Source organism: Megascapheus bottae, chromosome X, assembly GCF_031878675.1.
Source record: "Megascapheus bottae isolate mThoBot1 chromosome X, mThoBot2.hap1, whole genome shotgun sequence".
In the NCBI taxonomy this organism is placed as follows: Eukaryota; Metazoa; Chordata; class Mammalia; order Rodentia; family Geomyidae; genus Megascapheus; species Megascapheus bottae.
In genome coordinates, this window is record NC_143547.1 from 50,310,780 (window position 1) to 50,382,868 (window position 72,089).

Genomic DNA, 72,089 nt, shown 5'->3' on the forward strand with positions numbered 1-72,089 from the left:
CATAGTCCCTTTGCTCTCAGTAAAACATCTCTTCTGGCTATGGTTATTAACCTAATTTGATGACCCCAAATTTCATAGCTATTTAGGTCTGGGTGCTCACTTTTCTTGCTGGAATTGTATTGTTGTCCTTTTACACTGACATTCATCCTAAGTCATGGTGGTCCTAAAGAGAGGTCCTGAGAGATCTTCTATATTTTAGATATACTTTCCCTATTCTCTATCATGGTGTGGTAGCACAATTTCCCCTCAAAAATTACATTTAATTATCCCACTTTGTTGATTCAGAAGCATGAGGGTCCCAAAAATATCCAGGAAGGCACTCTTAATTTTGAACTCAATGGAATCATTATTTTGTCTCCTTATTGTCAGCTTTCCTTCCTTTGGAGTCAGAGCAGTGTCAGTAAGCAATACTTTACTAGAGGATAAGTACAGGTAATAGTGAATGTTGTATCCTCATTTCTACTTTTTGGTTTCTGAGAATCTTGGAGAGAAAAACACATTAATCTATTTACTGAGGTAGAGCAAATATATCTTCTTGGAGAATCTCCCTAGAATTCAAAGGTATTACTAACTAGCCATTACTATATCTGAGTTTTAAATTTATGGTACTAGAGATTGAATTCAGGGCTTTGAAGTTGCTACACAGGTTCATGTACCACTTGAGTCATTCGTCTAGTCCTTTTTCTCTATCTATCTATCTATCTATCTATCTATCTGTCTGTCTGTCTGTCTATCTATCTATCTATCTATCTATCTATCTATCTATCTATCTATCTGTCTGTCTATCTATGTGGCTTAGATAACACAAATGTAGTTTCCTTACATTCCTGGAGAGTATGAAGCCAAGATAATTGGTTAGCAGTTTGCATTCCATCAGAGTTTTCTTCCCTGGATTTGCTGATTGAGACACTTCCTGTGTCTTCACATGGCTTTTCCTTCTTGCTAGTGAGTCTCTGGATTCTCTTTGTCTTTTTTCAAAAATTGACATCCATTAATTGCACAGGTGTGTTTCATTTTCACAAGTCCTTTTATGTACATAATGCATCTGGATCAGAATCCCCCCTTCATCATTCTCCCCCCTTCTCCTCCCCAGACCTTTTTCAATAAGCTTCCTTGTTCTCGTTTCATACATGTACATAAACCATTTTGACCATATTAGCCCTCCTTCCTCTGATATAGTTATATTTCAGATAAAGTGCTGCTTTCTTCTCCAGACTGGCCATGACCACAATCCTTTATTTATGCTTCCAGCATAGCTATGATGACAGGTGTACACCATCATCCCCAGCATTTTTCTGTTGAGATAGTTCCTGTGATTTTTTTTCTTTTTTGCTTTTGCCTGGGATGGCTTGGAACATTGTTCCTCCTGATCTCAGCCTCCCACATGCCTGGGACAACAGGCATAAACCCTGGTGTAGAACCCAGTAATCTAGTTTTTAAATGACTATTTTAAAGCCAGATGCAAGAGGATATACAGTTTTCAGCCAATATAAAGTTCTAAATAGCTAAAAAGAATCTGTAGGGATGAAAAATCTGAGAATTTCTTCTCTGGAGGGGAAAAGTACTTGTGAGAAACTAGGTAGGAATACTCTATATATTAATGAAGATGCTCTTTTCTAAAACTTAGAACTGTACGTTTATGTATTTTGTTTGAATCTATGCATAATAACTTCCATTAATAAAACTGGGTATTTTAGTTTCATCAAGCCAACTGTTTTAAGATGGTGGGAAGCATGGTGAGAATGGTGAATTCTGAGAGCTCAGTCCCACTGCTGTGCTTCATTGACTGTGAGCTGAGGTCCTTGATCAAGAGCAATGCTGTATAGAATACAAAAAATGATGGTAGAGATAGCTTTGTGTAAACCCATAGATGGTAGTTTTTTTAGATTTTTAAATTTTCCTTATAAAGATGATGTACAGAGGGGTTACAATTATATCAGTCAGGTAATGAGTATATTTTCTTTTGAACAGTGTCAACCCCTCCCTCATTGTTTCCCAGTTTTCCCCTCCCAACTTTCCTTCCCCGTCAAGTTTTATAGTTCATTTCTAAACAGTGTCTAGTGAGGTTCACTGCTGAATTGGTTTACCCTTTGTCCCACCATTTCTGTGCATTCCCTTTCCATTCCCATATCAGATACACTTATATACAAGAGAAAAGGTACAAAAGTAAAAAAACAGAGACAGTTGGGAATAAAACCAAAGAATAAAAGGAAAGAAGAAAAGAAAAAAGAATGGAAAACAGTACAATAAAAAAACCTCTTGCTTCCGGGGCCAGGAGTTTGGCCTAGTTGTAGAGTGGTTGCCTATAGGGTTCAATTCCTCGGTGCCACATATACTCGCAGAAAAGCTGGAATTGGTGCCATGGCTCAAGTGGCAGGCTACTGGCCTTGAGAAAAAGCCCAAGGACAGTGCTCAGGCCCCAGAACTAGCAAAAATTAAAAAAAAACAAAAACAAAAATGCAAAAATCATTTTGCTTCCATTTCTTAGAGTTCATTTCAATAAGCATCATTTTCTTTTCAATTTTTTTTATTGAGGTAATGTATAGAGGGGTTACAGTTGCATTCACTAGATAGTAGGTGCATTACTGCTCACACATTGATAACCCTTCTTATGTTTTTGTCCCCATTTCTTTCCCCCCACCCCCTCCCAATCATTTTGGTTTTCTCCCTTCCCTTTCCTATTTCAAATAAACAAACAAACATATATACAATATACCAGGTAACAAAGTCAGATACAGTAACAATATGAGATTAACCAAAGGGCAACAAAGGAGAAGAGAAATAACATAGTACATTAAGAACAACAATCACTTAAGATAAAGCTCTTGCTTCCATATCCTAGAGACTCTTTCATTTAGTCTCATTCTATATGGCTTTATGTATCCAGCACTATTGTAATCCTCTGCTAGGAGAGTCCTAGATGAGTACTACTTATTACAACTGAGGGAAACCATTGAGCCTATGTTCTTTTGGGTCTGAATAAGCATAATTTTTATATGATCATACCCACATAGCTATTGAGCCCTTGAAATCCTCTCCTAAGCATATCCTCCTTTGTTCTAACTGTGTGCATGTTTAGACTGCTTTTAAATTAATTAGATGGTAGTTTTGCTTTTCTTTTGGTCAGTCGTGGGGCTTGAACTCAGGGCTTGGGTGCTTTCCCTTAAGCCCTTTTGCTCAAGCCTAGCACTCTACTACGTTGAGTCACACATGATTTCTGGTTTTTGAGTGGGTAATTGGAGATAAGAGTCTCACAAGGACTTTTCTGCCTGGTCTAGCAGATCCTCAGATCTCAGCCTCTTGGTAGCTAGGATTAGAAGTGTGAATTACTGGCACCAGGCAGATGGTAGATTTTGTAGAAATGTTTTATGTAAGGAATTATAAATATATATCCAGAAGAAGTGTCATTAAAAAACCAAATGCAGAGTCTTTAGGCGCCATCGACCACCGGGAAGATGGTGGAGCGCAGCCCCAAGTCCGTGCTCTTCGTGTGTCTGGGTAACATTTGCTGGTCACCCGTTGCAGAAGCAGTTTTCAGAAAACTTGCAGCTGACCAAAATGTTTCAGATAACTGGGCCATTGACAGTGGTGCTGTTTCCGACTGGAACGTGGGCCGTGCCCCAGACCCAAGAGCTATGAGCTGCCTAAAAAATCATGACATTAGCACAGCCCATAAAGCAAGACAGGTTACCAAAGAAGACTTTGCTATATTTGATTACATACTGTGTATGGATGAAAGCAATCTGAGAGATTTGAATAGAAAAAGTAAGCAAGTTAAAAACTGCAAAGCTAAAATCGAACTACTGGGGAGCTATGATCCACAAAAACAACCCATTATTGAAGATCCCTATTAAGGAAACGACTCCGACTTCGAACTGGTGTACCAGCAGTGCCTCCGGTGCTGCAGGGCCTTCCTAGAGAAGGCTCACTAGACTAGCCCTGCCTGCAGCCAGCCCAGTGACTCGCCCACTAGTCCTGTGCCTAAGTGTAATGGCTTTCCTTAGCCCCTGTGGTTACTTCAGCTGACTTACTCTTTCTTATCTTAAAAATAATTGTAGGTGACAATTAGTTTTATTTGCCCAAGAATAAAAGGCTTTCGTTTGGGGAAGGTAGTTGACTAGTGGAACTTCTCATTTTTCCCTGATTACAAAACGGTGGAACAAGTAAATATGGAAGAACAAAATACAACCCAGTGAAGTAATAATGACCTGAGGGGTGCAGTCTACCTGGCATGTTGCATGCCTAGCACTGCTCAGTGCCACTCCTCACCTTGTACCTGGCTGGCCTGTGCTTCTTCAGAGTCACAACAGCTCTACTGATAACAGCTCCCTCGCCTACCTGAGACATGTTTTAGCTCAGTCTACTCACAGTGTATACTTGTATGTTTTAAGACAGAAGCAGGCATGGCAGTGCCTGTAAACCCAGCACTTGGGAGGAGGATCATAAGTTCATTTTCAGGCTGGACTATAACTTGCCTCAAAATACAAAATAACCCAGAATAAAGAAAATTGGAGGAATAAATCTTTAGCAGTCTTACTACTTGTTGCTTTGTATCTAGTTTATTTCATGGGAATCAGCTTATTTGCTCTGATTTGAGCCACTTTGCCTTTAAGAATTGAATTCTATACTGGAAGTACACTTGTATTGCAGGTTACCTTTCATCAGTAGAGAGTATGTTTTCCCTTTACTCAGGTGTCCAACAAAAGCTGACCAGATGTGAAAACTTTTAAAAATTGCAGATTTCTGTTATGTTGGTGTACCATAATGGTATGTGAGTAGTAATTCCTTCATCAGTATTTAATAACTTCAGGCAAACAGGCAACTTAGGTGTACCATCAGCTCACCTCAAATCCTATTTCAGAAAATATTGTTTTCAAAATAAACTGTGGCGTTATATAAGATCAAAAAAAAACCCCAAATGCAGCTCCTTTCCTGATGGAGGTGGTCAAATGTAATCAACCTGTTACCACACTGATCATGCTGGGTAATGCAGTCATATAGGGACACATAGTTGGTCTTCAGAGCTGGCAGATTAGGTACTCAATAGTGTCTAATAGCCCGTTTGGCCTTGGTAATCTGTGTATAATTTCCATCCTGACCACTACAGCTATCTTATTATATGAATCCCCATTGGCCAATGCCAGAGACAGCACAGGAAAAAAGTGAACTAGTATTCATAGAGTGAATGGAACTGAATTGATTATTATACTCATCTTCTGCTAAGGTTACCTTTATATAGGACAAAAATACCTTCAAAATTTCACCAGGGGTCATCCAGAGAGTTGTATCCACATGCCTCTTCTCCAGATTTCCTTGCTACCAATTTTATAATGATGCATCTTCCAAGTATCTGACCACTGGGTCAAACTATTGTCCATAGCCTATCAACTGGTTTACAATCTCTCCTATTTCTCCTTCTAAGAGACATTAACAACCAAGTGTAATGAGTGTAGTTTTGCCTGCTAGGAAGAGTTTTTCCTTTATAATCTTCTAGATGTTCTAGAAATACCCTGTAGGGCTGCAGCTATCCATTTTGGATGCCACTTTTATTTCATGAAGAACTATCTGGAAACTGGGCCTGAATGTTCTCTTCTTTAAGTCAAATAGATGTAGGAAAATCTTCACGAAAACTGATTCAGTCTGTATCTCTTAGAGATGTAGGTTGGATGGGAACTGTGGGTATTTGGGATATTTCTACAGTGGTGCAATTTTATGGCTCAATAGGTCAAAATAACCTTCAGGTCACGTGAATACTGTGTGAATCATGGATAAGGCTCAGTAGCAAGCTAAAAACTATGTCTTGAAAATAACACAATAATCTCCAGGAGATGGCAGGGCTTTGCACCAAAATTCTAAAGGCTTGAGTTCTGACAGTGGGGTAGCTTTCATGGCAGCCTAGACCTGTTATAGACCCTTTTATGTTCTGAGCTGCACTCAAGTGTAGTAAGTTTTCAAATCACTCAGTAGATAGGCTGCAGTAGTCTATCCAAATGGGGGAAATGTTGCTTCTGCGACAAAGAGGCCTACTGAGCATTTTGCCTCAGTTTGAGTTATCAGAGAAGCCTTAGAAAGGATTGCCTAATATATCCACATTATTAGATTTCTAGAAATTTTAATGGAGTACAGGCCCTAGAACTTTAGTTGAATTTATTATTATTACTGTTATTTTACCTTCATGTCTCTGACATGCAAATGTCTTAATGAAGTCTAGGGTTGATACTACTTCCTCATCAAGTACAATCAACATAACTCCATTAATGTACATGCTCAGTGTGATAATGTGTTAAAATTAGAGGCAATCAAGATCCTTGCAGAAATAGGTATGGAGAATTGATGTGTCACTGAGGTGGTACAATAAAGGTATGTATGTATAGATAGAAACATATGTGTATATACATATATGTATGAGTATGTATACATGCTCATATATGTGTATATAGAGAGGTATATAAATACACATATATGTATATATGTACAATATATACAATTGTAGTGGTATAATAAAGGTGAATATATAAAGGTGTATATATACACACATATATATGTACACACATAGGTATATATGTGATATATATATATATATTTATATATATGACTTCTTTGTAATCTCCTTAGAAGCTATGACTTCCTCAACTCCAACTTTATGTAGGTTTTAAAAAAATTTACCAAGCTTTTAAGTTTTAAAAATCTTTCTGCCTTACTTTTTACTCCCAACTTCTCCCTGGTTAAAAGCAGCTAGCAAAAATCCATGCCACATCCTGAACACTGGGCTGCCATCAAACTTCCTTTCTCAGGTTAACCACCTTTGAACTCAGCCTCTCACAACATCTTAGGACACAGATAAAATGTAGACAAATTCTTTGCCACAATGTGGTATGAATGGCCTCTACTCCAACTCCTGAGTCCTCATTTCAATTTTAAATCTCATGAACACAGTCTGCATTTCTGCCAGAATTCCAGTCTTCTGAGCTTTTGCCAGGATCTCCCATTACATTCATCATGTTTAGCTTGCAAATTCCTCCCACAAACCTGTTCTAAAGTCACAGGAATGATTTCACTTCTTTGGTACTACTTTTCTGTAGTAGTAAATTTTTTTTGTTATGTGAAAATTCACAAGAGAAACAACTTATGGAAGATGAATTTATTTTGGTACACAGTTTCAGAGGCCGGTCATGTCAGAGAGGCCCTGACAGAGCACGAAAGCTCACCTTATGGTAGTCCATGTTAGCTGCCTCTCTCCTCTCTCCCTCCCTCTCTCCCCCCCCCCTCTCTCTCTCTCCTCCCTCCCTCCCTCCCTCCCTCCCTCCCTCCCTCTCTCTCTCTCTCTCTCTCTCTCTCTCTCTCTCTCTCTCTCTCTCTCTCTCTCTCTCTCTCTCTCTCTCTCTCTCTCTCTCTCTCTCTCTCTCTCTCTCTCTCTCTCTCTCTCTCTCTCTCTCTCTCATTTTTTGTGTTGGTCCTGGGGTTTGAACTCAAGGCCTGCACACTGTCTCTGAGCTTTTCTTGCTCAAGGCTAATCCTCTAGCCCTTGAGCTACAGCTCCATTTCTGGCTTTTTGGTGGTTAATTGGAATCTCATAGACCTTCCTGCCGAGGCTGGCTTAGAATCATAATCCTCAGCTCTCAGCCTCTAGAGTATAGGTGTGACTCACTGGCCCCCAGTTGCCATTATCATTTTTCTTCTTTTAATTTATTTGGGCTCTCTGACTACGGAATAGTGCTGCCTACATTTGGTGAAGGCCTTCAATCAAGTATCTCTGGGAACACCATTAAAGATGTACTCTCAGAGTTTTGCTTTGCTAATCTCTAAACTGCTTCTCAGTCCAATCTAGTTGACAGGGTAAAGAAAATAGAACTACAGGTTACATAATATACACACAGAGATATATAAACAGAAAATATTGTTTGAAAAGGGAGAGAAGAGAAGGGGTAAAGGAATATAATGGAATGGAAAAACTTATTAAAAATATACTGTCCACATCTCAGGAAGTAACACAATGAACCTGCCTCATATTATTAATGTGTGTAAATTAATAAAAGATTAACCATCACACCTATTAACAGCAAGAACACAAAACAAAGCAAATATAGAAATGTTATACCAATTCAAAACAATAACTACACTCCAATAATAGAAAAAGGAAAATTGATATAAAGTACAAAGTTAAAAATTAATAAATGTAAAATTATTCATGAGGAAGAAAAAAGATAAAAACCAAGTTAAAAAATAAAAGTGGAAATAAAGTTAAATGATGTTAATGAAAAATAAGCAGCAGAAAATATTATCAGTTAAATATGCCACCAACTTAATATACTTCGATATTGTTCTGATATTGGACTGGGCCGGCTATGGCCAGACAGTGCATCTCAGCCGAGGCCTGTTGTAATTTCTGTCCATTCCCACCAGCTGTGTGTATGCTGAGCTCTGCCCCACATTTTGTACTGGGCCAATTATCTGAAACAAGGCTTTATTTACTCTGCAGGGTTTTTGTAGGAGGTCCTGGAACCCTGATGAGCTTTGGTGGTATGTTTGTGAACTAGGCACGCACTTGCTTTAGAAACCCTCAGTCTGTTTACCCCAGGATGTGGCAACTATCCAAACCTTGCTGTATCTCACAATACCTCTAGGAGTTGGGGAAACAAACAGAAGTCTGAAGTCTGTTCTGAGCAAGGGTTCCTACAGGAGCTAAGCTGAGTCCACTGGGCTGAGTCTTTATACTCTCATACCCCCTCCCTCCTCTCCCCACCCCGCCCCTTTCTGTTGAAGGATCTTGCTCCTGTGACAGAAGGAGGGGCCATTAAACATGTGACCTTTATTAACCCACACATCTTGCTGCTTAAATGTCTCAGTGAGTTTTTCAGGCTAGCTTTGAACTTGCTGTGAAGTCCAGGCTGACCTTGATCTCATAATATTCCTGTATCCGCTTCCCGAGTGATGGGATTACAACCTTCTTGTAATGGATTTAAACTCTCTTTTGTGTCTAGATCCAACTCAGCATATGCTTGCAACACCAGGGTTTTATCTAGCTGGGGAGTACTGTTACATGTTGGTGTTGCTGATTTCTTTTTCTTTTTAGTCGTGGAACTTAAACTTATAGCCTGGGCCCTGACATTTTTTTTTGCCAGTCCTGGGCTTGAGCTCAGGGCCTGAGCACCGTCCTTGGGCTTTCTCAAGGCTAGAGCTCTACCACTTGAGCCTCAGCACCACTTCCACCTTTTTCTATATATGTGGTACCAAGGAATCGAACCCGGGTCTTCGTGCATGCTAGGCAAGCACTTTAACCACTAGGCAAAACTCCCAGCCCGGCCCTGACATCTTTTGCTCAAGGCTAGTGCGCTACCATTTTGAGCCACAGTGCCATTGCTAGTTTTCTAGTTGTTAATTGCAGATAAGACTTTTCTCTTTAGTAGCTAGGATTATAGGTGTGAGCCACCAGCATCTGACTTCTCTGTATTTTTTTTGCCAGTCCTGGGGCTTGAACTCAGGGCCTGAGCCCTGGCCTTGGGCTTTCTATAAGGCTAGAGTTCACCACTTGAGCCACAGCACCATTTCTGGCTTTTTCTTTTTTTTCTTTTTTTTTTTTGCCAGTCCTGGGCTTGAGCTCAGGGCCTGAGCATTGTCCTTGGATTTTCTCAAGGTTAGAGCTCTACCACTTGAGCCTCAGCACCACTTCTGGCTTTTTTCTATGTATGTGGTACCAAGGAATTGAACCCAGGTCTTCATGCATGCTAGGCAAGCACTTTAACCACTAGGCCAAACTCCTGGCCCCATTTCTGGCTTTTTCTATGTATGTGGTACTGAGGAATCAAACCCAGGTCTTCATACAGGCTAGGCAAGCACTCTACCACTAGGCTAAACTCCTGGCCATTTCTTTGTATTTTTTGAGTTGCCTTTCTTTTTGATACTTTTAGCTTTCCATCATTTCTTTGATTCCAAAGATTATTTTCTCCTTTATTGACACTACTGCGTATTTTGAATAGTCTGTTTTTCTTTTACTCACTTGTTATCTCTTCTGTTTTTGCTTGCTATCATGGCATATTTTATAAATTAATTTCACTAGGACTTATGTTTGATTTTACACATGGCTCTTATCTTTGTGTTAAATGTTTGTATTAGAGCATTTAGTCTTTTCTCGACACTCATTGAATTTCACTAAAGTAGCTCTTTAAATTTTTTCATCACAGAATTTTTTTTTGTCAGTCTTGGGGCTTGAACTCAGGGCCTGGGCGCTATCCCTAAATTCTTCATCTCAAGGCTAGCATTCTACTACTTTGAGCCACAGAGCCATTTCCGGTTTTCTGGTGGTTAATTGGAGATAAGAGTGTCAGGGACTTTAGTTCCCAGGCTGACTTTGAACCGTGATTCTCAGATCTCAGGCTCCTGAGTAGCTAGGATTACAGATTACAGACGTGAGCCATCAGTGACCAGCACAGTGCTGGGCATTGAAGAATCAGGTATTCTTTAAGTCTTTATCGGTGTGTGTGTATGTGTGTGTGTGTGTGTGTGTGTGTGTGTTCTAGAACTCTGAAGCAGAAGGGTATTTTGTCTGATCCTTAATTCCACTATTTTAACACTAGATGGAGACCTAATTTCAAGTTTGTTGTATTTGGGGTTGTTTGTTATTTCTTTTTGCAGCACTTGAGGGCAGTCTAAGCCCAAATTTGCTTCAAATCTTCAGTTGGGATATATAGCATCAACTGGAAAAATTCCTAAAAAAGGGTCACACATCTCTGTCAACCTCTCCCTGGGGCTGGTTTAGCCCCAAACACTGCTGTCAGACAATGTAAGATTACTTTGGGCAGAATTACCATAGTGGGATGAAATTCTTATGCATACCCATGTCCATCCGCACAGTTGAGCTATATGTGCAAAGCCCATCAAGACCATCACAGCTTTCAATAAGATGGGAACCTACAATGCTATCAGCTACCTGATACTCAGATGGATTTATGGCCTATGACTTCTACAATGGCCGCAGGTGAGGATATCAGCGATAAAAGCTGATAGACTTGGACCTTGTGTCTTCCATTGGTATTAAGGCTTTTTTTTTCTTTTGTTAGTATTGGATCTTGAACTCAGCATCTTGCACTTGCTTGACTTAATTGGATTGTGTTCACCATGTGAGCCATGCCTCCAGGTGGCTCTTTCAGAAGCTCTCGTATGTATGTATGTATGTATGTATGTATGTATGTATGTATGTATGTATGTATGTATGCATGCATGTATGTGTGTATGTATGCATGTACACACACACACACACACATATATATATATATATATTTTTTTTTTTGCATGCTTGGGGTTAGGGGTACTAGGCTTGACCAGCATTAGGTTTCATCAGCCCAGTACTCAACACTTGAGCAAAGTCTTGAGTTAACTACCCTGTTCTACCTTCTGTAAATTGAGTGTTGCTAATCCTGAGGTTGTGGTATCATGGGTGAAGATATTCTTATGGTCACCAAGGTAGATGCTAGGCTGAGTCACAATCAAGTGTCACAGCTGCTGGAACTTCTGAAGTCTTGGAGAGGTGTTCTAGGCATATTCTAAGCATGGAAATGTATATACTAAGACTTGATTCTGTCCCACTGGCATGTAATCTCTGATGCCCAGTTAGGTCTGCTATGTTTGGCTTTTGTTTTCTGTTCGTTGTTGGAGCTTACCATAGTAGGCCCGGGTGAGTGCTCCTAGACAGTCTTGTGCTGGCTCTCAAGACTTTGGGTATAGTTTTGCTCCACTTTACTCTACATGTAGTGAGAGGAGGGTTAGAGGAAGCAGTCAGCAGCTCATTCCATGGGTATTGGTCTGGGGGTGGATGTAGGATTTTTCTGTTACTGGAAATCACGATAGTGGACCTGATAGTCAGTATAAAGTCTAAGACCTGGTCTTAACTTCCTCTCCTTTCAGTAAGTTGGAGGTATTTGTCTTTAGGCTGTGCTATCTGGAGTTGAGGGAGCGTAACACTAGAAACTCGCTACTTCCTGCCTTTTTGAGTGCATTTTTTCCTTTTTACCAAAATTATGTACTATGATGTGTCATCTGCCTTCCTTATCTCTTGTGAAGGTAAATTTGTACACAAATAACTGTTCAAATTATTGTTTCTGGGCAGAGGTTTGCTGGAGCATCTCATTTGTCTGAAATATTGCTCTTCCTCCAAAGTTTCTTGTCTTCCTTTTTTTTCTGGACAGCTTTAAAAATTATTGTTATTGGCTGGGAGTTTGGCCTAGTGGTACTGTGCTTGTCTAGCATGCACAAAGACCTAGGTTCAATTCCTCATACCACATACATAGAAAAAAGCCAGAAGTGGTGCTGTGGCTCAAGTGGTAGAGTGCTTAGCCTTCAGGAAAAAGCCCAAGGACAGTGCTCAGGCCCTGAAATCAAAGCCCCAGGACTGGCAAAAAAAATTATTGTTATAGATACAATTTTAATTGACATACATTTTTAATATATTTTTATTGTAATTAATAGAAGGGTTACATTATATTCACCAGATAGAAGGTGCATTACTTCACAAACATTGATACCCTTTCTCATGTAATTGATATACATTTTATTTATGGTATACAATATAATGTTTTGAAAGCACAGGTTACCCTTGTTGCCTTCAGGTGTCTAATAATTTTGCTCTGGTGTACTGGTCTAAAATTAATTGCAGAGGATTGATTACATTGAAAAGGCATCTATTGCCTGGTGCTGGTGGCTCATGACTATAATCTTAGCTACTCGGGAGATTGAGGTCTGAGGGTTACAGTTCGAAGTTTGCTTGGACAGGAAAGAAGTCCCTAAGACTCTTATCTCCAATTAACTAGCAAGAAAGCCTGAAGTGGAGCTGTGGCTCAAGTAGCACAGCACCAACCAGCCTTTAGTGAAAATGCTACAGACAGCACCCAGGCTCTGAGTTTGAGCCCCAGGATTTTCACAAGAAAGAGGAAAAAGAACAAGAAAAAGGAACTGGCACAAGAAAAAAAATGGAAATACATTTATTGTTCCTATTTCTTACTGTGATAGCCAGTTTGTATCTTTGGCATATGTGACAAATAAAATGTAAGGTAATTTTGCCCCAGAGATAATATTGCTCAGTGATAGCCACAAAATGAACCAGGCTGGAGACTTCTAACTTATTTTTCAGGTGTGATCCTGGGACCTGCCAAACACAAAGTACTTATTATGGCTAAAAGTGTTTGAAATATGATAAGAATAAAAAATAGTTTCTAAATGGCCTACGCATGAACACAGGAGAAGAGTGTTGAGAAGGGGAAAACAGTAGTCACATTAGGTGAGCCTTCAGTGGGTAGGCAAAGATGGATCAGGGACAAAGAGGGAGAGCTGTGTTCCCCTCCCTCCCCATCAACTACTTGTCAAGTTACTACAGCATTCTAATTTATAACGTTACTGCCTTGCTGCCATGGCCTGTTTTCCTACTCGAGAGCCAAGAGTAATCTAACATCCTCCTGATGAGTAAGTTACCAGTAAAGCTATTTTTGGCCATAGGCAGTTTGGAAGAGAGGTTAGTGACACTTGGTCTAGTAGAGCTGACATGGTAGATGGCACATACTTAAGTGTGCCTTCTTGAAAGACACAGCTTAACTGAGACCTTCACAGAACACAAGAAACCAGCAAGGCGGAAAGCCACATGAAGACAAGGATTTTCCGGGTGGGAAGAGTTAAAAAGAATAGAGAAATCACAGGTCGGCGCTTAAAATTATGCTTCTGTCATCAAATCTATAGGTTAGATCACTTTGCCAAACAGAGATGATGAAAACTGGTAAAAATTCTTTTGTTCAATAGTAATCATAGATCACCATAGTTTTTCTGAAGACAATAAGATACAAGCCAGTATAGAAAAATCCATTTAGAAGATAGAGCATTTTTTCCTCTGGTAGAAATCCTTTTTTCGGGGGGTGGGGGGGGAGGGAAATGGGTACCAAGACATGTGAAAGGGTATCAATGTATGTGAATTAATGCACCTTCTATCTGGCAAATATCATGTAACCCTTTTACTAATTACAATAAAAAAATTAAAAAAAGAAATCCTTTTTTCTCATATTTCTCATTAATATCACTTAGTTGTATAAAGGTGTTTCATGTATGCATACAGTGTCCCTTGATTAGACTCACCCCTTCCATCTCTTTCCCTCACCCCCTCCCCTGTTCCTAAACAATCATAAAAAGATTCATTGTTCCATTTTCACACATGTATATGGAGTATTTCCACCATATTTTCCCTCTTTCATTCTTTAAGTTCACCCCCCTTTCCATTACTATCCCAGTCTCAGAAAGGACCTGTTTTACATTCCTGTTCTTCATTTTTAAGTGCACCTTAAATGTCCAAAGAGGTATCACCATGGTATTTTACATATTTGTACTTTAATCAGATTGAAATCTTCCTTTACTTCTACGTTCACCATCCCTGATTAGTCAACATATTTCAGGGAGTTTCATTTTGATACCTTCATTCACAGATGCAATTTACTCTAGATGATTCACCCTCTAACTTTCTCTTCCTCCTTGCCTCTAATCTTATTTTTTAAATTTTTTAATTTTTTGCCAGTCCTGGGCTTGATCTCAGGGCCTGAGAACTGTCCTTGGACTTTCTCAAGGCTAAAGCTTTACCACTTGAGCCTCAGCACCACTTCTGGCTTTTTCCTATGTACATGGTACCGAGGAATTGAACCCGGGTCTTCATTCACGCTAGGCAAGCACTCTACCAGTAGGCCAAACTCCCAGCCCCCTCTAATCTTTTTTATGAGCCAGTCCTGGGGCTTTAACTCAGGGCCTGGGTACTGTCCTTGGGCATTTTGAAGGCTAATGCTCTACCACTTGAGCCACAGCACCTCTTCCAGCTTTTTCTATGTATGTGGTACGGAGGAATCAAACCCAGGGCTCAGTGCATGCTAGGTAAGCACTCTACCACTAGGCCATGATCCTGGCCCATGTCTAATCTTAAAAATCTCACAATTGAGATCAAAGGAGGATACTCTTAATAGAGGAACACAAAGGTGCAATGCCTATATACATCTGATCATTTAAAATAATATTTAACTAAATGAAATCAAGGAAATGGGAGAAAGAAGTTTTTTTCTTTGTTGCTGTTTTCATTTTCTTTTCTTTTTGTTATTTGTTCTTTTATCTGTCATTGGGTGTGTAAGTACAGGGTACACAAATGGAGGGACAAAAGGTGAACAAATGCAGCAGTGGTACTCACTAGACACTATGTTGAAAATGAACTATATAACCTGTGGGTGGGGATGAGAGGGAAAAACTGCAAGTGAGGGAAGGGGTGACACTGTTCAAAAAGAAATATATGCTTTACCTGATTTATGTAACTGTAATCCTCTGTTTATCACCTTTATAGTAACCATAAAATATTAGATCTCGAGGATCAAGGTTCAAAGCCAGCCTGGGCACAAAAGGACCTGAGACTCTTATCTCCAATTAACCTCTAGAAAAAGGGAAGTGTGGCTTGGCTCAAGGGTAGGGCAGTAGGCTTGAGCTGAAGAGCTCAGGGATAATGCCCAGGTCAAGTTCAAGCCCCATGATCAACAAAAATATTAAGATCTTACAATTACAGTGAACATTATGTGTGTGTGTGTGTGTGTGTCTATGTGTATGTGTATATATCTCTGTATGTTTACATACATGCTTAAATTTTAGGTCTAGCATCTACATAAGAGAGGAACATGGAATCTTTATTTTTCAGAACTTGGCTTACTTTACTTAGCACAATAATTTCCAGTTGCATTTGTTTCCCTGCAAACAACATCATTCTACTTTATGATAAAATAATACTCCATTGTGAGTGAAATGATCTTACTCAGAAATTTACTAAGCACATTCCAAAAGGTAAAAACATTTGAACTTTAAAATTTCAGAATTAGGACTCAGTCCAAGGAAATAATGTCACATGCATGGAGAAATATGTACAACTATGTTCATTATAGTATTGACATAGCACATAATAGGTCACATTCAAAGTGCTCAATAATATTAGATCAGCTTGATAAACTATGACATATCCGTGAGAAGTGATGCTATAGGAGTATTTGTAAATATATAGCATGACATTCAAATGGTTGAATATAGAAATTAGGCTATAAATTGCATGTATAGTGTGATTTCCCTTTGAGAAGCCTATGCATACACATAAGAGAATAGAAAAGCATCTAGAAAGTAGACTATAAAGTATCAATATAAATAGTGATTATTTCTAAATAATGGGCTTAAGGATACTTTTCATTTTATCTGCCTTTAACTTTTTATTTTCTTAACAATGAAAATGTATTATCAATAGAATTGTTGTGTGTGTGTGTGTGTGTGTGTGTGTGTGTGTGTGCGTGTGTGTGCGAGAGCCAGTATTGGAGCTTAGGGTCTGGGCACTGTCCCTCAGCTTTTTCATTCAAGGTTAGTTAGTGTTCTACCACTTGAGCCAAATCTCTTCAGGCTTAAAGAATATTTATTATATTTAAGTAGTTTTACAAACAAGGAACTCTTCAACAAATTAGTTTATAAGTATAATGCATCTTGATCAATGTCACCCCTTTCATCATTGTCTCCATCCCCAACAACCCAAACCCTCTCCTCAATTTTCTTTCTTTTTTTTCTTGCCAGTTCTGGGGCTTTAACTCATGGGTTGAGCACTATCCTTTAGCCTTCTCAAGGCTACAGCTCTACAACTTGAACTGCAGCCCCATTTCCAGCATTTTCTGTGTATGTGGTACGGAGGAATGGAACCCAGGGCTCTATGCATACTAGGCAAGTACTCTATCATTAGGCCACATTCAATTTTCGTAATTGTATAGCTATGCATTAACTATTGTTACTACATTCTCTCCCCTTCTCATCATTCATCATCCCTCACCCTTGACCTCCCCGCACATCAGTTTCCTGGTTTTCATTTAGTTGAACCATATGAATTCTCCTCGCAACTATCATATTTGGACTAATACATTTGTGTGCAATTGCACACAACCCCCTATGTATTTATTTTTACATTTATAAATTAATTCTAGCTTGCACACATGAGAGAAAACATGCTTTTTTTGTTCCTCTCATACCTGTAATCCTAGCTAGTCATGAGGCTGAGATCTGAGGATTGTGGTTTGAAAACAGCTTACCACAGGAAAGTCTGTGAGTCTCTTTATCTCCAATTATCCACAAAAATGCTGGAAGTGGAGCTGTGGCTCAAATGGTAGAGTGCTAGCCTTGAACACACAAGCTCAGGGACAGTGCTCAAGCCCTGAGTTCAAGCCCTAGGACTGGTATAGAAAAAAATAGAGCATATTTAGTGAATTTACACTTACTAGTTTATCATAATTCACCAAGTAATATGATTAGGATGAGAGTGTATGATAAATTTTTGTTTTCATCCGCAATGAAAATATTTCTTTGTTCCTCTCAACCTGACTTATTTAACTTAAAATAATTTCCCCAGGTTTGTATTTTTTTAGAAAGTGATGTAATGGTATTCTTTCCACGGATGAGTAAAATTTTATTGTGTGCCAAACAATTTTCCATTAGGATGATTTAGTTGTATTAAATTTCTAAGATAGCGCTAGTGACATGCAAAGCATTTCCTAGATCAAGTGACTAGCTCTCATGAGAAACTGTTAAGGTCAGATTCTGCGAGTTGCAACTTTAAATGTCATTTGTGCAAGTAATTCTTATTGATAAAAATTAAGTTATGCTTTTGTGACTTAGAAAAATGACACATTCTTTTGATTTGTATTATTGTAAAAGTGCTTTTATGAAGGGACTATATTTAGTGCCAATGAATGAGGAGTTAAAGTTCTCTTTTTTTGTCAGTCGTGGGACTTGAACTCTGGGCCTAGATGCTGTCCCTGAGCTCTTCACTTTAAGGCTAGTGCTCTATCACTTGAGCGATAGTGCCACTTCTGATTTTCTTCTGGTTAATTGGAGATAAAAGTTTCATTGACTTTTGTGCCTGGGCTGGCTTTGGACCACAGTCCTCAGATCTCAGCCTCTTGAATAACTAGGATTACAAGTGTGAGCTACTGGTTGACTGGCCTAAAATTGTCTTTAGATTTATCTAGAGTAACAGAGCTCTGAGATGGAGCAGAGAAAATTGTTTGGACCTGTTCTCTCAGAAATGTTTTGCTGTTTTCATATCAGGCTAAACCAGTCCAATCCAGATGGTTTACATGAAGGGGAACAGAACATAAGTGTGCCTCTTTTCCTACCCCTTGTGCTCTGGAGCTTACTACAGGGGTCCACACTTTTACACTGATTTTATTTTTTTTCTTTTTAAGATTTCTTTCTTTCTTTCTTTCTTTCTTTCTTTCTTTCTTTCTTTCTTTCTTTCTTTCTTTCTTCTTTCTTTTTCTTTTCTTTTCTTTTCTTTCCTTTTTTTGCCAGTTCTCAGCTTGAGCTCAGGCCTGAGCACTGTCCTTGGACTTTCTCAAGGCTAGAGCTCCACCACTTGAGCCTCAGCACCACTTCCAGCTTTTCTTCCTATGTATGTGGTACCGAGGAATCGAACCCGTTTCTTTGTGCATGCTAGGCAAGCACTCTACCACTAGGCCAGACTCCTGGCCCTTTTGTCCTTTTTAAAAATATATTTTTATTGTAATTAATAGAAGGGTTACATTATATTCACAAGATAGAAGGTGCATTACTTCACTACACTGATTTTATTTCTAATCTCTCCACTTGAGTTTCAGAATTTTCCACAATTGGAGTCACTAAAGTATTAATAACAGAAAGGTATTGAGAAATATATTTAATCATCTTAAAAAGCCAGTTACAAATTAAAAAGACAAAAATCATGTGACTGGAGCTAAAACTCCAGAATATTTTAAAATCAAAGTTTACAGTCTGAAACAAACACTCAAAGCTATCTTTATTCTGAAAACTACAGCATTTTCCCTTAAGATCAAATATGAATTTTTAAAATCCAGAAGTAACATTGGCAAACCCTCCTCATTCAATGTTAAGTATATAATGAAAAGTAGGTTGGATAAATGAGGAGGTTTGAAAGACTGCTAGCACCTAAAGGAATATGTGTGAAGACTGTTGAATGTTAGTACCACCAGGATATTATATTTCCAATAAGCACACCAAAATGAAGAGCCTTCTAATTCTTACACACATACAATATTCTTAGGATAGTTTTCTAGCTAAAATAAAATGGCTTACATGATGCTTAATTTATGCAGAGAGATAAAACTTTTAAGCATGTAATTTAGTTAAAAGCTAGCTTTAGGAAAGCAACTCCTTTTGCATTAGCCTCAAATACTTAGGAATTAACTTACTCAAGGAAGTAAAGGACCTCTAGGATGCAAACTTTAAAAATTTGAAAAAGGAAATTAAAGCCAACTAAGGAAATGGAACATTATCTACAAATTCAATGCAATATCCTTCAACATCCCAACATCATTCTTTAGTGAAATAGACGAAGCAATCTAAAAATTCATATGGAATAATGAAAGACCCCATTTAGCAAAAACAATCTTCAGCAGAAAGAAGAGCGCTGGAGGAATATCAGTACCAAACTTCAGACTTTATTACAGAGCTAGATGTTGTAATAAAAACAGCTTGGTACTGGCACAAGAACAGGCCTGAGGACCAATGGAATAGAACTGAAGACCCAGAAATTAGGGCACAGACCTATGGTCAAATAATCTTCAATAAAGGAGCCAAAACAATTAGGATGGAAGAAGGACAGCCTCTTCAACAAATGGTGTTGGCAGAATTGGTTAAACACCTGTAGAAAACTAAAGTTGGATTATTTTTTTTCCAGTCCCGGGCTTGAGCTTAGGGTCTGACCACTGTCCTTGGGCTTTCTCAAGGCTAGAGCTCTTCCACTTGAGCCACAGCCCCATTTCTGGCTTTTTCTATGTATGTGGTACGGAGGAATTGAACACAGGTCTTTGTGCATGCTAGGCAAGCACTCTAACACTAGGACAAACTCCTGGCCCTAACGTTGGATTCTTATAAATCACCATGTACCCAAATTAATTTCAAATGGAATAAAGACCTTGAGATAAAAGCAGATACCTGAAAACTTTACAGGAAGGAATAGGGGTTTTTGGCCACAGGTCAAAACTTTCTTAATAGAAGCATAGAAACATAATAAATTAAAGAAAGCTTGGACAAATGAGACTGCATTAAACTGCAGAGCTTCTGTATGGCAAAGGACGTAACTAGCAAGTTAAATAGAAAGCCCACAGAGTGGGTGAAGATTGTCACTAGCCATACAACAGACAAGGGCGTCATATATAAAATACTCCCAATAGCTAAAAAAATTGAATTTCACAAGAAGAGACCCTCAAAGAAACAGCCATCCCATTTAATGGGGAGTTAAAGATTTAGAGAGACTTCTCTGAAGAGGAAGTGAGTCTGGCCAAAAGACACATGAAGAAATGTTGAACATCTTTGGCCATAAAAGAAATGCAAATCAAAACAACTCTAAGATTCCACCTCACTCCAGTTAGAATGGCCATGGTCAAGAATTTTAATAACAGATGCTGCAAGTATGTGGCCAGGAGGGATCACTACTACACTGTTGGTGGGAATGAAAACTTGTTCAACCACTCTGGAAAGCAGTATGACGATTCCTCAAAAGACTAAATATAGAGCTCCCCTATGACCCAGCAATCCCACTCCTTGGCATTTACCCAAATGTCCAGAAACAAGGACAAACTAAAGCTAGTACAGCGATGTTCATTGCATCATTTTTTACCATCGCTAAGATATGGAACCAACCCAAATGTCCCTCGATAGATGAATGGAACAAGGAAATGTGGTGTTCATACACAATGGAATTAATTCTATGTTGCCATCAGAAAGAATAACATCACCCCATTCATAAGGAAATGGAAAGACTTGGAAAAAATCATATTAAGTGAAGCAAGCCAGACCCAAAGAAACTTGGGCACCATGGTTTCCTTCATTTGTAACAATTAGTGTATGGCTAAGATCCCTCAGCAGAGGATCACAATAACTCAAAGCTAAGTGAAATGAACTCCAGGATATGGAAACAAGAGGTTTATGTTTGTGATTGTTGTTCTTTTTGTTTTTTCCTTTTTTGTTGGTCATAGGATTTGGACTCTCTTGGCCTGGATGCTGTCCCTGAGCTCTTCAGCTCAAGGCTACCTCCCTACCCCTGGGCCTGTGGATTGCTTCCTCTAGTTCCTTAAAGAATGACCTTGGGATATTGATGGGTATTGCATTGAATTTTTAGATAGCCCTTGGCAGGATTGCCATTTACACGATGTTAATTCTTCCAATCAAGGAGCACGGAGGTTTTTCTACTTCCTCAATTCTGCTTTAATTTCCCTTTTTCAGATTTTTCAGGTTTTCATCATAAAGGTCCTTTACATATTTAGTTAATTCCTAAGTACTTTATTTTCTTTGAGGCTATTGCAAAAGGAGTTGCTTTCCTGATTGCTGCCTCGATCCTCTCGCTGTCGGCATATAGGAAAGCAGTTGATTTTTGAGGGTTAATTTTATACCCTGCTACCTGGCCAAAGTTTCGAATCAGCTCAAGCAACTTGGGAGTGAAGTCTATAGGGTTCGTTAAATACAGAATCATGTCATCTGCAAAGAAGGATAGTTTCACTTCCTCTTTCCCTATTTGGATCCCCTTTATGCTTGCTTTTTGCCTTATTACTCTGGAGGAATTCTAATACAATGTTAAAGAGGAGGGGACAGAGTGAGTGTCCTTTTCTTATTCCTGATTTTAGAGGAAATGGCTTTAGCTTTTTTGCCATTAAGTATATTGATAGCAGTAGGTTTGTCGTACACAGCCTATCTTATACTGGGGAATGTTCCATGCACTCCTAGTTTCTCCAGAGCTTTTAGCATAAAGGGGTGTTGGATCTTGTCAAATGCCTTTTCTGAATCTATTGAGAAAATCATGTGATTCTTGAAGGAACTGATAATTCTACAATTTCACTCTAGTTCAGGAGAGAAATTGGGGAAGTACTAAGCAGTATGGTATAGTTTATAAATGCATAATTAATGAAAGAAGAAGAAATTCATGGTGAGCTTGCAGGTGAGTGAGGTTTTATAATATGTTTTCACATGGCATGAGTGAATCTGTGAGTAGAAAGGACAAAAATCTGAAATTAAGAATAAACATGCCACACAATTCTTTTATGTGGAATAAAATTTAGTCTAGCTATTTTAACTATTCTAACTCTTTCCAAATTAAGAATTGGTGTAGCAAGTTTGAATGAGTTATTTAAGTAGCAGAACGATCCTTAAATGCATTTAAGTAGTATAACTATTCCTAAATACAGTTACATCTTGCTATATATATTTTAAGAACATATCTGTTCTCTTTGAGTTTCATAAATGTTTTCAGTTTCAAAGAAAGGAAGGTAGTAAATATCACCTTAATTTTACAAATGAGAAAGCTGAGGATTAGAGTTTATCTCACTTGTTTAAAGTTACTCAAGTAGTGAGCAATAGAAACCAGGTTAACACACATGTCTTTCCGCATCCAAAACAGTATTCTTCTACAATATGCTGGATGCTATAAAGCTTAGTTAACAAGAAGCAAGGACTGACTTTTATGACAAATACCATGTTTTATATTTGTCTCAAGCAAGGGGAAACAGCACAGAGTAAAAGTATCAGTACTGTTGGGTTCCAAGTATGTTAGACAAACCTGATAGGTACTGGATATTACTTTGTTTACAGGGCTTCTCTCTTAATGTTTGTGATTTTTTCCCACTGCTAGAAAGAATCTGAGAATAATGTAGTGACTCAGATAGAACTTCTTTTCATAGTTTTGCTTTTTTTCTAAACTTTTAGAATTTATTTCTTCTGTGATAATGTGCACCCAAAGTTAAGGAACAGACTGAACCTCGGCAAAAATCTTGCCCTAATATAAATATATTTTAGTCATTACTAATTTTTTCACTATTTTAAGAACAAAGTTTTCTTTTAGTCCTGTGCATCTGTCGGGCTGGCCCTCCAGAACCCCAGCCCAGACGGACCCTGTGCCCCTGGAATTGATCTCTATCCTCTTGAAGATGCACCTGCCTAGATTCCGACTGCAGGTTGAAGACTACAAGCCAAGGAAGCTGATGATCTGATGTTGGTATTCCCATGATTCCAACAGGAGTATACTCATTACTGCAAGACAGTGTAGCTGATGAGATGGTATATTAGACATAGTAACTAGATGTCCGTGCACAGTTCTGGACAGTGCTGGTGGTTGCAGGGACACATGGCAGTTGTGCCAACTGCTCATGTTATTTAACTCAGAATTCTTGAGGCAGGTACGATTATCTCATTACAGAAAATGCAATGGTTAAGAGCCTTATGTATGCAACTTGCTGTGTGATTAATGGAATCCCTTAAGATTTGGTATACTGATAAAATAGCAAAAACTAAACATTGTTAGTCTGCTTTGGACTGGCAAAGGCAGTACAGAAGAGCTTAAGAATCTAAGTTCTTTGTGGTGTTTAATTGCACTGAGCCTAATTTCCCTAAGTTTGGTGCAAAGAAGACAAATGGGAATGTTGATGTCTACCAGAAAAACTCAAAGGACTGATGGCATGGCTCTAAGTAGAGCCCTGGGCAAGCAAAAGCCCTGAGTTAGTGTATAGGTAGTGATGAGGTACAAAGTAGAATTAAGGGCAGCAAATGTGGCAGGGTTTCAGGAGGTGATGATCATATCATATGAGCGGCATCAGTTCACACATGGAAGGCAATTCCTGCCTTGTACCTGTTCTGCATAGCCAGTAATAACTTAATTTTTTCATATATTTTTATTGTAATTAATAGAAGGGTTACATGATGTTTGCCAGATAGAAGGTGCATTAATTCACATACATTGATACCCTTTCACATGTCTTGGTTCACACATGGAAGGTAATTCCTGCCTTGTACCTGGTCTGCATATCCAGTAATAACTTAATTTTCATCTTTCCAGAATCTTTTAATAAACTAATGCTGCTTTTTGAAAAAAAAGAAAAATGTTTTTTTATCATAATCTAAAATGACTATAAACATATCTTTGCTACTCCTGTCAACAGACGAATACAAAAGTACAAAGTATGAAACAACAATAAGATTGTAATAAACTTTTATCCATAAATGCATATAACAGAGCAACAATTTATAGTTTATACCTGTACACAAATACATGAGCTTCTTAAACAATTTGTAATATGGATATTCAATGTTTTTCAGAGACCCTTTGCAGTAAATTTTAATGCTAATAATACAAATGTAGAAAAGTAGACTCTCTTTACTTCAGATAAATTTTTAATTCTTTTTATATATGGAGTCCATTGATCTGGCTTCTTTTTTTTGCTAGTCCTGGGGCTTGAACTCAGTGCTTGGGCATTGTTCCTGAGCTTTCTCAAGTCTAGTGCTCCACCATTTGAGCCATAGCATCACTTTTGGCCTTTTCTCTGTGTGTGGTACTGAGGAATTGAATCCATGGCTTCATGTATGCTAGAACAGCACTCTACAACTAGGCCACACTCCTGGTCCTGATCTGGCTTCTTAAGGGAGGATTATATGTCAGGTAGGGAGATTAATTCCTTGTAGGAATTTCAATGAGCAACAAGAACTATTCTTTTTTGAGGTTCGTAGGCAGGGACAGAGGAAAGTTGGAGGTACACTGGCCTTTGATCAAATTGACCATCCACAGTTTCCAGATTGTACATCACATGGGGATTTTATGGCCATTTGGCTGAATGAGCACTTGTACATTCTCTCCTGGAAGGAATGGCCTTACTTCCCCTTAGCTAGTCAGTACTACAAAGGAAGAGGCTGACAGTACATTTTATGTAGCTCTGGGGTCATCTCTACTTCTCATCTGATGGCAGGCAGACAAAGGAATATGCTAAGATGATTGAGAACTATTTGCTAATTTTAAAGTTAGATTTCAAAGTGTAGTTCTTAGCCTTTGTACAACTTTTATTGGAGAAGGAAAACCTTGACCTCACACTTGGTTTCACAGAGCAAAACCACAAATATTTTCCACCTTTTGTAGAATGGTCAATCATTTATAACTTAGTTCATAATTATGAAATTAACTTTTAACTTAAAATATATTTCATAATGGGATACAAGGTGGCTCAGATCTCATAATGGGCTTCATAAATGAAAGAGATTTATAGGTATAAGAAGCTACACATTTGTACATTGTTATTAGAAAAAATTATTTTTCTTATAAGAAGATGTGGGGAAATATTTTTGGGGAAAGTCTCTTTATTGATTTACACTGAAAATGAGTTTAAACTATTCTTTGTATGTATCTTCTCCTTTTTCTGGCAAGGAGGGCTTCTTTTTGGACAAATATGTCATGCTGGACAAAGAATGCTTCCTAAATGTAGACAACCTTCTCCTAAAGTTTCCCCCTGAGAAGAAATACAGGAGAGGGTCAAAGCAACAGTTTGATGCAGCCAGAGACAAGGTAATAACCACTGATTTCTGCATTCTAAGGACTGAGTCACAAGTTTCATTGTGTAAAAAATGCAGATGAATGGTGCGTTGAATATGATAGGGCATGAAGCTAATTAAAAAAGCAGCTGTCACAACTATAATCATTCCTATAGCCTTTTTACGACTTGACAGATTTTTCTTCATTGAATTTTTTAGTAAGGTCAAAATGATCATTGTGTAACATACAACTATAATGATGAAAGGGATGATGAAGCCAATGAGTAATGACACAAAATGTAAAATCAGAACATATTTTTTAGCTTGATTGTTCTGAGGAGGCTCAAAGCATTTGGTAATGTTTTTTCCATCCTTGTAACTTTTGGACATTAAAAATGGAGAACTGGTCACAATCACAAAAATCCAGATGCCTGCACACACAAACTTAGCTTTTCTCTGAGTAACTAAATTAATATTTTGGACTGGGAAAACAATTGCAACACATCGGAAAAAGCTCATGGCTGTCATAAAGAAAATGCTGCAGTAGAGATTGACATATAAGGCATAGGTGCTGAGACGACACAAAATGTCACCAAAGAGCCAATTGCCTTTGCGGACGTAGTAGACTACACGGAGAGGCAATGTGCACACACACAGTAGATCTGCTACAGCTAAATTAATCATGTATACTTGGAAGGCTGATTTCTCATGATATGTTTTTATGAGGACGTAGAGCACAAAGCTATTGCCAAAGAAACCCACAACAGAGATCATAGAGTACACAGTGGAGTACACTTGGTTGCGGAATTCATCAATAGTATCCTGGCACATGTTCTCATTGGCAGAGGATCGTGTCAAATTCCCTACTACACTCATGGTTTTTTTTTTGTTGTTTGTTTGTTTTTAGGAAGATCTTCTCAGTGCCTAGAATATAAAGAAAAGAAAAGCTTTTATTAGGCCTTAAAGTATAGAAGTATTAATATTTTATTCACATTGTTACTATGTGTACTTTTACCACCACTGCATGAAGCCACTGTACCTTGCCTCTGGGAGGAACATTCAAGTCATGCAAGCATTCACAAAACTTTTCCCTCCCTCCCTCTCCCCTTTCCTTACTTCCCTTCCCCTCCCTTCTTTGGTTTTTGAATCAGCATACAGTTATAATGTAAGGGGTTTTCATCATGATATGCCATGCATACACAGTGTACTTTGAAAAACTCTACCCCCTCCACCGTATTCCCAGTCCTTCCCTCATTCTTACCCTGTGGGTTTTGTGTGTGTGTGTGTGTGTGTGTGTGTGTGTGTGTGTGTGTGTGTGTGTGTGTGTGTGTGTGTGCTGGGGATTGAACTCAGGGCTGGGGTGCTGTCCCTGAACTTTTGTGCTCAAGGCTAACACTCTGTCACTTGAGCCACAGATCTACTTCTTGGTGTTTAACTGGAGATAAGAGTCTCATGAACTTTCCTGTCCAGGGTGGCTTTGAACCATGATCCTTAGATCTCAGTGTCCTAAGTGTCAAGTAATCCTAGCTATTGGTGCCCAGTTTTACCCTATTTTTTTTCGTAAAGCATTTATTAACATTGATTTTTACATCATATTTCAAATGTCATGTTTAACAAACAAGTACTTAAGAAGGGGATCTCTATACACAATCACTGTACCCTATTTTTTGAATTACAAAATACTTTTAAAGATACTAGTATCACATATATGAATGCATATGGATGTATGTACCTATTTTTATTTTTCCATTTTCTTTATTAAGTTAGTACAAGGCATTTCATTGTGATAGTTCTGAAGATGTGTACAGTATACTTTGAACAAGTTCAAATTCTGTTATATTCTAGCACCCCCCTTCTTTACATTCTGTTGTTTTTATACAGGTTCTTGCTACATAACCCTGGCTAGCTACTCACTCAGAAGCCTAAGTTCTTGGCCTTGAGCTGTGCACGATAATATCTTCGAGGCACTTCAAATTTTGTTATAGAGTAAAATATGAATGAAAATACTAGGTTCCCTCAAGATGAGGGCATGTGGGAATGTATATGGAAATCAGTTGTCTAACATCCTGGGGATCATCTTTTGGGTGCTGTTTATAACTTAGGGAAAATAATCAAACTTGTTGTTAGTGAAACTCATATTTGTGGGGGAGATTCTTGATCCAGAACATGGTTGCCTTATTTTTAGAATCACAAAATACCATGACTGAAGTGATCTAGTAATTTTTAATGATGAGAAATATATCTAGAAAGGTAATATATGTTTAAAAAGTCTATACCACAATTTGAGGCACTGAATAAGATGTGGTATCACTGGAATATACTGTTGCATGAGGAATTTTTTTCATTTTGTTTTTTTATTATTGAGGTAATGTATAGAGGGGTTACAGTTACATTTGCCAGATAGTAGGTGCATTAATTCTTACACATTGATACCTTCTCATGTTTTTGTCCCCATTTCTCTTCCCCCACCCCTCCCAATCATCTTGTTTTCCTCCCTTCGCTTTCCTATTTCAAATAAACAAACAAAAATATATACAATATACCAGGTAACAAAGTCAGATACAGTAACAATATGAGATTAATCAAAGGGCAGCAAAGAAGAGAAATAACAGTACATTAAGAACAACAACCACTTAAGATAAAGCTCTTGTTTCCATATCCTAGAGACTCTTTCATTTAGTCTTATCCTATTTGACCTTATGTATCTAGGTTTTGCGCTATTGTAATCCTCTGCTAGGAGAGTCCTAGATTTGTACTAATTATTACAAATGAGGGAAACCATTGAGCCTATGTTCCTTTGGGTCTGGCTTACTTCACTTAATATGATTTTTTCTAAGTCTTTCCATTTCTTTCCAAATGGGGCGATGCCGTTCTCTCTGATGGCTATATAGAATTCCATTGTGTATAAGTACCATATCTTGTTGATCCAATCATCTACTAAGGGGCATCTGGGTATATCTTTGCTATGGTAAATAGTGCTGCAATGAATATCGTTGTGCTAATGGCTTTAGTATGTCCTTGTTTCTGGACTTTTGGGTAAATGCCAAGGGGTGGGATTGCTGGGTCATAAGGGAACTCTATGTTTAGTCTCTTAAGGAATCACCATACTGCTTTCCATAGTGGTTGAATGAGTTTGCACTCCCACCAACATTGTAGTGGTGATCCCTATTTGCCACATCCCAGGCCAGAATCTGTTGTTATTAGATTTCTTGATAATGGCCATTCTAATTGGAGTGAGGTTGAATCTCAAGGTTGTTTTGAGTTGCATTTCCTTTATGGCCAGAGATGTCAAGCATTTCTTCATGTGTCTATAGGCCATTCTTATTTCCTGCATGAGGAAGTTTTTGTAGCTGTTCATCTTCATTCTCATCCTAGACGTGTCCTTAAGAATTTCTTATTTACCCATATACATTTTTAATTAAAAAATATTTTGAGCCAGGCACTGGTGGCCTACATCTCAAATTGTAGCTACTCAGGAGGGTGAGATCTGTGGATCATGGTTTGAAACCAGCCCAGGCAGGAAAAACTTGTGAGACTCTTACCTTCAACTAAATACCACCCACTCCCCTCAAAAAATACCAAACCAGAAGCAGAAATGGAACTGAGACTCAAGTGTAAAGTGCTACTCTGCAGCACAAAAGCTCAGAGATAGCACCCAGGCCCTGACCAGTACAAAATAAGTGCTAATATTAATCACCAAGAACTGTTGGTATGAAAGATGAGCTCACCATGCTCTGTTTCTGCATTAGAATTATAATATTTGCTTTCCAGTTACTTACCTCATTTATCAGTGGTTTTTAGAACTTAGGTACACTTGTGAGAGGAAAGGAAACCACCCCAAATTAATCCTGTTTGTGGAGTTTCCTCAAACTGTACTGTATTATTTTGTGAGGCACTAGATGGTGCTCTTGAGATTTTATTTTGTAGAAGAATCCTTTTCTAAAAAATTATGTAGTTTTGTATTAGCATATGTTTGTTATATGAAGAGTCTTCACTGTGATAGTTTAATATGTGCACCCAGTACATTTTGGACAAATTTATATCTCCCACCATATTCCCAAGGTATTTGATATAACTTTTCTTCTCTTGCTTTATTGTAGATAACTGGAAAGTAAATGTTATATATATTTGATATACACACAATGTAATAACATGATGATCTGACATAGCATATATCATGATATAATTATCACAACCATTTTGTACTGTGATGATTTGATACATATACATGTATGTGTGTGTGTGTGTGTTGTGAAATCATCACCATCATCAAATTAATTAACATATTCCTCACAGCCCAGTATGAAGTTGCACTCCTGTCATTCCAATACTCTGAAGGCTCAGGTAGAAGGATCTTGAATTTGAGGCCAGGTTAGGCTATATTGTTAGAGCCTGTCTAAAAGCAAAGCAAAGCAAAGCAAGATAAGGCAAAGCAAAACATCTACATCGATCACCTCACATTCTTATATGTGTGTGTGTGTGTGTGTGTGTGTGTGTGTGTGTGTGTGTGTGTGTCTGTCTGTCTGTCTGTCTGTCTGTCTATGGTCTACTCTCTTAGCCCACACCTAGTGACTTATGCTTATAATCCTAGCAACTCAGGAGGCTGAGATGGATTGAAGCCAGCCTGGGCAGAAAAATCTGTGAGACTTAACTCCAATTAACCACCAAAAGTCAGAAGTTGAAGTATGTCTTAACTGGTAGAGTGCTAGCCTTGAGCAAAAAAAAAAAACCAAAAACTGAGGAATACTGCTAAGGGCCTGAGTTCAAGACCTATACTATACTAGTAGCTGAAGGCCAAGAGGCAGGTAAAAACCATGCATGAAAAGGAAGAAACTGCTGTTAGAATTCAGCCCACTAAAGAGTTTCCTGTGTCATTTGATGGAAATTCATTTAAATCAGGGGGATTTGAAGTACCTGAAGTTTCTTGAGTATTCTGCAGTGAAGCAGAAGTAAACCTGGACAAAGATCCCATCCAAACAGTGAAACTAAATCTCATTCTAAATCAAGAAACCACTGGTAAGACTGTGACTAATGGAAATCATGTATGTTCTTGTAACAAATGAAACCTACTGTCAGTGTTCAAAAACTTGAAGTCCATTCAGATGAGTCAGATATGTTATGAAAGAAATCACGATAGGAAAAGCTAACGACAGAGGGCAGTACTGATAACTAATGTACTATATAAATGTGTTATTTGTATAGTTCTGTTTTACTCATTTAGTTTTTATTTTGTCCGTTGTTGGTTTTGAACCTTCAGGGCCTGGGCACTGTCCCTGAGCTCTTTTGCTGAAGACTAGTGCTCTACCACTATGAGCCACAGCACCACTTCTGGTGTTTGGTTGGTTAATTGGAAATAAGAGTCTCACCAGGGACTTTTCTGGCTGGGCTGGCTTCAAACTTCAATCTTCAGATCTTAGCATCCCGAGAAGCTAGGATTACAGTCACAGGTGCCCAGCTTATTTTATTTATTTTTAAATTAATTTACTTTATTCATTATTATAAAGCTGATGTACAGAGGGATTACAGTTACATGGGTTAGGTAATGAGTGTATTTCCTTTCATATTATTTTACTTTAAACAGGACACCATTAAGTATACTGTAACTTTGAAACCTTATTGTTATTTAATTAATTATTAATTAACCTGGCCATAAAAAAGGAAAAAATACTTCATGATATTTTTCATGTAGAACTTTTAAAAACTCACTATTAAAAACATGAGAAATAACATCTCTCTTGTTGTCCCTTTATTATCTCAAATTGTTACAATATCTTACCTTGTTATCTGGTATATTATATACATATATATATATGTTTATTTGAAATACGATAGTTGGATAGGGGGAAAACAAGATGTGGGGAGGGGGTGGGGGAAGGAGAGTGGGAACAAAAACATGAGAAGAGGTATCAATGTTTGTGAAGTAATGCACCTTCTATTTGGCAAATATAATGTAAGCTTTCTATAAATTACAATAAAAATAGCAAAAAAACTTGAGAAATAGAATACTTCAGTTAATTTAAAGATTTGAAGTAAACTTCACATTTCTGTTACTCAGTTAAGCTTTTTAAGAACTAGACAGAAGTATTTGTGTGATCAGTGTGCTTTTTCAGATATAGCAGTATTTTTCATTTGTAGATACATTTTGTGTGTGTGTGTGTGTGTATATATATATATATATTTTTTTTTTCTCGGTCATGGGGCTTGGACTCTGGGCCTGGGTTGCTGTCTCTGAGCTCTTCAGCTCAAGACTACTGTACTACACCTGGGCCTGGGCATTATCCCTGAGCCCTTCAGCTCAAGGCTACCACCCTACCCTTTGAGCCACAGCTCCACTTCTGCTTTTTTAGTGGTTAACTAGAGATAAGATTCTCATGGTCTAATAGTGCCTAGGCTGGTTTTGAACCTTGATTCTCAGATCTCAGCCTCCTGAGTAGCTAGGATTACACGTGTGAGCCACCATGCCTGGCTTATATTCATTATTGTAAGTCACATTCTATCACAAGTATAAACTATTAAATAATATTCTTATATTTAAAAATTTAAAACAGGGCCGGGAGTTTGGCCTAGTGGTTAAAGTGCTTGCCTAGCATGCATGAAGACCCGGGTTCGATTCCTCGGTACCACATACATAGAAAAAAGCCGGAAGTGGTGCTGAGGCTCAAGTGGTAGAGCTCTAGCCTTGAGAAAGTCCAAGGACAGTGCTCAGGCCTTGAGCTCAAGCCCAGGACTGGCAAAAAAAAATTTAAAACAAAATGACCAATTTTTGAAACTTCTTTTATTATTTAAATTAAGAACTTTTGAATTAACACTAGAAGCTATCATAGTTTATCATTTTTTTTGCCAGTCCTGGGCTTGATCTTAGGGCCTGAGCACTCTCCTTGGACATTCTCAAGGCTAGAGCCCTACTACTTGAACCTCAGCACCACTTCTGGCTTTTTTCTATGTATGTGGTACCGAGGAATTGAACCCGGGTTTTCGTGCATGCTAGTCAAGCACTCTAACAGTAGGCCAAACTCCTGGCCCCATAGTTTATCAATTTTTTTATTAGCATCCATTATAGTACAAGCCAAGTTCATTGTTGTCATTCCACAGTGTATTATGGCATAAAAAGTTTCTGCAAAATGATTTTAAGTTTATGTTCTCAGAGTTAACACATTAGATCAGTACTTTGGTTTGCTTTGAAAATTTCTCAGCTGGGTTTTTTGGTTGGTATGTGAATTAAAGCAGATTTTTAGTACTTTCCTATAGCTACAAATTTATTTTTTCCATTGCTTCTGATTGGATATGGTTACTGTATTCATAAAATATAATAGAACTGTAAATAAATGTTTCCTTTAAAATTAATACTGAGTGAATGAGCAAATGAATAATAGATAAGTTTATCATTTGAAGTCATTATCATTTGAAGTCACTTAGACATATTCTCTCATTCCAATATAATTTAAAGCCTTTCTCGTACTCCCTCGACACTATATTGAAAATGAGCTGTGTAACTTGTTGGTGAGGATGGGAGGAAAAAACTCGAGGAGAGTGAGAGAAGGGGTGACATTGTCTAAAAAGAAATTTATTCATAGCCATGCATCCGTGGTTCATACCTGTAATCCTAGCTACTCAGGAGACTGAGATCTGAGGATTACAGTTTGAAGCCAGTCCAGGCAGGAAAATTGTGAGACTCTTATCTCCAATAACCACCAGAAAACTGGAGGTGGAGCTGTGGATCAAAGTAGTAGAGCACTAGTCTTGCGTGAAAAAGTTCAGGGACAGTGTCTAGACCTTGAGTTTAAGCTTCATGACAGACGGACAGACAGACAGACAGAAAGAAAGAAAGAAAGAAAGAAAGAAAGAAAGAAAGAAAGAAGGAAAGAAAGAAAGAACCTCTCTGTACATTGATTTTATAATAACAATAAAAATTAAGAATTTAAAAATATTTCCAGCAGGGCATGGTAGATCATGTCTGTAATCCTAGCTACTCAGCAGGCTGAGCTCTGAGGATCATAGTTCAAAGCCAGTCTGGGCACTAAAGACCATGAGACTCGTTATCTCCAATTAACCACTAGAAAGGCAGAAGTGGCTGGCGCTGTGGCTCAAAGGGTAGGGCGGTAGCCTTGAGCTGAACAGCTCAGGGACAGCGCCCAGGCCCAGAACCCAAGCCCCAGGACTAACCAAAAAAAAATTCAAGCACCGGAGCCTAAAATGACTGTGTAAATTAAGTTGCTTCCTTAAGAATTGAACAAGGCAACAAATCATAGGGGGCTAAGGGTTAAAAATACTCATTTTACTGACATGTTACAAATAACTGAAATCCTCAGATATTTGAATGAAAGATGCCAAATAAAACTGAAAACAATGAAAAAGAAACAGAAAAAAAGATGATTTTTAGTCTCATTAATAAACTTTGGAGCCTTTATAGACTCTGTACATTTTGGTATTTAGGTTCAATTGTTTATATATAAATCAACTCAATGAGTTGTATCAGGCCATAGAAGACTTAAAGCAAGTAGTTAAGTCTAGAAGGGTAGAGATCATTTAGTGTAACCATTCTGATGGCTTTCCAGGGGTGAGCAGCATTTCATTCATTTTTCCACTGTGATCCACCAGTCATGTAACTCTACCAGATGGGCACAGAGAGTTCTTTTGGAAACCTAAGATATCTCAGGACCCATTCCTGCTTCCAAACAGCTCATAGGTGTGTAGGAGAGAAGTGATAAGGAAATAATAGATGAAAAAGTGGAGAAATTACAATGCAGTATAGTAAGAGTTATCCTACCATACAATGAGTCAATAATTAATGAAAGCAAGCAATAAACACACCTGCAACTGCTTTTATTTTAATACAGTTACATTGTTAAAAAGCAAGGCTTATTTTGAAAATGGAGTCATACCTCTTTCTGACACTGCAGTACTCTTCACAAATGTTCCTCCTTAGGCAAATTAGTACTTCTTATGTTATAATGTCAGAGGATGCGCCAGCTAAAATCATAAGATTGAAAAGAAAAATAATGATCGTTGAGGCAGTCCAAAAGGGTCATGGGAATGTAGCAGCCCTAAATATAGATTCAAAATGTATGATGGAACATCAAAGGTTCACTGAAAGATTTAGGGCTTGTCGTTGAATTCCATTACTCTTTTTTTCCTTCCATCCTTTCCCCCCGCCACGTTCCCAGAGGGAGGACTTGCAACTCAGACCTTGACTAGTCACAGATGTTTGCTGCCACGTGTCTACAACATTTGTATCTAGAGATGAACACAGTGTTATATTCCTCTCTATGAAACAATATTTTCTCTTATAAACATTACTGATGAAGTTCAAAAGGGAAAATAATTTGAAAATTTCTATTTTTAAAAAAACCCAGTTCTCTAGAAATGGGATTTAGAATATTATAAGTTATCAAGTATATCTTTCTGGGGTTGTTTAGGGACAGTTTATGGAAGAAAAACATAAATCTCTTTCTAGTTTTGTGATGGCTCAAAGAACTTTGCCTACAAATTTATGAAGATATTTGGCTTATACACTTTCACAGGTCAATTGTTGTATAATCTTCATAGGCGTTTTAAGGAGTATATTTCTCTTCTTCAATTAAACTATATCAGATAATCTGCAAGAGTACAGTAAATCTCTAAGAAATGAACAACAGGGGCTTTCTTCAACAGTACAACTGGAATATTTTTCTTCTGAGCATCTGCTGTCTCTGGCAGCCTTCATTCTTGTCAGCAAGGTCTCAAGAGAGACTGGTCACTTTTCTTTATGTGTGGTCCCAGTGCCAACAAATAAACACTTTTCTGCAGTTTATTCATAGCTTATAGTTTATTCATAGCCATAGTTCATTCATAGTAGTAACTGGGCAAAACTGTAGGAATGCTACTGAGTAACAAGGAAATGAAAAAGAAAACAAATGCAAAAATACAAAACATAATATAGCTTTTCATTTTTTGCCAGTTCTGTGGCTTAAACTCAGGGCCTCGGCACTGTCTTTGGACACTTTTTGCTCAAGGCTAGTGCTCTGCCACTTGAGCCACAGCATCACTTTCAGCTTTTTTGTGTGTATTTGGTACTGAGGAATTGAACCAAGGGCTTCATGCATGCTAGGCTAGTGCTCTACCATTAGACCACACTTCCAGCCCCCAAATATAATTTTAAAAGCAGACCCACAACTTTGATATTGCGTCTGGAGTCTATTCCATACCCAGACAGTCATTTTCAAAGCTTCCTCAACTTCTCTGTCCTTAAGTTGTCCCTGTTTCTTCAGATAAGCAGTGGGTAGTGTGGGTTACAGGTAGAGAACAGTTGACTATTAAAATTTAATCAGCTGGGGCCAGAAGTTCCTGCCTTGCATGCATGAAGCCCGGGTTTCAATTCATCCATACCATATACGCAGAAAAAACTGGAAGTGTGACTGTGGCTCAAGTGGCACAGTGCTAGCCTAGAGCAAAAAGTATGCAAGGAAACTGCCCAGGCCCTGAGTTTCAGTTACAGGACTGGCAAAAAAAAAATAATCAGCTTTCCTCAGATCTCTATGTATTACCAAACGTATACTGATTGAAAACAATGCATAAAAGCCTTTCTAATCCCAAAATATGATTTCACTCATTATGTAACCAGTGAATATTTGTCACTTTTCTGCACCACAATGTAGTGGGATTTTAGTCCCAATATTTGAGATAATCTCAATCTATAGCTGTCTCAGAGTTCTCACCTTTGCACATAGCAGGTGTTCAATAATTTCATTCATTTTACTGTTTTCCTTTACAGTTTTTGTGGGGGAATATTGTCTCTGACAGCATATTCTATCAATATTGGAAGCTACCATTCATATTAAGATGACTGGTTGGATGAGATGAGGTGACAAATAACAGTATGAATATGTGATTTTTATTATATTTTTATTAGTGCACATTAATTATACATTGATTCTATAATTTTATACATGTCTATAATGCACGGTGACCAGATTTACAGCTTCTATTCTTCTCTCCCCGCCCCCAGTTTCTCTCTCTAGTTCTTTGGCTTGAATTCAGGGCCTGGGTGTTGTCCTTGAGAATTATTTTCCATAAGGCCTCAAGCCTAGTGCTCTACCACTTGAAGCCACAGCTTCTGGCTTTTTGGTGATTAATTGGAGATAAGTGTCTTGTGGACTTTCATGCTCAGGCTGGCTTTGAACTGCAATCCTCACATCTCAGTCTCCTGAATATCTAGGATTACAGCTGTGAGCCATTGGTGCCTGGCACCCTATTTTCCTTTTATTAGTTGTTAGTAGGTTCTTTTATGCTATTTTCCTACAACATGTAGTTTACTTCGAACATATTTACCCTCTCATTACCCTACCCTTGTTTCATCTTCTCTCTCCTCCTAGTTTCTCATGAGTAGGCTGCCTTTTGCATGTACATCGTATTACTGTTTTTTAATTTAAAAATAGGTCTAGATTATATACATAAAATAAAATCTGTTGATATTTTTATTTTAGTGGTGTAAAACAGGAGTTACTCAGACTATATTCAGTTCAACTCAAGACAGGTCAATAAATATTTACAGAATTATTATTACAAGGAACAGTATACTCTCTCCATCAGGCCTTAACCTCTTCTGAACCTGTTAAAATAATCAAGCTCTAGTGAACAAGGTAAGTAGCAGTACTCACAGATATTATAATACAAGTTCCCAATTCATATCCATACTCTATTTAATTTCTGAAATGGAATTATATGCAAACAAGAATCAATTTTCCACTTCTTTTTTCCCAGTCCCGGGCGTGAACTCAGGACCTGAGCACTGTTCTTGGGCTTTCTCAAGGCTACAGCTCTACCTCTTGAGCCACAGCACCACGTCTGCCTTTTTCTATGTATGTGTACCGAGGAACCAAACCTGAATCTTCGTGCTTGCTAGACAAGCACTCTACCACTAGGCCAAACTCCCGGCCCCAATTCTCCACTTTTGGGCTATGTATGGCTCAGATAAAACTAATCGTCCAGAGGGGCACCGGTGGTTCAGGCCTGTAATCTTAGCTACACAGAGGGCTGAGATGTGAGGATTGCAGTTCAAAGCCAGCCCGTGTAGGAAAGTCCGTGAGATATTTGTCTCCAGATAATCATCAGAAAACCAGAAGTGGTGCTATGGCTCAAGAAGTAGAGCGCAAAATTACTGATGGCTCCTGGTGCAGTCGTGGGGCTTGAACTCTGGGACTGGGTCCTGTCCCTGAGGTCTTCTGCTCAGGCTAGCCATCTACCACTTGTGCCACAGCGCAAGGAAGGAAGAAAAAAGAAAAGACTAGACAAGAAAACTAAGGAAAGGGGTGGGTTGAAGGGGATGATAAGTTTGAAAGGGGTGATAGTGATCAAGACACATTATATTCACGAACTGCTTTTGGCAAATGACACCTGTTTGTACAATTGCCTTCTTTTTGTTGGTTGTGGGGCTCTCTCTGAGCGCTTGGGCTCAAGGCAGGGCTCTACCACTTTCAGTCATGGTGCCACTTCTGGCTTTCTGGTAGTTAATTGGAGATAAAATTCTCATGGACTTTCGTGCCTGGGCTGGTTTTGAACTGCGATCCTCAGATCTTATTCTCCTGAATAGCTAGGATTATAGGCATGTGCCACTGGCACCAGGTACAACTTCTTAAAGATAATAAAAATTTTAAAAAGAACTAAATTATAAAAAGAACTAAATTAAAACATTGGCTGACTTGAGGTAATCAATTTTCTATATTTTGTTTCAAAATAAAAAGGAAGGATGAGGGGCAGGAGTGTAGCCTAGTGGTAAAATGCCTGTCTAGCATGCATGAAGCCCTGGATTTAATTCCTAGGTATCACATACACAGAAAAGGTCGGAAGTAGTGCTGTGACTTAAGTGGTAGAGCACCAGCCTTGAGCTGAAGAGGTCAGCGACAGCACGCAGGCCCAGAGTTGAAGCCCCATGACTGACAAAAAACAAAAACAAAAACAAAATAAGAACACAAAAAAACAAGAGGAAAACCTTGCATGGAGAAAGATAATGGGTTTTGTGGAAGGTCTGTCCAAATGACAGGCAGAAGATGTGGGTCATACCTCTGGCTGTGGTAGATGATTACATGATATTGGGGAGAATTGCTTCATCTTTAAGATCCCTTCCCTTATTTGCAGTACACTAAGTTTATACCATATGATCTCAAGAGTCCCTTCTAGTTTCCCAATCTGTAAATCTATAAATGTCAGGGTACTTTTTTTCCACTTAAGAGCAAAAAATATAACTGATCTACAGCTTCAGCAAAGAACAGACCTGTTTCCTGCAACCTTGACTTAAGACAGTTGATTGTTCCCTGAGCTTCCTCAGATAAATATCTAAAGGAAAAGGTGGATTCCTTTGTGAATACATAAGTTGTACTCAGGACACAGACCTGGTCAAGCCTTCCAAATGTAGCACAATATTTCTACATTTGACAGTGGTTTCTAAGCCAAGGGCTAATCATAATTGTTTAAGTTTGCTCTAATTGCCAGGACTAAGTTCTTCCCCCTCCCCTTTTTTTTGCCAGTCCTGGGCTTGAGCTCAGAGCCTGAGCACTGTCCTTGGACTTTCTCAAGGCTAGAGCTCTACCACTTGAGCCTCAGCACTATTTCCGGCTTTTTTGTATATATGTGGCACCAAGGAATTGAACCCGGGTCTTCGTGCATGCTAGGCAAGCACGCTACCACTAGGCCAAACTCCCAGCCCCTAGTTCTTCCCCTTTTGCAATTATGGCGTCTCTGGATTTGACAGTAGCAGCACCATTCTTCAGGTCTTTTAAGTGAGAAATTTCTGAAATTATCTTCGTTAGTGTTTCTCTCTCTCTCTCTCTCTCTCTCTCTCTCTCTCTCTCTCTCTCTCTCTCTCTCTCTCTCTCTCTCTGTATCTCTCTCTCCCTTTTGCTCTCTCCTTGTTTTTCCCTCTTGTCCCCACTCACAAATTGTGTAGTTCATTTCTGCATAGTGTCTAGTATTGATGCTGCATTTGTTCCCCCTTGGTCCTACCATTTCTGTGCCCCCACTTACCCTTTGAAACACACATAAGCAAACAAACAAGACCAAAGTAAAGAAAACAAAAATGGCAACAAAGAAAATCAAACGTTTTGTTTCCATTTCTTGGAGTTCATTTTAATGAATATTATTTTATGTGGTCAGATGCACATCACTATTGCACCTATGTTATCTCTCCTAAGAATATGCTCCTTTGGTTTCACTCTGTGTGAATACATAGAGACCCATATAATTTATCATTCCTAAGTGTATTATTTTCTTTCATCATCCATTGTGTTTACTTGTACATTTATAATTACTTTCTAGTTACCACAAATGAAGGAAATCATACAGTCTATGTTTCTTTGGGTCTGGCTTACTTTGCTTAATAAGTTTTTTTCCCCAAGTTTTTCCATTTTCTTACAAATGGTACAATATAATTCTTTATGGTAGATGAGTAGAATTTCATTGTGTGTGTATGATATATATATATCATATATACCATATAAATGCCACATTTTCTTGGTCCATTCATCTACTGAGAAGCATCTGCGTTGATTCCATATCATGGCTATGACAATGCTGCAATGAACATGTTGGACTAGTAGCTTTAGTGTGGCCTTGTTTGTGTTCTGTTAGATAAATGCCCAGGAGAGTAATTGTCAGGTCATAGGGGAAATCTATGTTGAGTCTTCTGAGGAGACTTCATATGTCTTTCCAGAGTGGTTGAACAAGTTTTATAATTTGTTTTATTCCAACAAAATACAACAAGTAGCTGACACTTGTGGCTTACATCTGAAATCCTAGCTACTCAGGAGGCTGAGATCTGAGGATTGTGCTTTGAAGCCATCCCGAGGAGGGAAAGTTGATGAGACTATTACCTCCACTACACTACTCCTGCAAAACCTGGAAGTCGAGTTGTGGCCCCAGTGGTAGACTGTTAGCCTTGGGCAAACGAGCTCATGGACAACACCCAATCCCTGAGTTCAATCCCCAGGATTTGTACATATACAAAGAAGAAGTTATGAATTGAATAAAATTAGGTTGATTGAACAGACTTTGCTCACACAATTAAAAGCCTGAGGTCTAATTATAAATAGAATAAAATAAAATGTCTGCTGAAGCTCATCTAAATTACCCCCATCATACTAATTTAATCAATTAGACAAAACCTACTAGGATTTGGCTAAAAAATTAAAGGATAGGTCTGGAAACTGAGTTTTAAGTTTTAACTATGTTTATGCTTCCTATCTTTTTGTTATGAAGAAGCTTTTAAACTTGATGTAATCCCATTTGTTTATTCTGTGTCCGGTTTGCTGAGGCCCAGGAATTCTATTCAGGAAGTTCCTGCCTATGCCAATAAGTTCTAATGTTTCTTCAAGTCTTTCCTGTTGATGTTTCAAGATGTCACATCTTACACTGATGTCTTTAATCCACTCTGAATTGATTTTAGTACATGGTGAGAGTTAGGGATCTGGTTTCAGTCTTCTGCATATGAATGTGCATTTTTCCTCCCAACACCAAATGCTGAAGAGGCCGTCTTTTTTTTTCCAACACGGGAGTGTGGCCTATGGTAGGGTGCTTGCCTAGCATTCATGAAGACCCAGGTTTGATTCCTCTGTACCACATATATAGTATAAGCCGGAAGTTGTGCTGTTGCTCAAGTGGTAAAGCTCTATCCTTGAGAAAGACCAAGGACAGTGCTCAGGCCCTGAGTTCAGTACCCAGGACTGGCAAAAATAAATTAGATGGCTGTAGGTATGTGGGTTCATTTACGGGTCTTCTAGTTTATTCCACTAGTCTTCAGGTCTACTTTGTGTGAATATCAAGCTGTTTTTGTTACTATAGCTCTGTAATAAAGTTTGAAGTGTGAAATTGTGATACTTTCAGCATCACTTTTTTTCCCCTCAGAATTGCTTTGGCAATTCAGGGCTGTTTGGATTTTTGGTAGGTCTATAGCTAGAAAGGTAGTTATAAATTGCTTTCAACAACAGTTTAAGTATTTAATAAGTCTTAAGAAATTAAATTGGATTTGTAACAAGAAGAGCTCTTTAGTGCCTTTAAAAACTTTAGATTTCATAATGAAATAGAAAAACAGGATAGTTATATAGCTTATTACTTCATATCAATTGTGTGTAACTTCATTCAAAAATACTTTCAAGTGTCTACTATATGTACTTGGCTTAATCATTCCTTCTTAGGAGAAGGAATACGTTTCACCATCTTCATGTTCCCAGGGCTTAGAACAATGTGAGACTTCAATACATGTTTCTGACTAGCCTTGAATAGGTGGCTTGAAGATGACACCCGATTCTTGTTGATCTAGAGGTTGTATAGCCACAGTGTATTGGCCTTTGCCTGCCTGTGATTAATATCCATGGTAAAAAGCAAAAAAAGGGGGAATTATGCAGATGTCACCAAGTTTTAGGTGGTTCTTAGAACTCTAACTTTGAAATTTTAAATGTGGGATAGGGGATATATCTAAGGTGAATACCAGGCTAGTTGATGCCATTTATTAAAGACCAGCCAAGAAATGTGATGTTTAGTTGTAAGTGGAGCTTTAAAAATAATGCTGGGTCGGGTGTGGGGGCTTATGCCTGTAATTCTAGCTACTCAGAAGGCTGAGATCTGAGGATTGAGGTTCAGCCTGGGCACTAAAGAAACTCTTATCTTAGAAAACTGGAAGTGGTGCTGTGTTGGGAGCCGAGTGCAGTGTCAGGCTGGCCCATGAAGCTGCATCACTGAGTAAGATAACCACACAAAGAAATGAGCTGTCATGTATGATGCCTTTCCTTTGAACTTTGAGCTATATCATCGGTATTGTGAATCACTTTCTGCTGACATTTGATTATCATTATGTACGAATGTGTTTTTATGACTCTCTGCTGACACTTGATTATCAATGTAACACCTGACAGGTTCTTGTTTTGTAGAGACTATATAAGACCAGAACAGGAAATAAATGACCGCTGCAGTCTTAAGCTTACAGCCTTAGGCTACAGTCTTGGGTTGTAGCCCTCCCGACCCCATCTATTAATTTTTATTTTCTCATCCTCACCTCCTAATCAGGTATCCTGCCTTGCTGCCGGCTGGCTCTGGCAGTGTTGTGGCTCAAGGGGTAGGGTGGTAGCCTTGAGCTGAAGAGCTCAGTAACAATGCCCAGACCCAGAGTCCAAGCCCCACAATAAAAAAAATAGAGCTGGGTTCAGTGTGAAGAGAAAGTAAGAAAAGTAGTTTGGAAAGAAATGCGTGAACTAATTCACAAAAATCATAAAAGGTTTACATACCATTCTAGAGAATTTGAGCTTATCCTAGGAGAACTCCTCTAGGTAGTGGGGCAATAAAAGAAGATTGGCCTATAAAAGAAAAAGAAAGTGCCAAGATATGACAGCTGAATTATGATTTGCTGTAGCTTGGTTGAAAGCGAGGCCAAGTTCCTTGGAAACAGGGATTGCAAGTTCAAATTCTTACTTTCAACTGTTTTAGTTTCCCTCCTCTAGTATCTCTCCACAAACTTGGGAGATAGTAGTTTGCTTTTATAGTAGGAAAAAGTGAATGGGTGGTAAGATTCTATGTGTAGAAAATTATATTATTAATCTATGCCAGTAAAATGTGCCTTTTTTGTGGATTGTGGGGCCTGTCCCTGAGCTCCTCAGCTCAAGGCTAGTGCTCTGCCACTTTGAGCCTTAGCACCACTTCGGGTTTTCTGGTGGTTAATAAGAGTGTCACAGACTTTGTGCTGGACTAGTTTTGAACTGTGATCCTCAGATCTCTATCTCCCGATTAGCTAGGATCATAGGCATAAGTCACCTTTTTTAATCTCAAGAATAGTTGCCAGTTTGAACCAGGGGGATTTTTGTCCCTTTCTGATGGGGCTTGAACTCAGTGCTTGGGCAATGTCCCTTAGTTTTTTTGCTCAATACTGGTGTTCTACCACATGAGCCACACTTTTACTTGCAATGATTTGTCTATCTGAGCCAGCTTCAAACTGCGATTCTTAGACCTCAGCCTTCTAAGTAGCTAAGATTTACAGCTGCAGTTACCAGTGCCCAGATTCAGAAAGGATTTTTGAAATCCTGATCCAATAAACATTCATATGAGAAAAAAACCAGAAATCTGAGGATGAAAAGAGGGTGGCAATGACTAGCTCAAAAAACCAACTGTTTATAAAAAAAAAACCTGTTTATCTCCCTTATCAATGACATTGTTCAGGTAGTTGAGGTCATCCATCAGTGCAGCCAAGTCTGAAATGTCAACATATGGTCCTTAGCTCTTTGTTTTTCTGTCTCTCTTTCATTGCTATAAAGTTAATCTAATTCTGTATTAACCAATACAATTATACAACCAGTTAGAAGGAAAATCCAAGAGAATACACACTTGCAATTCAGAAATAATAGAATGAATTTATAAATTTTCATATACAGAACTGGAAGGGCTAGGACAGACAGGAAAAACAAATACCCCTTTTCTTTCTTGGCATCCTGGTCAAGTTCAATGTGGATAACTCAAACTTCTCTCAGCTATACACTACTCACCTCAATTCTTATTTTCAGCTGCCTACTAGGTTATTATTAAATTCACATCACTTGGCTTTTTTCTTAATTTCAATAATCTCACCTTCCACATGAATTTACTCAACTGACCTTTCTGGTTGTTTTTCACTGTTAGCAAGTCTTCTAGATATGGAAGCATAGAACTTAGTAGTCATACTTGAGTCCACCTGATCCTTATCTTCCTTATCGTCTTATCCCTCATCAAGTTCTGTTGAGTCTTGTTTTGTAATACCTGACCTTTTTTTTTGAAATCAACTTAGTTAATATCCTTATTTCCCCATGCTTTGGTTACTTGAAGAAACTTGAGCTCTGAATCATTTTTTGCCCTTAGATGTTCAAAGAGATGAACCTGGGAGCCTGAGCAGGTTTACTTAAAATATTTCAACATTCGGGTTGAAGTTGTTATTTTTGGTGAATATTTCCATTTATGTGGCTCAATTATCTTATTTATTTCAGTACTGCAATTTATTCATTTTTATAAGTATTCTTGCATGACTATAATTTAGGCAGACAGTGAGCATAGTATTGGGTGCCAATGTGTTCTTTTCCATTTTTTGGTGTGTTTTTGTCTTCTAATTTGGGCAATTGAAGAAGAGTAGATGTGTAGTTCTAAGTGCTCTTGAGTCATAAAGTACTTAACTCCACAGAGAGAGTGTTTAGGGTGTGAAGCAAGGCGTATTCTTTTGTGTGGAAACCTGGATGACATTGTGAAGGAATATAAATAATTATATAGAGGGGGACTGGATCGTAGACACCTCTAGGAAGATACAGTCTAATAGAAAGAAACCTGAAAAGTCAGAAAGAAGGCAGAGGATTGTATCTCTGATTTGTAAATCAATGAGAAGGTAGGAAATAGGGTCAGACATCATTCACCTGTTGAGGAAGAAAGGGAAGGTGAAAAGCTGAAAACAAAAGAAAGCATAAGTGACTTGGTGGGATGGGGGAGCATTCCAAAGTGATCAGAGACCGATTGAGAATCCTAAGACTCAAGGATTTGTTTGACTCAAAAGACTGTTGGGCTGATTATGGTGTTTTTGAGTTGAAAACAGAAGAGATTAAATGATTAAATCTGTATTTGGAGGTCATTTTATGAGTCTATTTAGTCAAGTGCTTCCCCAAGACTTCCTTTACCTTTCTAGTAAATGTTGTGTATTGAAAGATTGCCAACAGAGGTGGGGTAACTAGACAAAGGCCAAAGAAAAAGAGGAAGTGGGGGAGGCACATATATGCTTTCTCCACTTCTGTTGAGCAACAAGATGTAGGAACCTTACACTTTTTGAGAGTGCAGCTCAGTTGAACCCTATTTTTTTTAGAAGTTGAACAGTATTTAATTCATTACTACATGCAGTGGATAAATTGAAAGATCAAATACAATAACCCTTAGTCAACATATTACTGTGATGAAGTTACTTCCTGCCATGAATGGGGAAGAATCCAGCTGCAGGAACAGGGTTTGATGATAGAACCCACTGCTGTTGTTAACGGTCCAATACAAGTCTTCTCATTTTCCAGTATCAATCTGCTTTAATCTTGGTAATAGTGTTTTCAATGCACACTGTAGTTCTTGGGGATGATAATATTTGGAAGGAATTCATTTAGGGGAGTCAAATAAGGAGTGCAAATAAATGATTGCCCACAGAATTAGAAGCCAAAACATTTTTTATTTGAACCCTATTTTTATTTGGTCAAGTCCCTAAGCCTGCTTTTTTTCTCTGTGTAGTCTTTGATTAGTTTTTGGTATTTTGAGGGTTGTAGCTTGTTATCAAGTGAAAGAAGTTATTGTGCTGTTCAACATACAAGTCTGAGATCAGAGAGGTCAGGAACTATGTTACATTTTTTGATACAGTGGACATTAAGTCATTTTGGATAGACATATAAACGAACAGGATAATCAACAATTGTGATTGCTTTTTAAATTGTACAGCATGATATAATTTTTTATTGTTTTCTTCTAACTCACATCAGGATCAGCTTAAGACCTTACTCACTGACACTCACTTTGACACTTGACAGCCCATCCCACATTCATCTCTCTTGTAACTTGTATTGTTTAAAACAATCTCTGTCAATAAGACAGTATTCTGCTACCTTGTGTTATATTTCTAACATGTAGTAATCTTGTCTTCCTGGGTAGATTATGAAATTCTAGTGGGTAGGAAAAAAATCTTGTCCTAATTTTTTTATCTAGTCCTAATTTTAAATACTCAAGACCTCAAAATCTAGAGCATCACAGACTTTTCCACTTAAGAAAATATATGGTAAGTGTTTATCAAATGATTTGAGTGGAGCAAAAGTACCTGTACTTCATGGAGATTTAATTTGTATACAATATGCTTATCCTAAGACTCCCACTGCCTTTTTACTAATGTAATACAAAGATCTTGGAAAGATGGGCTGAGAATGTGGCTTAGTGATGGAGAGCTTGCCTAGCATACATGAAGCCCTGGGTTCAATTCCTCAGTACCACCTAAATAGAAAAAGCGGGAAGTGGCATTGTAGCTCAAGTGGTAGAGTGCTAGCCTTGAGTAAAAGAAGCTCAGAGACAGTGCCCAGACCCCGAGTTCAAGCCCCAGGACTGGCAAAAACCAAAGATCTAGGGGTGGGCACAGAAAGATTCTCTGGTCATTATTATAGATCTATCAACCCAGTAAGTACTTTTCTTACTTGGTATTTCTGGAGATATGTTAGCAGTTTTCTTACTGGTATTAAAATCTGCAGGAATGCTGATACTGTTTAATCTTTTAAAAATTTTTATAGCTATTGTAGAGTTGATATATAGAGGGGTTACAATTACAAGAATCAGGTAATGAGTAATGAATAAAATTCTTATGAACTATGTCTCTCCCCTTCCCTCACACTCTCCCTTTTTTTTGTTTCATTTCCACCTACAAGGTGTACAGTTCATTTTCCACAGTGTCTAGTACCACTATTATATTTGTTCAGTTTTGTTCCATCCATTTTTGCCAGTCCTGGGGCTTGAGTTCAGGTCCTGAGCTCTGTCCTTGGGCTTTCTCAAGGCTAGAGCTCTACCACTTGAGCCACAGCACCACTTCCAGCTTTTTCTTTTTCTTTTTTTGCCAGTCCTGGGCCTTACACTCGGCCTGAGCACTGTCTTTGGGTTTTTTCCAAAGCTAGAGCTCTACCATAGCACCATTTACAGCTTTTTTCTATGCATGTGGTACCAAGGAATTGAACCTGGGTCTTCGTGCCCCACACCTCTGGCTTTTTCTATGTATGTGGTACCGAGGAATCGAACCCAGGTCTTGCTAGACAAGCACATTAGGCCAAACTCCTGGCCCCAATTGTTCCACATTTTTTTTCTTGGTTGGTCATGGGGCTTGAACTCTGGACCTGGGTGCTGTCCCTGAGATTTTCAGCTCAAGGTTACCACCCTACCCCTTGAGCCACAGTCTCATTTCTCATTTACTAGTGATAATAGTCTCACAGTCTTTAGTGCCCGGGCTGGCTTTGAACCAAGATCTTCAGATCTCAGCATCCTGAGTAGCTAGTATTACAGATGTGAGCCACAGCGCCTGGCTTGTTTCACCTTTTTTCGTATCCCCCGACCCTCCTAAATATAAACAAACAAGACAAAAGGAAAACAAAAACGGCAACAATGGCAATTAAAATTGGCTCTTGTTTTCTTTTCTTGGAGTTTTCTTTTCTTGTATGATCATCTGCACAAATCTATTGAGCCTTTGTCAACCACGCCTATGCATACCCTCCTTTGACCTCAGTGTGTGAATATCTAGAGTCCTATATAATTTATTATATCCCAATGTGTGTGTGTGTGTGTGTGTGTGTGTGCATGTGTGTATTTTTTAAGCCACTAGAACAACCATGTTAACCATGTAGCATTATTTACCATAGGCAAGAATCAAACCATATGTCCCTCAGTGGATGAATGGATTAAGAAAATGTGGTATACATACACAATGAATTCTACTCACCCATCAGAAAGGATAATATTGTACCATCTGTAAGGAAATGGAAACACTTGAGGAAAATTAGATTAAGCGAAGTAAGCCAGGGCCAAAGAAATAGGTAGTATGGTTTTCCTCATTTGTAACTGACCTTTGACTATAAATATATAAGTAAGCACAATGGATATTATATTGACAACAGTTCTCAAATGCCTCATCGGCAGTAGCTTAATCTTTCTGGTGAGAACATCAAACTTATCACATCGGGCAATTCTGTTATCTAACATCTAGAATTTCGACATGGGGTACCACCAAGACTAAAAGTACCTTAGACTGGCATTCAGAGGTAATGACAGAGTAAAACTGTGCCTCAAACAGAGAAATCAGATTAAAGTGATATATAAAACCAGACCTGAAGGAAATGCAAGTTATAAAAAGGCAACGGAGATCTTGATGAGAACATGAGTATGGGTATGTGGTGGGGAGGGTATTTCCACCTCTGGTTAGTGAGAGAAATGTGTTTCAAAAAGCCTATAGAGTTTTGAACAGTTTATGAGGACTAATCAGGGACCACCTGTGGAATCTGTACCTAATTACTTGTGACTTGGAATCCTTTGGAGCTCTGAGACATTGTCTACAGCTGAATCTGAGGCCTGCCCCTGATCTCTTTATATTAAAAGATGTCTCAATCTTGGAAGCAAGACAATTTTTCCCAAGGAAATATTTTTTTTGTTAAAGATCCTGTCTTAAAGAAGAATTCAAGTTCAGTTTAAGCATAAAAGTTAACCAACTTAATCCTGGTGCTACAGTTTCATGCCTGTAATCCTTACTACTCAGGAGGCTGAGATTTAAGGATAGAGATCTGAAGCCAGCTTGGAAAGCCAAGTCCTTGATATTCTTTTTTGTGGGTCATGTGGCTTGAACTTGTCCTGAGCTCTGTCCCTGAGCTCTTCAGCTCACGGCTACCACCATACCCTTGAGCCAAGCCACACTTCTTGTTTTCTAGTGGTACATTGGAGATAAAGAGTCTCAGGTCCTTTTGTGCCCAGGCTAGCTTTGAACCTTGATCTCAGCCTTCTGAGTAGCTAGGATTACAGGCTCGTGAGCCACTGCATTGGCTAAGTCCTTGATATTCTTATCTGCAATTAACTACCAAAAAGCTAGAAATGGAATTGCTGCTCAAAAAGTAGAGTAATAGCCTTGAGCTAAAATGCTCAGGGATAGTACCTAGGACAGGCACACAAAAAAGTTAAAAAATCTTAAAATGAGAAGAAACTTTTTTTAAATATATTTTTTATTGTAATTAATAGAAGGGTTACATGGTATTTGCCAGATAAATGGTGCCTTAATTCCCACACATTGATACCCTTTCACATGTCGTGGTCCCCATTTCCCTTCCCCTCTCCCCCACCCCTCATCTTGTTTTCCCCCGTTCCCTATCCAATTTCAGATAACCAAATACAATTATGTCCGATATATCAGGTAATAAAGTGAGATAGTGTAACAATATGAGATAACCAAGGGACAGTAGAAGTGATGAGAGATAACATAGTGCCTTAAGAGAAGAAACTTTTAATATCTTAGGATGCCTAGAGGCTCCTATGATGCTCTTTGGAGTACGTGCACAGGATGTGTCAGAGAAGTTTGAGTGTTATTGTGGTTAGTTAAATTCCAATTTGCTTTAGAATTCATGACAGCTCAAAAACAATACCATACAAAAACAAAGGCTATTCAAATCTTGTACTGGAGACATCACAACAGGTGATCCCTAACTGGATTTTTTTCCTGTTTTTTTGGGGGGGGAGGGAGCAGGAAAGGAGATTGATTAAAAACTAAAAAGAAAATCTGAATGTGCCAGGAAGTTTTAGTTTAGATCTCAACTCTTTTGCATCAGTTATATTAAAGTAGGACCTCAAATGTCTGGGATGTAGTGATTCCATAAACACTAAAATAAGGTAATGATACTTTATTCACCAAAAAAGAAACTAATTACATGTTGAAAGGTCTAAAGGCCTATGTTTCCTTTTTTCTAAAAAAAATATTGTAATATATAGAGGGGTTACAATTATATTCACCAGACAGTCGGTGCATTATTTCTCACACATTGATACCCCATTTCCCCCCACCCCCTCCCAATTGTCTTGTTTTTCCCCCTTCTCTTTCCTATTTCAAATAATCAAACGTATACCATATACCAGGTTATACAGTCAGATACAGTAACAATATGAATTAACCAAAGGGCAACAAAGGAGAAGAGAAACAACATAGTACATTAAGAACAAGAATCACACAAGATAAAGTTCTTGTTTCCATATCCTAGAGATCCTTTCATTTAATCTCATCCTATGTGACCTTATGAATCTAGATTTTGCACTATTGTAATCCTCTGCTAGGAGAGCCCTAGATGTGTACTAAGTATTAGCAATGAGGGAAACCATTGAGCCTATGTTTCTTTGGGTCTGGGTTACTTCACTTAATATGATTTTTTTTCCAAGTCTTTCCATTTCTTTCCAAATGGGGCAATGTCATTCTTTCTGATAACAGCATAGAATTCCATTGTGTATAAATACCACATCTTTTTGATCCAATCATCTACTGAGGGGCATCTGGGTTGGCTCCATATTTTTGCTATAGTAAATAGTGCTACAGGGAACATCATTGTGCTAGTAGCTTTATTATGTCCTTGTTTCTGGAAATTTGGGTAAATGCCAAGTAGAGGAATTGCTGGATCATAGGGGAGTTCTATGTTTAGTCTTTTTTGAGGATTCGCCATACTGCTTTCCATAGTGGTTGAGCGAGTTTACACTCCTACCAACAGTGTAGTAGTGATCCCTCCTGACCACATCCCCTCCAGCATCGGTTGTGATTAGATTTCTTGATAATGTAAGGGCCTATGTTTTGTCCTTGTTTTGTTATTTATTTTTCTATGAGGTCTTCTCCCAGACTGATACCTTTCAAAATCTTCAAGATTTTTCTTTCCCTTCTCTGTCATATGTGTCTGCACCCCTTCACTATCCAGAAGGACAGATGGGACAGAGAAAAGGGAGAAATAGTAATAAGATAGAATGGTACAACTTGTATTTAAATATATCCCTTTGAAGAATGCTTTTAAAGATTTTCAAATTAGTATACATTAATTGTAGAAGAAGTGGATTTTATTGTGACATTTGTATACATGCATACAATAATACACCAAACTTATCTGTTGCTTTCTCTCCTTGCTCCTTTTAAGAACATGAACAGGTTTCACTGTTCTAGTTTCATACATGAAAACAAGTAACTCAGACCATTTTCATTTTCATTCACTCTCTGTTCACCTGTCCCTTTCCTGCTGATACCTATACCCTCAACAGAGCCTATTTTACTTTTCCAACATTCCTTTCTTTTTGCACGCGAGCACGTGCATACATGTGTGCATGCGTGCACGTGCACATACACATGCATATACACCAGTCCTGTGGATTGAACTGAGAGCCTGGGTGCTGTCTCTTAGCTTCTTTTGCTCAGGGATTGTGGTCTACCATTTGGAGCAACTCCACTTCTAGCCTTTTGGTGGTTAATCTGAGAAAACAAGATCATAGACTTTCCTGCCTAGGCCAGCTTTGAAGTGAAAGATTCATGCCTCAGCCTCCCGAGTAGCTTGGATTATAGGCATGAGCCACTAGAGCCTGACATATTCAAGTTTTTAATGTGTATTAATTGTACCAGGGAATTTCACCATGGTGTTTCAGGTGTAATTATGTTATAGTTTAATCAGATGGCCTTCTCTTTGGCTTTGTCATTCACTGCTCTAGTCTCCTTATTTGATTATCAGCTTTCATTGAGATTCCTTATGTCATCTTCATACATAGTTGCAATGTATTGTGAATTCATAATAAAAGGCAAAAGTAGTTGTCATGTGAGGGTATTTTAAGCATTAGGATTGTCACTTGAAATAATGGATCTAGGGACATCTGTATTTATCTAACAAGATTAAATGTCCTTTGCCTTTTTATAGGAAGAAGGATACAACCACTACTTGCTATGAATCTGAAAGACTTTATAGCAGTTGTGTTTCCTCAGTGCAACTAAAATTGCTGTTATGACTTCATGGTTTTTGTACGGTTGATTCATATGAATGTATCTCTCAAGAGTTTGGTTATAAGTAGGAAGACTTTCTCTTACTAGCCCTTAATCTAACCACATAAATGTTCATGTTGTCAGAAATCTAGCTAACACATGTGAGGGATTAAAAATGACTTTTGGTCTTCATATTCTAGGGAGGGGTGCATGTTTGTGTATAAACTCATGCATTATAGAAATGTGATTGCATCAAACTTATGGTTTCACAAGAATAAAACCCAGACTCTTTGTGACAGTGTAGTAGAATATTGTATTATAGCATTCTGAAATTACTGTAATTTTTTTAGTCTTTACTTTTTAATCTTCAGAATTAATGATCATTTTTGCCAGTTCTGGCCTTATGCTCAGGGCCTGAGCACTGTCCTTGGACTTTCTCAAGGCTAGAGCTCTTCCACTTGAGCCTCAGCACCACTTCTGGCTTTTTTCTATATATGTAGTACCAAGGAATTGAACCCAGGACTATCGTGCATGCTAGGCAAGCACTCTACCACTAGGCCATACTCCCAGCCGAAAATTAATGGTCTTAATGGAAATAATAGCTACTGAAAACACAGTAAATAGTTTGGTCCCAGAACTATTTCTCAAATAGTACTTTAAAATACTTTGCCTTTTGGAATTCCCACGGACGCATTCAGAGGTGCTATTGGAAACCAGAAAATTGTCTCTCACTAATAGTCTCTATGATGAGGATGAGATTGGTGAGAGATAGAGTGAGTTACTTGGCCTGAAAGTGATATATGGAGCAGGAAGTAGCTAGCTTTACTCCTTATACAATTTAATCAATTTCATTATGAATTTCATCCTTCTGGAATGAAGGGATTTTACATTGTTTGCATAGTGATTTGAATATTCATGTTGCTTTCACATTTGTCATTTTGATATTTTAGAAATACTGGAGCTCTCAAACGTTCCTCTCTCAAGGCTATTTTTATTTTGTGATTTTTTTCCACGCCTCAAAAGGAAATTTAAAAAAAAAAAGGAAAGTGAAAAAAAAATACTGGGGCTCAGAAACTTGTTACTAAAGTTCACAGCTGATTCAAGTGTCAAAGCTTCTAGTTCTGTGTTGACATCTATGGTACAACATAATTAAGAGCAGCTCCTGCAAGGCTCTGAAGAATGTGTAACAGAGTTCAAGGTGGAAAACAGCTCAAAGCAAAACTTCCCAATGCTTACTTACGTTGCAATAACAACATTTATTTAGTACCCATAATGTGTATGAAACATCATGCTAACATTTGTAGTGTGTGAGTAGTATAAAAAATAAACAACCTGCCAGGTGCTAGTGTGTTATGCTTGTAATCCTAGCTGCTTAGGAGAATCTGAGTAATGTGGTTCCAAGTTACCCAGTCAGGAATGTCCATGAGATTCTCATCCCAGTTAACCAGCAAAAAGCCAGAAGTAGAGGTATGGTTCAAGTGACTGAGCACTAGCCTTGAGCAAAAAACTAAGAGACCAAACCCAGGCCCTGAGTTCAAGCCCCAGATCAGCACACACACACACACACACACACACACACACACACACACACACACACAGACACAACCTGCTACCATCCCACAAGATATATGTAGTTTGGAGGAGAATAATTATATATGTTTTGGGGGGTTTTGTGTTGTTTTGTCTTATGCTGGTTCTGGGGCTTAAACACAAGCCTGAGTAACGTGCTGTTCCTGAGCTTTTTGGTTCAAGGCTGGGGCTCTACCCCTTGAGCAATAGGTGTACTTTTAGCTTAAAAAATATTTTTAAAGATCTGTATTTTTTTATGGGTCATAGGGCTTGAACTCTGGACTTGGGCATTGTCCTTGAGCTATTCAGCTCAAGGCTAGTGCTCTACTACAGGATCCTCAGTGCCAATTCTTGGTTTCTGGTGGTTAATTGGAGATATAAATTTCATGCACTTTTCTTCTCGTGCTAGTTTTGAACCGTGATCCTTAAATATCAGCCTCCTGAAGAGCTAGGATTACAGGCATGAGCCAACAGTGCCTGGCAACACTTTTAGCTTTAATTGGAGACAAGAGTCTCATAGATTTTTCCTGCCATGGCTGACATTGAAATGCAAGACTCAGATCTTAGCTTCCTGAGTAGCTAGGATTATAGGTGTGAGCCATCAGCACCTAGCTATTTGTACTTCTTTTTTTTCTGTAGGCCTTTTACTTTCTTTGCCTGAAGATGCCGACTTTGACCATTTCTTTGATATTTTTTCCCAGTCCTGTGGCTAATACTCAGGGCCTGAGTACTGTCCTTGGGCCTTCTTAAGGCTAGCGTTCTGTCACTTGAGCCACAGCACCACTTCCGGCTTTTTCTATATATATGTGGTACCCAGGAATTGAACCCGGGTCCTCGTGCATGCTAGACAAGCACTCTACCACTAGGCCAAACTCCCAGCTGCTTCTTTGATATTTTTACACTAAACACACTTTCATTTTCATGGCCCTGCCAGAACATACTCCAGATTTAACTTTGATCTCCATCTTTTGCCCACCATTCACATTCATTGCCATTGTTTTCTAACAAACTGTTAGACATTTGTCCTTGTATTCTTGTTATCTCAAACTCTTATTAGTGAAAATCAGAACTCAGAAGTTCCCTACAACCCAGTTCCACCTCCAAGTTACCATTTTTTACTATAGGTTTAAAATTTAGAGGCATTTCTAATTTCTTCCTATCCAGACTGCCTACATCTAATGACTCACCAACTTCGATTTATTCTTCTTTAAATGTTTCATGAATTCTTCTGCATTCCATTCCTACTGTCACCAGCCTAACCTAGAGTCTCATTATCATCTACCTTTTGCCTTCAGTTTTCAACAAATGTAGTGAAGCTGATGAAATTCTATTAGACTCACTTGATCATTAATTTTTCCTGTTAGGCCCTTACATATTCAAAGTTTGCTGACAGTTTTCCTCTAGAAATTACCTGGAAGTCAGTGTTTAACAATCTGCCCTCCACGAATTTGTCAGTTATCTTGCTTTTAGGCTTGCCTTTCACTGAATTCATTTGCCATTTACAAAAACAGATACAGGTTTATGTCTCATTTAAAAAAATAATCTGTAAGTTTTCTATCTCCAGTGGTAGAGAGTGTGTTTTCTTACCCAGTGGTAGAGAGCGTGCCTCACCTTACTTTGTGTCACAGGTTGGGCTGAACATCTGTAATGCTTGTTTTACTGGATTACAGCAAATCAAGGTATTTGAATAGGAAAATGAGAAATAACAAAATGGATCAAAGTAGAAGTCCATATAGAGTTATGTAAATTGGGAGATTATGATAGTTACCATTCATGGTGTGGAGTTCACAAAGTTGATTGTACCTTAGAAATCATTGCTTGCCCAGTACGACCCCTCATTATCAATGATACTGCAAATGCAGATTTTTAAAAATCATTTTTCCATACCATGGAAAATGCTTGCTTATATTTCACATTAATAGTTGATAAATCCAAATTAACATTTTTGTTAAAATAAGAGGAAAAGGGTAATGGAAAATGACAATTGCTGATTCTGGATTTGGAACATACTGTTCCTCACTTTAGCCTGCAAATTTTACTTAACGTACCATTTGATTCTGGCATACTGTCTGGCTCCTTTTTTGTTTGTTGTGGGGCTTCAACTCAGGGCCTGCATGCTGTTCCTGAGTATTTTACTCAAGGCTAGTGCACTACCATTTTGAGCCACAGCTTAACTGCCACTATTGTGGTGGTTAGTTAGAAATAAGGGTCTCATGGACTTTTTCTTACCAGAGCTGGTTTCAAACCATGATTCTCAGATCTCAGTCTCCAGAACAGTTAGAATTACAGGCTACTGGCTGGCTCTTAAACTGACTTATTTGTTGCTGATCCTGGGATTTTAACTCAGGACCTAGGCATGGCACTGAACTTATTTCCTCAAGGATAATTCTACCAATTGAGCCACAGCTCTACATCTGGCTTTTGTGAGTTAATTGGAGATAAGAGTCTCATGAAATTTTCTTCACAGGCTGGCTTTGAACTATTATATTCAGATCTCAGCCTCCAGATTAGCTAGGATCATAGGTATGAGCCACCAGGGCCTGGCCCTTAAGGTGACTTGCTTATTTGCAGGACCTGATTGGCTGGTGTCATCAATATTTAGATAAACTGAGGAGTATAATTTTGTTAAGGAGATAGATGTACATATATGCTGTGTAATATAAGCAGCTGTGAGTTCTAATTGGGCTATTAATAGTGAAATAATACAAATTTTTGCTGGTACTAGGGCTTGAATTCAGGGCCTGGGCATTGTCTCTGAGCTTTTATTTTTGCTCAAAGTGCTCTATTACTTGAGCCACAATTCAGTTTCTAGCTTTCAGTGGTTAATTGGAGGACTTTTCATGCCCAAGTTGGGTTTCAAACTTTGATCCTCAGATCTCAGCCTCAAGAGTAGCTAGGATTACACACATAAACTACTGGCCCTTGACTAAAGAAAACATTTTTAAAACTTGCTGCAATAGATAAGATAAATTTAAAGTGTATGTAAACTATGAAGAATAAAAAACAAAAAGGGCATAAATTTCACTGATATAAAATATAATGTAGCCCATTATATTTTATAATCATTTGTAGGATTATAAATATTGTTATATTTAAAATAGTATACAGATAAGTCTGTTATATTTTAACAAATCTGACAAATGTATGGTGTTATGACTTTCTTTGAGTTTTAGGTTTCCAAACAACTTGAGAATATTGAAAGGTAGAGAATTTACAGAGATACAGCCCATCAGCCCATTGTTTACCCTTGAAAACAACCTTACTAGAAAAAAATGCTCTTGACTTAAGATATTGATTTCAATATCTGAATTTTGGGCTCTTTGTTAACCTGGTCTATTTTACATATATGTAAACTACAAATTGCTTATAGAATGTTCTTATTCTTATATTTTTACATTTATAGTTGGGAGGGCTTTCTTTTGATAATCTGAAGTGGGAATTCACTCATTTCTAGATATGACAGCATATTTTAAGAAAATTTCTTAACCTCTATCTGTCTCTTTTTTCCTGGTCAACCAGAGACAGTAATACTTACCCTGTCTAAATTGTAGACTTTTGAAAGACTCAAGTGGGATAATGAGTGTGAAACTACCTTGTGAAAATGCCATGTCTTTCTTCACGGCTTTATCTTCTACATTGTTCACTTTCTTCCCATACTGAAGGAATCTGCTACTATATTTGAGAAATCCCATTACCTCCCCCCCAAAATGAGATTCTAAAACAGACTGTACATGTCTGGCTTCATTGTAAAAGTGCCAAGATCTTGGGGAGTGTTCCTTCCATATTTTGCCACATTTGAGCGCCTAGCAGAAGCAGTGAGCAATACTTGTTGACAGGCTGGTTAGATTAGTAAATCTCTGGGTGAGAAATAAAGCAAAAAAGATTTTAACAGCATAATTGAAAACAGGCACTACAGATTAGTGATCCCTTAAACTCTGGGGAATTGTGCAAAAATTGATCAGCCGAATTTTACCACATATTATTTGGGTTATTAGTATACTCAATTCTCCTTACCTCTTGTCTTCCAGTTTCACAGTTCAGATCCTTTTGCATTTGCTCTCTGAAGTAAGTGCCAAGTCTTCAGCAGATCCAATCTACCCACGATGGTTGAGCTGCAGAGTAAGTCTGTATACCAGGAAAGGGTCTAAAAAGGCACTGTATTCATAGAGTGCCTGCTCTTTAGGCAAGCTATTTTGCCAAGCTAAATTGCTGCTCTTTTCAAGAAGGGAGAGGGCAGGGCAGAGTACATTTGCTAGCCAGTAGATACTGATTCTTCTTCCTCTTTCTGATTAGTTGTTAAACTTATTTATAAAGCCAGAGTTCAGCTTTGCTAGCGCAAGGTGGGGGAGGGGAAGGAACAGAGAGGGACAAAGAATAGAAACTGGAGACTTGGCAGTTTGTGTGTATAAATGAACTTTTATCCCTAGCTGCAGCAAGAGAATCTTCAGGAAATCACACAGCTGCTGTAAAATGGAAAGTAGGGAGGAGTGTATGCTGTTTGGCTTAGTTCTCTCTTATTTTTATGACTGGAGGGTGGTTAGATTATTTGTAGGCGGGGAAAGATAATCCTACTGGTATATGCTAATAGAAGTGGCATTATGTGAAACTCAATCTTCAGCAAGATAAATTTCATCTTTTTCCCCACTTCCTTTTGCCCTTTTCCCCCTACACCCTTTCTCCCTTTTTCTGTCACATGTGGCTCTGTCACATTCTAAAAAGCAAACTCAGGCTAGAGTTTGGCCTAGTGGTAAAGTGCTTGCCTAGCATGCACGAATACCTGGGTTTGATTCCTTGGTACCACATACATAGAAAAAAGCCGGAAGTGGTACTGCGGCTCAAATGGCAGACCACTAGCCTTTAGAAAGCCCAAGGACAGTGCTCAGGCCCTGAGTTCATGCTCCAGGACTGGCTAAAGAAAAGCAAACACATCCTTTTCTAATGTGTTATGTCCCAAGAAACAAGTGCCACATAGATTGAGCTGTGTTTCTCAAAATCTTTATAAAAGTACATTTCCTTTATTGAATTAAAAGTACGATTTTGACCCTACTGAGAAGTTCTGGAATGATTAGATTTACAGTTAGTGGTACTGTGTTAAGGATCAGGGGACCAAATAAACATTTTTGGCCTTTGGCTGCCACAGAGGAATGGGGGCTGTGGCATCCTCAGCTTATTTTAGAGAATAGGGAAATAGCAATCTGATATGTGTTGATTGGATCTTGGGGTCAAACTTTGATGTCGCAAGCCAAAAGGATAAGATCATGTAAGTTGGTTATATGCATCATCTTGAAATGTATTATGAAAGTTTTCTATGAGAATAGGTATTCATATGTTTATTTTAGCATTTTGCCCTCATAACTAATAACTAGTTTGATAGACTTGTCAAATGTAAACCCAGGAATAATTTCCTGGCTTGCAGAATAACAGTAGAAAAAATAGGAGGGAAAAAGTCATTTACTCAAGTTTTGCCCCTTTAGGTATCAAAATTAACACACCAGGGTCCATAGTTCTAAGGCACTGGAATTTTTTTTTGCCAGTCTGGCGCTTGAGCTCAGGTCCTGAGCAAAGTCCGTGAGTTTTCTCAAGGCTAGAGCTCTACCACTTGAGCCTCAGCACTACTTCCAGCTTTTCTCCGTATAGATGGTACTGAGCAATTGAACCCGGGTCTTTGCGCATACTAGGCAAGCACTCTACCATTAGGCGAAACTCCCAGGCCAGGATTTTTTTTTATTGTGGGGATAATATATAGAGGGGTTACAGTTATATTCATAAGGTAGTAGGTGCATTACTTCTTACACATCGATACCCCTTCTCATGTTTTTGGCCCCACTTCTTCCCCTACCCCCTCCCAATCATCTTGTTTTCCCCCTTCCCTTTCCTATTTAAAATAAACAAATAAATGTATATACAATATACCATGTAACAAAGTCAGATACAGTACCCACAATATGAGATAAACTATAAGGGCAAAAAAAAGAAGACAAATAACATAGTACATTAAGAACAAAAATCACACAAGATAAAGCTCTTTTTCCATATCCTAGAGTTCATTTCATTTAGTCTCATCCCATATGAATGTCTGTGGAATTTTTATCTCCTCCCACAGCTGTAGTTGGATGGTTTGGGGTAGAAATTCCTTCCAACCACGTTAAAGTGGAGAGATACCATCTGGATGCAAGACTGGGTTTTAATCCCATTCTGAAGAGTGTTATTAACTAAACGGATGCTTCAATCATCTTTTCTTCAGCTGAGTTTGGATCCCTAGAGTTATACAGACAAGTTCTAAGTAAGTCAGAGGGCAAACTGTCACGCCATCAAGTTTAAAATGTTACAAACAGTTTGACTTGTGGTGAACTAGTAATTCATACTTAGGTATTAAAGCAAAGGGCTAAAAGTGTTAAAGAAAGGGGCTAAGATCCTTGAGACTCAAGATGGCATCAGTGTAGATGCGGCAGAGAGGAGGAATGCTTTGGTATGTCTATGTGCTCCCATATTTGCTTCCTGTTCCTAAGGGATGCAAGTATCACTCTTCCACCTATCTCCAAAATATGGCTTTGCCTTGTATAGCTGCATCATTTTGGAGGTCAAATTTGCTTACATGACAGTGTATTTCTTGTATCTTGTCCTTCTATCCCTATACTTTCTTTCCTTCTCTACTCATTTCATTATATACCTATCCTCAGATTTTTTTTAAAAAAAATTAAAATATATTTTTATTGTAATTAATAGAAGGATTACATTATATTCACCAGATAGAAGGTGCATTACTTCACATACATTGGTACCCCTTCCCATGCTTTTGTCCCCATTTCCCTCCCAACATCCTCAGATTTTCTATCGTTTTAGAAATGAATGAAGTTGGGGTCGGGAGTTTGGCCTAGTGGTTAAAGTGCTTGCCTAGCATGCATGAAGACCCGGGTTCGATTCCTCAGTACCACATACATAGAAAAAAAAAAGCCAGAAGTGGTGCTGAGGCTCAAGTGGTAGAGCTCTAGCCTTGAGAAAGTCCAAGGACAGTGTTCAAGCCCTGAGCTGAAGCCCAGGACTGGCAAAAAAAAAGAAATGAATGAAGTTCCCAGACTGACATTTCTCTGATGCTTCCTTACTCTTATTCTTTCTCGTACTCCCTGACTCTTTCAGTTTTTACTTTCTTCTTGAGGTGGACAAGAACAATTAATTGAGAGATGAGGAGGAAGAGGGATAACATTTAATTAAATGCAGTATCTGTCTTAATGAAGTAGGACTTAGAAGGTTAAGAAATTTTTATTCATGTCTTATTCACAAACTGCCTGTTGTGCCACAGATCCTCCTATAGCATTTACACGGACTCAAAGCTGAAAGGGGACTTAAAATGGTCATTTTAAAGCTTATATTAAATTTGATCCCTGAGGGAATGATATGTCTGATTTGTCATTTTACCCTCAAGTGTTAGCTCATTGCTTTATTCAATCTGTTTAATAAATTCCAATTTCTCATATTACAGATTATTTCAGGAGATAGATAGTGTTTCTATATTCATAGTATAATTTTTACATACTCTCTCTCACACACATACACATGTATTCACACACACACACACACACACACACACACACAAACACACACACTCAGATGTTGGGAGCCAGAGTGGAATCAAATTGTACCTTGATTTGCATCAGACAATGGCTTTATTGTCTTATTGTTTTATGGCCTTATTCTGTTTAAATGACCTGAGATTTACCATACGAATTTGACAATAAACGGCGCGGCAGTTTTTACCTGGGCTGCAGACCTCCCGGAGCCGATGTGGATGTGTTTGTCTCTCTTCTATTTTTTCCAGTCCCTGCCCCCTATTTCAGGAACCCCAATTTGGTGCCGGTAGGCCCCGGCACTCAGACTGGGAGAGTCATGGTTCCAGGCTCCTGAAACCTTGAGACGATGAAAAAAAAGTCAGTCTGGCTGTGGAAATAGGGCCCTCCTCAATTTCCCTGCTACTATCCCAGAATTTCGCTTGTGGGTATAAAAGCAACCTTAGGTTATCATTTCTGGAACTGAGTTAGAGTGGGTAAGTTTGAATGAATATTATAAAATAGAATAATACAGAGCACCAGGAGAGACGGTACAGATCACCTTAGCCAATGCTCCATACAATTTTTGTCCTGTCCAATGTGGTAGCCATTAACCATGTATGGTTATTTACATTTAAATGTAAGTTAATAAACTAAAACATTGTGTCATTGGATCAGTCTAGCTACATTTCAGGTGCCTAGGAACAATGGCTTGAGGGTGTCACAAGCATAATGTCATATAATGAAGTGTCAATGTTAAGAAAGAACCCAGATTTCTGAATTCCCAATAAAAAGCCAACAGATTGATGTGCATTCTCTGTGGATTTATTTCTATCTTAGTGCAGATCCGTGAGCATGGTTCAATCTCACAAGTGTGTGGTACTCCATGTGTGAGCTTTGAAGATTTTGGCAGGGGTGGAGACAAGGAAGACATTTGGTTAGCATGGAATGAGGGAACCTCTTTGCTTGGATTTGTATGGTTCTTGCTTTTCTTCCCTGTTAGAATCAAAGGAGATATGCATAAGGATACTAAAAGTTGTATGTAATAGTGCATCAATCATGATAAGTTCCAACTTTACTTCCTTCTACTCATTGTCTTGAGTGTAAGAAGGGAAGTAGGCTGGTTTCATGGATCATTTAGTAGCTGGGGAGAAAGGGAGTCTCCTGGGTTTTTGAAGTCAGGAAATCTGCTAATAATCTCCAAACCCAGGAACTGGGATTGGTTGGGCTTGCTCTCACTTCACCTTTTGCTCCGAGTGTGTACCAGTGGTGGAGGAATTACGCAAAGACTGACAATGTGTTTTTGTTTTTTTAAAACTCAATGGTTTGTCCAAAAGTATATCAATTTCAGATTTTTTTTCAAGAAAAATGCATGGGGAAAAATTTGTAATCACTGTGCCACAAATTCCTAGCCAGAGTTCTCTTATAACTAGTGAGTAGTCTACTTAAAAAAAATTATTGTAGGGCCTGCAGTTTGGCCTAGTGGTAGAGTGCTTGCCTAGCATGCACAAAGACCTGGGTTCGATTCCTCGGTACCGCATACATAGAAAAAAGCTGGAAGTGGTGCTGAGGCTCAAGTGGTAGAGCTCTAGCCTTGAGAAAGTCCAAGGACAGTCTCAAGCCCAGGACTGGCAAAAAAATTATTGTAAAGTTGATGTACAAAAGGGTTACTGTTTACATGTTTGGCAATGAGTACACGTTATTTTGAACACTACAATTAGTTTATTAGTTAATTTAGAAACATGTAAGTCTGTAGTTTCTGAAATCTACTACTAAAAAACTTTCTAGCATTAGTTGGAAATGCCTAACTGGTTCTAGCCAAGAGTCCCTCCTTCAAATGTTTTTCTTAATTTTTTATTATCAAGGTGATATGTAGAGGTGTTACAGTCACATATGTAAGGTAGTGAGTAGCTTACTTCTCAAACATTGTTACCACTTCCCATGGTTTTCTCCCACTTTACTTCCCCCATCCAAGTTGTACAGTTCATTTCCAGCATATTGTATTGTAAATATCACTGTTAAATTGGTGCACCCTTTGTGCTTTGTCTCATCATCTTGTTTTTCCTTTCCCTTCCCTTATTCAAATAAACAATTAAATGTATATAAAATATACTAGGTAGTAAAGTCAGAAGCAGTAACCACAGGGGATAAACTATAAGGGAAAAAAGAAAAAGAGAAAAGAAATAACTTCACACAGTACATTAAAAACAACAACCACAAAGATACACCTCTTGTTTCCATATCTTGAAATTCATTTCTCTTATCATTATCCTATATGAGCATATGCTTTTGAGCTCTTGTGATCCTCTGCTAGGAAAATCTTAGACATATACTAATTATTACAAATGAGAGAAACCATGGAGTTTTGGTTTCTTTGGGTCTGGCTTACTTCACTTAATATGATTTTTTTCAAAGTCTTTCAACTTCCTTACAAATGGTAGCATAAAATTCCATTGTGTATCAATACCACATTTTCTTGATCCACTCATCTACTGAAGGACACCTGGTTTGGTTCCATACCTTAGGTATGGTACATAATGTGCAGTGAACATGGTTGTGCTGGTAGGTTTAGTGTGGCCTTGTTTATGGACTTTTGGGTAAAGGCCCAGGAGTGGGATTGCTGGGTCATAGGGAACTCTATGTTTAGTCTTTTCAGGAATGGAACTGCCATACTGCTTTCCAGAGTAGTTGTACAAGTTTACATTCCCACTAACAGTGTAATTTCCCTTCTGGCACAACCCTGCCAGCATCTGTTCTTATTAGAATCTTAACAATGGTCATTCTAACTGGGGTGAGGTAGAATCTCAGAGTTGTTTTGATTTTCCTTCCTTCCTTCCTTCCTTCCTTCCTTCCTTCCTTCCTTCCTTCCTTCCTTCCTTCCTTCCTTCCTTCCTTCCTTCCTTCCTTCATTAATTTTTGCCAGTCCAGGGGCTTGAACTCAGGGCCTGGGCTCTGTCCTTGAGCTTTTTCAAGGCTAATGCTTTACCCCTTGAGCCACCGTGCCACTTCTAGCTTTTTCTTTGTATGTGGTACAGAGGAATCAAACTCAGGAATTTGTGCATGCTAGGCAAGCATTCTACCGTGCTCCCAGCCTTGCATTTCTTTTATGGCCAGAGATGTTGAGCATTTCTTCATGTGTCTATTGGCCATCAAATGCTTTTAAATTCAAGTCCACTTGTAGAGAAATGGCCCAAGGACTGCCTCTCATTGGGGAATGGCATCCAATATGTGTGGATATGTAAAGCATACTCTGATTTATACAATGAGGGATTTGAGAAATGGTGAGGCTAAACTCTTGGTAGGAGGCCTCATGAAGGACACAAAGGGATTGGGGCTGCTGACTCCAATTCATACTCCTAACCACCAAGCAGGCTTAGTAGACCTAAGCGTGGACTCACTTTACGCTTTCCTTGCAACTCCAGACCAATTCTATAGTCCTAGAATGTTGGAGCTGAAGAGTGCCACAGAGAGCATCCACATGCTTCTCTCATTGTACCCCTCAGGAAAAAGTGGTTGCAAATGAGCTGTAGCATTACCTACGCCTCTCACATTACAGATGTGGGCGCAGAATCCAGAGAGGCCTCTCAAGATGATCTCTTTTGTCTTTTTTTGGATAAGTTATTCCATCATTCTGAGATAAGGTACTCTTAGTAAATAGAGGGCTGACACTAATGTCAACTCTGCCTATTTCATAAAATTTAGAAAATAAAGCAAGAGTCAAGACAGAGCTTTATATAGGAGAGGAACATAAAGGTGCAATGACCTAACTCTGATAATAAAATATGATATGGGCAAAGCAACACAACAGCAACACTCACAAGTCAATATGTTGAAAATGACCTTTCCAGTTTGTCGGGGAGGGAACTGGGGAGGAGGGAAAGTAGGAGAAAAATGAGGGAGGGAGTAACAGTGTTTGACAAGTAATGTGTTCTTTAACTTATATATGTAATCAACCCCTCCATATCATATTGACAATTAATTTAAATTAAATTAAACAATAATATCAAAATGAACTCTAGGGAATGGGAACAAGAGATTTTTTCTTTGTTGCTATTTGTCTTGTTTGATCTTTTATTTGTCTTTGGAAGCATAACAGGGACCACAGAAATGGAGGGACAAGGGGTGAACAAATGCAGCAGTGGTAATCAGAGAGGCACTATTTTGAAATTGCACTATACAACTTGTGGGTGGGGATGGGAGGGAAAAACTGGGACAGAGTGACTGAAGGGATGACATTTTCCAAAAAGAAATGTATCCTTTATCTGACTTATATAACTGTAACCCGTCTGTATATCACCTTTATAATAATAAAAATTAAAGAGTTTTACAAATATTTTACTGATAAAAGTTGTTCCATTATCTAGTTTCTCATCCACTTGCTAAGTGCCCTTCTTTACTTTTATATCTGGAGCTAAGCTGACTACAACAGCAGGATCTGTCAAGTGTATTTGTAATATGTTGGCTTTGTGATATGTCTGTCCATATGCGCACATGCACGTGCGTGCGCATGTGTGTGTGTGTGTGTGTGTGTGTGTGTGTGTGTGTGTGTGAGAGAGAGAGAGAGAGAGAGAGAGAGAGAGAGAGAGAGAGAGAGAGAGAAAGAGGGGGGTTGTTAAAAATGAGGCTTAGGGACTACTGAAATACTATTTGCGAAATGACTTCAGCTTCAGGGACTCTGAAGATGACATGAAAACCTTTATTTGGCTCAAAATTGGGGTTGGAAGGCCTAGGTTTATTTTAGCACAGTCATTTTTGGAATGATCCAGGACAGAGAAAGTCACACATTTTCCCATTTCCAATGAATAAGATTAAAAGGATAATCGTAGCCACTATGTCACTTCAATGGGAATGAAAATGAGCTAATGCATGTGAAAGTGCCCGTGAATTGTAAATAGCTGTAAGAAAAACACCCCACCTCATTAGTATTTTCTATGAGCAGGGGAAATCCCCCAGGGACTTGCTCAGATGTCATATTTGGCCTATTTATCTCATCAGGGACAAGCAAGTTCTCCAGTCAAAAAGTAAAAATTGACATATTAGATTTGGGGGTCTAGTCTTTAATGTAGCTTCTCCGTTCTGGCTTTCAAAATATACAAACAGATGTAACCTTAGACAAACGTTTTTAAGTAGACCAAGCACATGTTTTCAATAACTTCTCATTGCTTTCCCCCTTTTATCACTTGCTACCATAGAGGTTTTAGAGAGTAGTGAGAATAAGTACATTCTGAGAGATTGTATGTCTAAGTGGATAGTTAATAGCTTAAACTTGGGAATTAGTCTGGACTGAATCTTTGTTTCACCTTTTAGGCATTTTAGACAACTTATCAAGCATCTTGGCTCTTCAGATTTCTGTTTTGTCAAATGAGTCTAGTAATTGCATTATCTTACATTGCTGTTCTAGGGTTTCTTGTTCTTTCAGTGTTGTTCATATTTTTTTAAAGTTACCAGCCTATCCCAAAGAACAATTTTGGGTTTGGAGCATTAAGAACTTTTCTACATGTTAGCTTTGCTGGCTTGGTAGTTGGTGGTTTGTATCAGTGAACTTTTAGGCAATATTGGGCACTGATTTAATTATAAAACAGGTTTGGATGGTATTTCCACAGCCTTTCTTGGGAATTTTGCTTTTGCTTTTGCTTACAGATGATCAGAAATACTTTTTGTGCGCCGGTCCTGGGACTTGAACTCTGTGTATGGAGGCTATCCCTGAACTTCTTTTGCTCAAAGCTAAAGCTCTAACTCTTTAGCCAAAGCTCTACTTCTGGATTTTTGGTAGTTAATTGGAGATAATTTCCTCCTCAGGCTGATGTTGAACCATGATCCTCAGATCGAAGCCTGGTGAGTAGATAGGATTACAAGCATGAGCTACTGGTGCCCTGTAGAAATCCTTTCGTTTGTTGTTTCCTAATAAATACTTGAATTCCTATTCCGTTCAGAGGTTTCTCACCAAAGTTGGGTTGGGCCTAGATTTTTCAGTTGAGGCTTTCACTTTGACTGAAACAAACTAGTATAAATATTTTTTTTTCTAGGACTTCAAAGAACACAAAAGATAGTAAGCTGGATAGATCGGCGGAAGATGGCGGCGGTTCAGGGTGAGTCGTTCTGAGCTCCAGCCAAGATACCAGTTCTGGCAGCATAGGGGAAAGTTTGCAACCAAAAATTGATCCTAGGTAAGCTTTAGTGCCACAGAGATCTCAGTCAGAGAGGAAAAAGGCAGAAAATCCGCTCGAGAAGACAGAGTGGAGTGGCACGCCAGCCGCTGAGCGGCCGCGGAGACAAAGCTTCTCTTCTGAATCAGAGCAGAGACAGCGCTTCTCGACAGCGCAGACCCGCCGACTACAGACAGAGCCACACAGAGCCTGCGTGAGCCCAGAGCCGACACCTGGCCGTGGCCCGGACCTCCCAGCTTCACGGAACCGGAGAATCCAGCAATTTGTGAGTACCTCCGAGGAGAAGTTTCCACTTCTGCTCGCAGATCATCATTGGGAGGGAGCCCCTCCCCCACAAGCTGAGAGCAGCGCCATCTTGACTGCTGGCAAAGATCCGGCCAAAGCAATTGGAGCCTGAGAGGTGTTGCTGACAGCGCCACCATTCTAACTGGCACAGGATTTCCCAGAGACCCCTTAGCTGGAAGTCCGGCCCCAGCGCTACTGAAGTCTGTCCAATGCGCCAACCACACACCTGGTAAACAAAGCCGCATGCGGATATTTCAGCTTTGTTTTCCCAATCGGATCCGAAAAACTGCAATGCCAAATCACAAGAGAAAAAGACTATGAAGTGTTTGGATCCCGAATTTAGTGGAGACACAAGTTTCCTATCCTGCCCCCCCCCCAAAAAAAACCTGAAGAAAACCCTTTTTTTTGTTCTTCTTTGTATTTTTTTCTTCTACCCCTTTTCATTTGCATTTTTAGGTGTTCTTATTTTTTCTTTGCCATTTTACCTACACCTTTTTATTAATGTTATGATTCTTTCCTTTTTTCCCCCCTCTTTCTTTTCCTGCATCTCTTCTGTCACTGTGGTGGATCCTAGAAACACAGTAACAGCTCTGGGTGCAGTCTTAATAAAAATATCTATATTGATACAGTCACCTGCTTTTTAATCTCCTGGTTTTCAACCTTAGTATTTCTTGGGTAAGAACTCACAATAGTGAGGAATCTCCCCCCACCTTTTTGTGGTTTTGTTCTTGTTTTTTTAAAAGTTTTTTTTGTTTTATTTTGGTGTTTTTTTTTTCTTTTGCCAGTCCTGGGCTTGAGCTCAGGGCCTGAGCACTGTCCTTGGACTTTCTCAAGGCTAGAGCTCTACCACTTGAGCCTCAGCTCCACTTCCGGCTTTTTTTCTATGTATATGGTACCAAGGAATTGAACCTGGGTCTTCGTGCATGCTTGGCAAGCACTCTACCAGTGGGCCAAACTCCGGCGCTGGTTTCTTTTTTTTTTGTTCTTGTTGTTGTTTTTGTTTTGCTTTGTTTCTTTTTTCTTTTTAAAATTTTTATCAATGAAATCTCCTATATCTACCTCCCTCTTTTCTCTATATATTCTTCTTATTACTCTTCTTATTTTCATAAGTTTTATCTAAGTTCTTCTAAACTTTGTACTCAAATATTCTACCTGTATATCACCTTAGGTCAGTTATCCTTACTCTATACTGTTTCTTCATTACTATACTAATCTTACACTCCTACATTACTCTTTTCCTACCTCCCCTGTTTTCTTTCATATTATTTTTCTATCTCTGGTTCTCTGTTCATCCTTCAACTCTTATAATGCATGGATCTACATTTGATGGTTGTTGAGAAATGCTGTATATCTAGGTGTTCAATTATACTCTAGGTCCAGAGGGACTTAAGTACAATAGAGATTGGATTGAGGGGCTTATTGTTTTGGTCATAAATTGGTAATTTGTGGTTGTATTAGATTTGTATGTAAGTGTACAAAAGGAAAGAGAGAGTGTTATTACCAATCTAAAATTGTAAACATCTATTGTCAGCCAGCTAAAGAGGTCTAAGTTGGTTATATCTGAAAAATTATAATCTTGTTTAGTATTAATCTTGCTCCCATTTTCAAATGGGCAGTACAAGAAACTGAAGAAAAATGTCAAATCAAGGAATAGCATCTCCCACTCAATATAAACAGGCAATGGAGCAGTCAGTGGCAAATCTAGAGAAGAGTCTTCCAAGGGCTATACAAATGCAATTGATAAACATCATTAATGAAAAGTGTGAAAACATAAAGTAAGAGATAAGGGAGGAAGCCATAGCTAAACAAGAGGAAACCATAAACAAGGTGATATGTGAAAAAGGGGAAGCCATAAAAGAGGCCATAATAAATGTTTTTCAAAGAAAAATGGAAGAATTCATAGAATCCACAAATAAAAAGGTGACCGAACTCCAACAAATGTCCAAAGAGAATTAAGCTGCTGAGCTAACCATTCAAATGGAAATCAAGGAGTTAAAATCCATACATGATCTAAAACAAGAGATGCAAGACATCAAAAATGAGCAATTAGAAGCAAGGGAGATGAAGAATAAAGTAGAAAGCTTTAATAGCAGGTTAGACAATGCAGAAGAGAGAATTTCTGGGGTTGAAGATAATTTAGTTGTTATAGAGAAAGAACAGAAAATGAGCCAATCCAAATCTAGGAAATATGAGAGAGCGCTTCAGGAGGTCCAAGATACAATTAGGAAGCCTAATTTAAGGCTAATTGGTATTGAGAAGGGGCTGGAGAAAGAGGTCAATGGTATTGGAAATGTACTTCAGGAAACCATCTCAGAGAACTTCCCAAATATCCAGAAGGGCAGGCCCATCCAGATACAAGAAGCTTTTAGAACCCCAAACAGGCCTGACCAGAAAAGGACATCCCACCGCCACATTATAATCTGAATACGATCAATAGAGACCAAAGAAAGCATCCTAAAAGTAGCCAGGTAGAAGAGAACAATCACCTACAAGCGCAAACCAATCAGAATAACTCCAGACTTCTCAGCAGAGACCATGCAAACAAGAAGAGGTTGGAAGAATATATGTCATGCCCTAAAGTCAAATAACTACCAACCAAGAATACTGTTCCCAGCTAAGATCTCATTTATTACTGAGGGAACAATAAAAACATTCCTTTCCATGGAAAAGCTGCAACATTACATAGCAACCAAACCAACATTACAGTAAATTCTCAAAGATGTTCTACACATAGAAAACAAACACAAATGTAATACAGAGAAAGAAATGGCACCTAAAAATCATACCATCTAAGTACCACAAGAACTGTCCAGCCATAGGCCCTAATGAAAACTTTTAAAAATGGCAGGAACTGATAAATGTTTCTCAATCCTAACTCTCAATATCAATGGACTTAACTCTCCAATTAAACTGCATAGTCTGTCTAGTTGGATCAAAAAGCAAGATCCATCATTCTGCTGTCTTCAAGAGACACATCTTGACCCAAAAAACAAACATTTTTTGAAAGTGAGAGGTTGGAATAAAGTTTATCAAGCTAACGGCCCCCATGAACAGGCTGGAGTTGCCATCCTCATATCAGATAAAATAGACTTCAAACTAAAATTAGTGAGAAAAGACAAAGAAGATTATTACACACTACTAAAGGGATCTTTCCTCCAGGAGGACATAACCGTCCTAAATATCTACACTCCTAATCCCGGAGCACAGAACTTTATCAAGCAAACTTTACTTTCACTGAAACCATGCATAGATCGATTACAGTGATTGTTGGTGAATTTAACACACCACTCTCACCTATGGACAGATCAACCAGGCAAAATCTCAACAGAGAAACCTTAGAATTGAACAACTGTATAGACCAACTAGATCTAACAGACATCTGCAGATTATTCCACCCAGCAACAACACAATATATGTTTTTTTCAGCAGCACATGGAACATTTTCCAAAAGAGACCACATTTTGGGCATAAAACAAACCTGGGCAGATTTAGAAACACTGAAATTATTCCCTGCACTCTCTCAGACCACAAGGGCATCAAATTGGAACTGAACACCCATCTCCACCAATGAAAACCCTGTAACTCATGGAGATTGAACAACACATTGTTGAATCACCAATGGATCATAGAGGAGATCAGAACAGAAATACAACAGTTTATGAAATTTAACAAAAAGGAGCACACAAAATACCAGCTCCTTTGGTAGTACTCAGAGGAAAATTTATAGCTCTGAGTGCATACAATAACAAATTGGAAAAATCACAAACCAACAATTTAATGTTGCACGTTAAGCACCTGGAAGAAGAGTAACAGACCAACCCTAATCCTAGTAGAAGGAAGCAAATTATTAAAATCAAAGCAGAACTAAATGAATTGGAGTCCAAAAAATCAACAAAACAAGGAGTTGGTTATTTGAAAAAAAATTAACAAAATTGACAGACCCTTAGCAAATCTTACCAAAAAAGGGAGCATACCAAATAAACAAAATCACAAATGAGAAAGGTAATATCACGACAGAAATTACCAGGATCCAGAGCATCATGAGGGAATACTTTTCAAACCTTTACGCCAACAAGTTTGAGAATCTAGAAGAAATGGATGAATTTCTAGCCAATATTAACATACCCACACTGAACCAAGAAGACCTAATTCAACTGTACAGACCTATTTCAAGCGCTGAAATACAAATGGCAATAAGAGAACTTCCACCTAAGAAAAGCCCAAGGCCAGATGGATTCACAGCTGAATTCTACAAGGTCTTCAAAGCAGAGCTCACACCAATACTCCTCAAGTTCTTCAACGAAATTGAAATGAAGGTTCTTTACCAATCACATTCTACGAAGCCAGTATAACCCTCATCTCCATATCAGACAGAGATGCATCAAAGAAAGAGAATTTTAGACCCATGTCTTTGATGAATATTGATGCAAAACTTCTCATCAAAATACTGGGCAATCATCTACAACACCTCATCAAAAATTATACACTATGATCAAACAGGATTCATCACAGGGAGGCAAAGCTGGTTCAACATACACAAATCAATTAATATAATTCAACACATCAACAGGAGCAAGACAAAAATCACATGATTGTCTCAATAGATGCAAAAAAGGCATTTGACAAGATCCAACACCCCTTTATGTTAAAAGCTCTGGAGAAACTAGGAAT

At 38.5% G+C, this 72,089-nt stretch overlaps 1 protein-coding gene and 1 pseudogene across 2 annotated transcripts; one reads left to right on the forward strand and one right to left on the reverse strand.

Annotated features, from left to right (window-relative positions):
* The first annotated feature begins 3,454 nt into the window (after nucleotides 1–3,454).
* On the forward strand, nucleotides 3,455–4,192 carry LOC150041066 (low molecular weight phosphotyrosine protein phosphatase pseudogene; annotated as a pseudogene).
* Nucleotides 4,193–23,722: 19,530 nt separating this feature from the next.
* Nucleotides 23,723–57,802, reverse strand: Cysltr1 (cysteinyl leukotriene receptor 1). 2 transcript variants are annotated; one of them, XM_090327032.1, is made up of 4 exons: nucleotides 57,437–57,802; nucleotides 42,606–42,674; nucleotides 34,239–34,326; nucleotides 23,723–26,280 (listed from the first exon to the last, which is right to left on the reverse strand). In XM_090327032.1, the coding sequence occupies exon 4, from the start codon at nucleotides 26,230–26,232 to the stop codon at nucleotides 25,216–25,218; it is 1,017 nt and encodes a 338-aa protein (XP_090183158.1). In that variant the 5' UTR covers nucleotides 26,233–26,280; nucleotides 34,239–34,326; nucleotides 42,606–42,674; nucleotides 57,437–57,802; the 3' UTR covers nucleotides 23,723–25,215. The 2 variants fall into 2 exon arrangements, with proteins under 2 accessions (XP_090183158.1, XP_090183157.1); XM_090327031.1 differs by lacking the exon at nucleotides 42,606–42,674.
* Between the last annotated feature and the right edge of the window lie 14,287 nt (nucleotides 57,803–72,089).

Coding starts and splice junctions, on each gene's coding strand:
- Cysltr1 (XM_090327031.1), bottom strand. CDS start 26,232: ATGAGTGTAGTAGGGAATTTGACACGATCCTCTGCCAATGAGAACATG.